The sequence below is a fragment of the Mustela putorius genome, unplaced genomic scaffold (genome assembly GCF_011764305.1).
Source record: "Mustela putorius furo isolate JIRA1106 unplaced genomic scaffold, ASM1176430v1.1 tig00003836_pilon_pilon_pilon, whole genome shotgun sequence".
Classification (NCBI taxonomy): domain Eukaryota; kingdom Metazoa; phylum Chordata; class Mammalia; order Carnivora; family Mustelidae; genus Mustela; species Mustela putorius.
The window spans coordinates 17,444,037-17,502,117 of NW_025421989.1; the positions used below are offsets into that span (position 1 = coordinate 17,444,037).

At 46.0% G+C, this 58,081-nt stretch overlaps 1 protein-coding gene and 1 non-coding gene across 2 annotated transcripts; one reads left to right on the plus strand and one right to left on the minus strand.

Moving 5' to 3' along the window:
• The first annotated feature begins 226 nt into the window (after positions 1-226).
• Positions 227-48,822, plus strand: SMS (spermine synthase). The gene is made up of 11 exons (XM_045089405.1): positions 227-623; positions 20,409-20,529; positions 24,327-24,417; positions 24,953-25,017; positions 29,790-29,965; positions 31,202-31,356; positions 32,026-32,115; positions 40,413-40,527; positions 41,314-41,393; positions 46,567-46,682; positions 48,323-48,822. The coding sequence occupies exons 1-11, from the start codon at positions 242-244 to the stop codon at positions 48,360-48,362; spliced, it is 1,431 nt and encodes a 476-aa protein (XP_044945340.1). The 5' UTR covers positions 227-241; the 3' UTR covers positions 48,363-48,822.
• On the minus strand, positions 39,851-39,958 carry LOC123394778. The gene has a single exon (XR_006609529.1). It is a non-coding gene; the product is annotated as a U6 spliceosomal RNA (small nuclear RNA).
• Positions 48,823-58,081: the final 9,259 nt, after the last annotated feature.

Consider the following 58,081-nt stretch of genomic DNA (forward strand, 5'->3'; position numbering starts at 1 on the left):
TACAAGCCGACCCTTGCTAATAATAATGGAAATAATTCTAATGGGTTTAACTGTAGCATTTCAAGAGTTAAGGAAAAGGCGGCAGTACTTTTAGCCTACGGGGTGGATCCTAGCATTTGATTTTCTTGACTTAGCCAGGAAATAAGAGGGGCCCCGGCTTGGGGGATGGTCTGGGGATGTGTAAGGGGTGGGCCCCCCCGGAAGTCGTGCTGCACTGTTCAAACCTAAGGTGACCTAACGGATGGCGGGAGCGCCCGCCCGATCATCGGCGCGGGAGCAGCCATTGGTGACGCACGCCGGGGAGCACGGCGCCCACGTTTCCACCATTGCATTAGCGAGGCCCCACACCCTGCGCTCTAAGTTCGGGGCTGCGGGCTTCCTCGCTTCCTCCCTCCCGGAGGCGGGCCCGACCCCGCCCCCGCGCCCCGGATCGCTCCCGGCGGTCCCTCCCACCTCCTACCCTCGGCCTCCCCGGCGCGGCTCACTCCCCGCCGGCCGCAGCCCGACACGCCGTGCGGCCCCCCAGTCTCCCGCGGCCGCCTCCCCCAGGCATGGCACAGGGCCTCGCCTCACTATGGCAGCAGCACGGCACAGCACGCTCGACTTCAAGCTCGGCGCCAAAGGTGAGGGCGCGCGGCGGCCACCTGCCCGGTCGCCGGCGCCGCCCGCCGGGCTGGGGCCAGCGGGGACCGGGCGGGGCGCGCGCCGCGGGCCGAACAATGCGGACGGCCCGCGCGGCCCCGGAGGCTCTCCGGCTGCGGCGCCGAGCGCGCTGCGGGGCCGCGTGCACCGGCGGCCGGGGCGGGGGCCGCGCTCCAGCTCCCGCCGAGGTCGGTCCCCAGGGCAGCGCGGGGCCTGGAGGGCCCGCTTCCCCCCACAGCCGTGCTCCCGCGGCGCCGCCCTGCGAGGCCCGGGTCGCCCACCCGCGCGTCCCGTGCGGGCGTGGCCGCCCCTGCAAGGGTCCCCTTGGCGCCGCGCGGCCCGGGAGGAACACCCCCGCGTCTGCGGGCCCCCACTTAGGGCGGAGGTGCAGGGGCGGGGGGCGTGCGCCGCGCGGGGCCGCCCGCGTGACCTTTTCCTGTACTCGGAGGCGGGTAAATTCCCTCCACCCTGGGGCGGGGGCTCCCCTCGTGGGAGCCAGGGCTCGGGCAGGACCGCGCCGCGCTCGCAGAATTCTTAGCCGACTGCGTAGGAGACGGGTCCCGCGGAAAGGGACGGGGGACGGGAAAGGAAACGAAGATTATGGAAGGGGGGGTGAGGTCTGGGCGCGGGAACTATAAGTCTCGGAGTCTTGGAGGCTCCGAACACAGCCGGTCAGAACAGAGGGCTGGAAAGTGGGAACTGTGTGCAGCAATTACGAAGGGGAAGGGTATTTTTGCATGCTTTTCTCTAGGTTTTAACGTGGCGGGGGGAGGGGTAGGACTGCCAGCTTTTTTTTCCCGCTGGCTTTTAAACCTGTAAGGACTGCAGACTTGAATCGGCGCTTCCCGTGCATCCCATGAAGCATCTCATCCGTATCTGGCCTTTTCACCGTTTTCCTCGAATTGGATGGAGCAACCTTTACTGTTCCCACCTAAAACCGTGGCTTTTTCACTTTCTCTCTTTCTCTTCTCCTTTCTTGAAGTTCTGAAAACTCATTTTGCATTTTCTCCCCCAAGCTTAAAGGCTCTCCGAAGGCAGATTTAATTTAAGCAAACAAACAAAAAAGTTGGGGGATTTGAAGCAAGACCGAGGTTTGCATCTTGTCTTTCTTGATGGGCTCTACATGGGACTTTGGCCTTACCTCTCAAGCTTTCAGAGTACTATCCTCCCCATGGTTAAAAAAAAAAAAAAAAAAAAAAAGGACAGTGCACACTTCATAGGGCTTGATTTTTAAGGGAGTTGCCCTAAAATACGACAAGGTTCTTAAGTAATGGCAGTGTATTAGGTGGTTGGGAAGTGACTTTGAGAAAACAAAGCATTTTTTAGTTCCCACAATTCCTAGTTGAGGATGGAGAGTATTGGGAGATGGAGTATTTGGTGATGGTAGAGTCAAGAGATAAAATGGTGATTGGAGTGAGCAGCTAGTGTTGGGTGTGAGATGGCTCAGGTTTTGTTGAGTAATGAACCCTGCCAACTTTAGGGATTAGTGGTTAGTGAAGGTTCTTGCATACTGAACTTAAAGGTGAGGAGGATGAGGCTTGAAGTGGTTCTGGGTCGCCCAGCAGCGTTTAGGAAGTGTCCTTGGTGGAAGCATGTGTGAACATTGACCTGTCCTTATTGAACATGGGTTTTCTAGGCTCTGAGGAGGGTAATCTCAGGATGAGGCTGGAAGCTTCTGGCACTTCTTTCAGTCTGTGCTGGTGCCTGAAGCCTTAACCAGCTTTCTGCTTAATTCAAGTGTGGTATGTTGAAATGACGACTCACAATGGGCTTCTGTGTTCCATTGTAAAAGTGTGGGGGAATCTTTACTTTATGAAGAAAAAGTGAGAGAACTTTATTTTTTTTAATTTTTAAAGAAAGATTTGTTTATTTGAGAAAGCGCGCACAAGCGCCCAGGGAGAGCAGAAGCGGGATTCCCGCTGAGCAAGGAGCCCAGCGCTGGGCTCTATGTCCCAGGACCTCAGGATCATGATCTGAGCTGAAGGCAGACACTTAACAGACTGAGCCACCCAGGTGCCCCTAATTTTCTTAATTAAATAATCTCTGCTCAGCGCAGGGCTTGAACTCACGATGTGCAGATCAAGGGTCACATGGCTCCCCAGACTGAGCCTGCCAGGTGCCCCAAGCAAGAGAACTTGGAGCTAACAGTGGCTAGAGAGGGAGAGGACATAAATGCACAGTTTAGAGGGGAGCAGGAGAAACTGGCAGGTTCTAAGCTGGCAAGGTGTAGACATCTAAATAATTTAATTGGGCAAGGAGAAAATAAAACATTTCCAGCCAATTATCCTTAATTTTCAGCCTGTTAATTTTTTAAAAACATTTTTAATTATTTTATTTATTTATTTGAGAGAGTGAGCAAGAGATCGCGAGCAGAGGGGAGGGGGTAGAGGGAGAAGCAGACTCCTCGCTGAGCAGGGGCAGGGGGCTCACTGTTCATCTGGATCCCAGAACACCCCTCCCCCGACCTCATCATGACCTAAGCTCCAGGTAGACACTTAACTGACCGAGCTACCCAGGTGCTCCTTTCAGCCTGTTCATCTTAAAGATGAAAAAATTTTGACGGCCGAGCTGAAGAACATTCTAAGAAGAAACAGTACCCAGGAGGGGGATGAGTGGGATGTGTGTATACATTCATCTTTGTTCTTGAGTCCCTACGAAAGTGTTTTGGGAGTAAGAGAACTCTGATTCTTTTTATGTATAATTTTTTAAAAGATTATTTATTTATTTATTTATTTATTTCACAGACAGAGATCACAAGTAGGCAGAGGGGCAGGCAGAGAGAGAGAGAGAGAGAGAGAGAGTGGGAAGCAGGCTCCCGGCTGAGCAGAGAGCCCGATGCGGGGGCTCTATCCCAGGACCCTGGGATCATGACTTGAGTCGAAAGCAGAGGCTTTAACCCACTGAGCCACCCAGGCGCCCTTACGTATAATTTTTTTAAAAAAGAATTTATTTATTAGCGAGAGAGCATGAGCAGGGCAGGAGTAGAAGCAGAGGGAGAGAGAGAAGCAAGCTGCCCGCTGAGCAGGGAGCCCAAGGTGTGGGACTCCATCCCAGGACCCTGAGATCACGACCTGAGCTGAAGGTAGATGCTTAACCATTGATTCACTCAGGTACCCTGAGAACTCTGATTCAGTGTTTCCCCACAACTTTGTTTGGGGGAGACATATCATCCTTGCTGTTGATAGCTGTCTACACTTGGAAAATAAGGGAATCTGGCTAGACTGGGATCTTGTAAGTTCTAATTTACAGTTAGGGGCACTTGGTGAGAAATCTACCTACCACCTGTGTGTGAGGTCTCCAAAAACATTTATTTTAATTGATAATAATGAGTCAAAAGGCATTAGTGTTGGCATGTTAAGTACTGGATGTGACTCAAGGGTGAGTCAAATGCCTGTGGAGCCTGGATTCATGTTCTTTTTCCCATTTGTCAGTAATCCTTCCTAATGCTCCTTTTCCATGATGTGATTTTAATGGAATTAAACTCGAACCACTTAGTTACGTTATTATGTTGCGATTCCATATAACTTAGTTACCAGTGCAAGCCCGCTAGTACTCAGCCTCCACTGGGCATGGGTTGATTCTGGTGGTGCCTGTTTGGTGTTGGGGCTGATGACCTAATTCAGGAAATTTTAATTTTTGCTAAAAAACAAAACCTCATCCTTGGTCATCTTGTAAGTCAAGAATTGGATTCTGAGGACTCTTGAACCCAGAAAACAGTTTGTGATTTCTCAGCCGAGGCTAACAAGAACACACATGTTCCATGTTTGGATGGTTTGAGTTTCTCTGGGTTGGTGCAGGACACATAACTTGTTCCCGGTCATATAAGCTGGGCAGCAAGTGGGCTAGGTTGTCCAGTGGGGAGTGTGGACTCTCGCTCTGCTGGCCCTGTTAGAGCAAACAGTCTCTGGCCAGTCAGTCCTCAAAAGGTCTAGCAGTCCTCCTCTCCTTGTCTTACTTCTAAGAACCCTGGGCTGGGAGTATCTTCGAAGGCCGACCTCCAGTGTCTGCATCCTGGACACAGTTCTGGTCCATCATAGATACTTCCTAAGTGCTGGTTAAAATGGACCCGATATTATGGTCAAGATGGAAAGTGAGTTCCAGTCCCCTAGGGGAAAACAGGGCACACACATTTACTGGTCTTGAATGAGGAAACCTGCCTGATCCTGTTACTTTCAGGTTGTAGACCGCCGATCTATAGTGGATGTAGGGAAACAGTGACTTGTGTTACTCCAATTCAGAAAGTAGTTTTATAACAAAGATCTTGTTCAATAAATTAACAGAAGGCTGCTTGGGAATTGGACTTAACCAGAAAGATTTAGGATAGGGGTTTTACTTTGTGCTTCTGACCCTTATCAAGGAAGACTGTGGAGCCTCAGAGTAAGAATTTTGCTTTTTTTTGGAGTGGAGTTGGGAGAGAAGAGCGAGAGAGAATTTTAAGCAGGCTCCATGCCCCACGCATGAGTGGGAAGGGGGGCTCCATCTCACAACTCCTAGAACATGAGGAGCCCAAATCACGTTGATGCTTAACAGACTGAGTCACCCAGGTGCCCGTCAGAGTAAGAATTTTAAATGCATAAAGTAACGCAGTTACTTTAAAATACAATTTGCAAGATAAAAGAAAATCCCAAATATGTAACAAGGTAACACGTGCTTCTTCAGTAGCACATGAAATAACATGATCTAGCATCAGGCCTAATAACTTCCATAGCTTTGAAGTAGAACTGAGAAAATCATATTTCAGCAATCGTGTAAGAAAAAGCTGTGATTTTATTGGTGACGATAGCCATCATAGTCTACGTGTGCTTTTACAAGCATAACTGAAGAAAATGTTAAGTTTCAGTTCGTGAAGATAAGTATGTGTATTTTTTTTCCCATCTGAGTTCACAGCCCCCCCCCATTGTATCCGCTGGCCCCTGGGGAATCCATGGACCCCTGGTTCAGACCCCCTACTTGGAGAGGAAAGGGAGAGCGGATTCTGTGTATTGTTTCTTTCAGGCAGGGTAGGTTTCCACTCTAGGCCAGAGCTGTAAGCTAATGTCCCTGGTTCCTCTTCAAGACAGACATCTCTTTGAAAACATAAAAGCCGGTATTTATTAGTTGCCTCCTGGGCTAGGCATTGCCCTAAGCGCATTACACGTTATTTTACGTAATCCTCACAACAACCCTGTGGTAGGTCCTGTTATCCCCATTTTAAAGATGAATAAATAGGCCCATTGAAGCTTTTCACCTTATAAATGGGGTAGCTGGGATTCAAAGCTTTGTCTGTTTGATTCCAAGGCCTTTGTTAATTCCACGACTGCCGAAGCCTCTTAGTTTAAGGCCCACATTCTCAACCACCCTGTCTCCCTCCCTCTTCCTGGGGACATTTGGCAGTATCTGGTGACATTTTTGGTTATCATAAGTGGGGAGATGCTACTAGCATTTTGTAGGTCAGGGGTGCTTGCTCAGCCCCTCCATTGCTTAGGACAGGCCCCCCCCCCCCACAGTGCTGACAGTCGAAGATGTCGGTAGTGCTGATGCAGAGAACCCCCGGTGTAAGTTCTAGCAAAGCCGATGCTGCCATGCAGATGACAGATCATCAGAATTTCCCTGGTTCTTTTTGGAAGTCTCCGTTACGCGTAAATCAGGAGTCCTATTACAGGGACGGTGGGTCTTACCTTCCTCCTAGGTTTGCCCTGGGCTCGGCTAGGAGTAGAGGGCTTGGCCAGCACGCACTTCTGCACTGCTGAGCCTGTGGCCTCTGGCAACCCTCCCTCCCCGATTTCCTGAGCCTTCCCCGCATCCTCAGAGCTCCCAGTCTTTCTGTGTTGTTCGTTGAGCTGCTTTCTGGTAGAAGCATATAGTCTTTGTGTGATTCCTAGCTATAAGCACAAAACCTGAAAAATCCAGTTTTGATTGCATCGTGTGTTTGGTTTAAGAGGAGAGAAAGCTTTCCCCTTTGTCTCGGCATTATCCTCCCTGGTCCCAACTCTTCATCTACCGTTGGGATAACAACACCCCGCCCCCACATACCCGCTTTAACAATGTAGCCTTAAGGGGGGGCAGATGCTTGGGAAGGGGGAAATGCTTGCTTGGGTCCTTTTCTGGATTGACTGACTCCCGATCTGGGCTGGGGGAGTTTCTGGAATTTGCATTTTTAACCAGCTTCCTCCCAGTGATTCTGATGCTAATTAAGTATGAGAATCAGTATAATAGGATCCTCATTAAAAACCCAAAACCCTCGTTTCTTGTGAACACGGGACATCCTTCTACCTCCAGCCCCAGGCAGCCAGTCCTTTAGGCCTGCAAGACTGCATCTGCTATGCTCTCACATTCCGTGTTCACCTTTTTTCCTGGCTCCGCTTCTTGGCCACAGCCTCCCAGTGTGTCTCCATTTTGGGGAAGGGCCTGATCACCACAAACTCAACAGATTCCTGTCCCTTTTCCCATGGAAAAGCCTCTCCTGTGTGTTCTCATCACCACGTGGCTAAAGTCGAAACTCATTGTCAGCCCTTCCTGGGGTCCTTTCTGCCCCGCAGTCCCCCCCCCCCCCCCCGCGCAGGTTGGAGGCTCACACTCCCTGTGCTTGCTTCCAAGGAGCTGGGAGGCACCCAGACTCAGAATTTAACAGCTCCGGGGCAGGCATTTTTCGTCCTTTAGGTATTCTCTCGAACTTGAATGCTATTGGCAAATGTTTGTTTTATGGACTGTTTGGGGTTGGGGTGGAATTTTGTGGTGGTTTCTAACGCTCTTGGCCCCCAACTCTGCAAACGATTCTTAATTGCACTAATCAAGCTGTATTTGACTCCAGACTGAGTAATTGCACATTTCTGGGAATTAGTTTTGTGAGCTTGCCATTAAAAAATTGTAGAAACCATAATGAATCTTTCTGGAGTGTAGTTCCAAAGTTACACCCATTTCTTTAAACGTGTGGAGGTGGCGTATGGTAAAGTGAGTTTGTGCTTGATCTCTCAAGAAGCCTCATCTAGTTATTTGGTCGTTCTGACGGTATTTTAAGTGCCGTGGAAGGGATAACAGCTGTTTAAGAAATTGACTCCATCATCTAGGCATTAGGAACGATCTCTACCCCAGCTAATGAGAGAAGTGCATTTTCAAGTAACCCGAAGCCCCGCATGTGACATTTTTTCAGGATTGCATTTTCCAACTGCCTAACCAGCTAGTAGACACTTTGCTGAGTGTGTGTTGGGGTGGGGTGGCGGGGGGAGGTGCTTTTAAGTTGGTGAAGATTAAAAAGACAAGCTAGAAAATGCATGTATCGTGTGCGGCAACAGTTCAGTATTTGGAACAGACAGCAAACCCCGTCGTCGTAGGGATAGAAACCCTGGTACACCCTTTAAAAACAAAATCTTATGATTAGGTAACCTAGGAAAGAAAAACATACAAGTGGCAACAGAGGTAGACATAAAGGTGTCCAACCTAACAAGGAGAGAAGCAAAATAAAAATAGAATAGTCTTAACTTCCCGGATTGGAAACTGAAAAAAATACTAGAAGTGGACACATAATGGAAGGTTTTGCAGTGGAGAGTTACCAGTTTCGAAATCTTGTTTGCATCTTAATTGTGTCACCAATCGGGCTGCATCTGAATGGCCGCAGGGGCCTTTGTTACCCTGTTGGGAGAGACAACTGAGGTAAGGTTCCCGGGGGGCCTCCTTGGGGCTCCCAGCCTGGGAAAGTTAGAGCTCTTGGTTTCAGGCTTGGTATCCGGCTAGGATTTGGAATGCGGGGCTTTGTAATTTGAAGTACTAATCCCTGGCAGGTGAGGATCGTTAGAAAGTTCCCGGGCTGTGTGGTTGGGCATCTGTTGAAAAGCGTGTTCAGGAAAGCTGTTCGTGAGTTGGGTTTCTGGAGCGCCGCACGGGGCAGGCGCTTTCCCCAGTGCCTGAAATCAGGCCTGCTGCCGGGTGCTGCCGCGCTGGCCACCATCTCCTGGGCGTTCACTTCCAGGCCCAGTTCTGCTGAGGAGTCGGGAGACCTCCTCGGTTGCATCTTTAAAGCAAATGTGTAAACCACTGCACGGTTGCTCTTTGAAACCCTTACAGCTGGGCACTTATCCAGACCCCAGGAAAAGCAACTCTGGGGCCCTAAGTTGTGGTGGGCCTGGATTTCATTAAATGGCTACTGTCATCTGTGTCCTGGAAGGAGCCACTGAGCTAGTGGCTGTACTTGGGGTCCGATGGGTTTATGTGCTAAGCAGCAAACCTGGAAGGAGCTGCTGAGAACTGGTAGCATCTTCTAGATGACCCTCTGGGTAGTTTCACATGTGCCTTAATTTCTCCCTCTGCGTGAAGGCTCTAATGATACGAAATCCCACACACTGTGTTGCTGGGTGGGATGTCCAATAAATGTTTGGAAGAGTGTCAAATGATACATAAAACACTGAACACTAATTGCGAGACTTAGGGCTAAGTACTTTGAGATTGTGCCAGTGGATAAAGATGCTCGGTTATAAAGAGGGGGGAATTTAACTTCCTGAAAGATGAGGAAAGTTCTGCTGGCAGAAGAGGTGGAAAATAAAGCATTGGCAGGCAGTTTGAAGGTTGGTCTTACTTTATTTAAAGGCGCTTTTTAAGTCGAAGAATTTTTTTTAAAAGATTTTATTTATTTATTCGGCAGAGAGAGAGTGCACAGGTAGGCAGAGGGGGAGGGAGAAGCAGGCTCTCCACTGAGCAGGGCCCCAGGTGGGGATTGATCCCAGGACCCTGGGATCTCGACCTGAGTCAAGGCAGCTTAATGAACTGAGCCACCCGGGCGCCCTGTTGCTGAAATCTTATTTGTTAAGGATTGCAAAAGGAGTTTTCTGTGTATATATTCAAGAGGGATACTGGTCTGTAGGTTTCTCTTTGAGGACTCTTGTTTTTTTCTGGTTTTGGTATTAGGACTATGGTTTCATAAAATGAATATAGCATTCCTTTTCTGTTTTCTGCAAGAGATTTTGTATAGTATTGGTATTATTTTTCTTTAAATATTTGGTAGAACTCCCCAGTGAAACCCTTCTTGTGCGCAAGGTTTCTATTTTGGGAGTTTTAAAATTATAGATTAAATTTCTATGATAGTTACAGGGCTATTTAGATTACTTCATATTGGTGAGTTGTGATAGTTTGTGTTTTTTGAGGAATTGGCCCATTTCTTTTTAAGTTGCTAAATTTATGTGTACAGTTGTTTGTAAGATTTGTTTATTATCCTTTTTCTATCTACAGCGGGTCCTGGTTATATAGGTTATTAGCTATGATTCCCTCCAACCGCCCCCTCCCCGCATTTAATAAATTGCTAACTTGAATGGAGAAAGTATTCCTCAGATTATTCTAGTCCCAAACGCTAAGACTGTCACTTCTGGAAATTCAGGTTGTAGAATTACAGCATAGTGTCCCTATACCTGTTGGTTAGGAATTTAGAGGTCAGCAAACTTGGGCACCTGGGGCACATCGAATTCTTCTGGCTCTGCCAGAGCCCTGATTAGGCCTGCCAAATCCTACAATCTTTACCGTGTGGCCCTTTAAGGAACGCGTTTGTCCACCCATGCCTTCAGACCATCTAAGTGCAGTGGCTTACTTTAAAGCCATCTGGAAAAATACTCAAGTACAGATTCCCAGGCCCCCACATGGCCTTTTTCTCATCTGGAATCCATCATAGCATACGCTCCTTCCTCTGTATGGGGAGTTTTGACTGGTGTCCTTTGACTTTGATCTCTGTGGCACTTAACTTCTCCAGTACTTCCCGGGCGCGGAGTCATCTCCTTGGAGAGGTGCATTCTGAAGGGCGCAGTCCTGAATGTTGACCTCAGGGAGTCTGCCTTGGCCAAAGCCCGGAGAAGCGAAGGTGCCGGGGCTCACCTCAGGGATGGCTCTGACAAAAATGTGCTTTTTGATGCCACAAAGTCCAAAACTGCTCTATCTCTGGAAATACTATTTCATGGTTGATTCGCAACCTGGCATGTTTGCAGAAACACAAATGGTTAATAGATCTGACCCCGTGAGGCGTTCTGCCCACCTCAGGTCAGTGGGAAGAGAGCAGGGTGTTGATGGTCCTGGTTAAGGGCTCCTGCACAATCAAGGTGGTGATCCCACAGTTTCTACTTTGGGTCTTTTTTTCTGGGTTTTCTTCTGCATGGAGCTGAAGGAAACCATTGCTGCCTGACCTTGGGCCGGCCGGTGACCTGTTCTCATCCGGCTGTTTTGTGGGATGAAGGGGAGGTGGCCGTTGGCAGCTGGGATGCTTTTCACTCCTCACAGCGGACTGGGCATGGCCGTGGTGAACTAAAGCTGTACGCGCTGGCTATTTTTCCTGGTCCGGGCGCCTCCGGTCATCTTCTCCTGTCCTCTGACCTCAGACCCTACCAGTCCCCTCTGACCACCTTGCTCATCCCTTTTTTGCTGCCGCGGGGTCTGATTTCACCTCATTTCTTGGGCTTCCTCCCACTGGATTGAGTTCAGCACCCAGAGAGGGCTTTTGGTGGTGCTGGCCTCTTCAGTGCCCTCTGCCTTGGTGGTTTTCTGCTCTCGTCCACAGCTCCAGACCGAGTTTACTACTTCCTCTTCTGGAACCACGGATCTTGAACCCGTAGAGTCCAGGCACACCTTATGTTGCTCAGATGACGCCTTCTGGGAGAGCTCAGGTGGCCAGATGTCCTGCATCTCATGGCTGCGATTCGCTTTGCTCCCCAGGTGAAAGCCAGGCTTTTTGCATTATCTCCCTTTTCTGTGCCTTTCTTTATAACTCTTGGTTGGCCTCCCCCGAGGACTGGGTCGCCATGCGAGGACTGGATGGTTCGAGCTACGTGAGCACTTCATGGACGTGCCTCGCTCCCGGTGCTGACTGAGGCTTGGGGGTTGTGGCTGCTTGGAAGACTCCTGGTCTTGGAGGGCGGTGGGTTTACCGGGAACAAGAGGGTACAGTACTGCATTACTCTTTGGGTTCCAGACTGAAGAGGGGTTAGGATTGTGTCTCATAAATTTTATTCTTATGAGCCCTTGTTTAATGTCATAAGGAGATTGGCTCTAGGAGAGACTGAGGTGGTTATATCAGAGTGAGGCTCTTGGCCCTTTCCAGCAGGTGTTGGGGTAACGGGAAATGGCTTTCTAACTGTTCTCTTGCAGTGGGAAAGGGAAGGCAGGGCCGTGAAATAATTAGCCGCCCATTTACAGTATGCCTAGGGTACTCTAATGTGAGTTTTAAGAAGGAGTGCCATGTGGTTTTCTTTAATGCACACTTGCATGTATTTTGTGTTGTGTTGCATGGCTGTCAATCCAATGTCAGTAGGTCTTTTTCTTTCTTTCCGTCTCTAATTTTTCCTGGTTTGGTTGCTTTCTATGAACACCAGCAACTGCCCTGGGGATGCCCACGTGCCTCAGTTGGTTAAGCGTCCGACTCTTGATTTCAGCTTGGGTCAGATTTCTCAGGGTTGTGAGATCGAGCCCTGTATCTGGCTCCGCACTCAGCTGGAGTCTGCTTGGAATTCTGGCTGCCTCTGTCTCTGCCGTCTCCTCGCTGTCACGCTCGCTCGCTCTCTTCTCTCAAAAGAAAAAAAGAGAAACTGCTCTGAAAACAAGCCCTCCAAATTGTCTTTTGTCCCTTTCTATGCTTTGGGGCCCCACCTCACTGCTTTGATTTTTAAATTTAGAAGAATATTTTGGTGAACTGTGTAAGGGACATAAAGCATTCGATTTAGGCCTACAACATAATGATTGGATATTTGTACGTCTTGTGAAATGATCACCACGAGAAGTCTAGTTCACATCCATCACCACACACAGTTAAATAATTTTTTTCCTTGTGATGAGAACTTTTAAGATCCACTCTCAGGGCAACTTTCACATACACGCTACACAGTTATAAACGGTAGTGGCCACACTGTGCATTGCCACTGTGATCACAGTGAGGCGCTGGGACTGGCTGCAGGTGTGCGTTCGTGGCGTGGAAGCCACGGCCAGTGCCTGGGACAGCGCCTGCACCCAGCAGCTGCTCAGACACTTGTTACTCCGTGGCAGGTGTATGGGGGGGAACAGAGGAAACCTCCCCTCCCAGCCCCTTTAATCTGGTGCCTAGGGCATGGCATATGGTTGGTTGAATTGGAACAACCTAGTTCTGGAACTTTCCATCGCCTTGATTCCCTCACAGTAACTGAGAATCTAAAAGTGCTGCCTTTATGTTTAGATATTTGAGGACAGATTTCTTGAGAGGACTCCAATGACACATCGTTCCTCCAGTTTAAAGTATACAGCTAAATAATTTTCAGTATGTTCAAAGTTGGGCTACCATCACCACGATTTAATTAATTTATTTACTTATTTATTTTTAAAGATTTTATTTATTTGACAGAAATCACAAGTAGACGGAGAGGCAGGCAGAGAGAGAGAGAGGGAAGCAGGCTCCCTGCTGAGCAGAGAGCCCAATGCGGGACTTGATCCCGGGACCCTGAGATCATGACCTGAGCCGAAGGCAGAGGCTTTAACCCACTGAGACCCCCAGGCGCCCCTCATCACCATGATTTTAGAACATTTTCATCACCCCGGCAAGAAACGTATACCCTTTAGCCACCAGCCCCATTCCTCCTAGCTTCCTGTTCCTCCCAGTTCCTGGCATACACTAATTTGCTTTCTACGTCTAAGGGTTTGCCTTTTCTGCTTGTGTCCTATACATGGAATGCTACGATGCGTGACCCGTTGTGACTGGTTTCTTTCACTCAGCGTCTTGCCCTGCGTGTCGTAGCACATAGCAGTTCCGCGTTCCTTCTCTGGCTGAGTAAGTCGTCCACGGTGTGGCTAGACCGTAGTTTGTTTACCCGTTTACAGCTTCATGGACAATTCGGATTTCTCCCTTTTGATTTCTGTGAAACCTGCTGCTCTGAACATCGTCTTGGGTGTTGTTTGATGAGATTAATCGTCTTGCAGCTGTTGTGAAAGGAACTGGACGTGGGAATTGAAGCCGAAGCTTTGGAAGTCAGAGAGCGCAAGAAGCCATCTGCTTGACCTTCACTTTAATTTCTGGGAATTTATTGAGCTTCTGAATGTCTTGAGATGTCTCCCGAAACACAGACCCTCTGTTAAAATTAAAAAAAAAAAACAGATTTCTTTAAACATAATTTTAAGTGTTAAGCTCTTTTTAATTGTGAAATCGGAAGGCTTTCTCTGGGTATCAGTCGATTTCGGTAATCTGGACTCGCTGCCTGTCAGCACTGACGTTTCTGATCACACCTAGCGTATCCCAGGTGAGTTCAGAAGATGTTCTCACACCGGTAGGCGCTTGTGAGCCCCCACGTGGGTGAGAGGGAGTGCACGAGGGGTGCTGTGCTGTTTTGTTTTTCTGCCAGTGGTGCTGATAACTCTGGAATAGATTTTTTTTTTTAAACTTGATATGCTTTACATTGAGGAAATTTTGTGTACAGGCCTGAGTTTCGACCCATGCATACAGTCATGTCAGCAACACGACTGTCAAGATTAGCACATCTGAGTGGATGCTTACAGCAGATACGTGAATGGCTTCCAGCTGCTTTGGAGTCCAGTTGCCCTTTCTTCCTCTTTAGCTTTCGGAGCCTCTCAAGGGTACCCTGAAAGCTGGTTTATGTGTGAGGGGAAACCGTGCAACCCCAAACCTGGCTCCTCTTCTCCAACACCAGTTCCTCCGGTGACGCTTCCCCTCGCTGTGAGCTGCTGGTGGGGAGTCCAGCTCTCAGAAAGGAGGAGGGGGCGTGGGCGTGGCCTCTGACCCGGAAGGGAGAGGGATGGGAGAGGGGGATGGGGGAGGGATGGGGGAGAGACCCAGACGTCTGGCTCAGAGCATGGAGGAGAGAGAGTTAAGGGCACCAGGCTTCGGAGGTACCAGGGTCGGTGGAGAGGGGCCGAGCAAGAAGGAGGCGGGGCATTGGGCTCCACCACTTGGGCACAGGCGATGATGGGACTCATCAACCCCTTGGGGATGGACTAGCTTCAGCCATCGCGGGGGAGAACTAGGAAGCATAGTAACAGGGGGCAGGGCATTGATGGGCAGGAGTCCTGGTAATTCCAGATAAGCTTGACAAGGATGGAAATTGGTCTCCTCATTTCACGAACCAGATGCTGCCAGAATGTGAGCGGCTCCGGGGTTCCAGCCCTCTGACTTTGCAGAGGAGGCCAGGGCGCTCCGGCCAGGCTGATGGTCCTGCACGCGGGCGGCTGCCACACATTGGGTCCCGAGTTCTTTGCTCAAGTGTTCCAGGTTGAAAAGGACTTCATGATGCAAGGTGCAGTTCGAAGGTTTTTTCCCCAGATGTAGGGGAATTGCTTATTCCCTCAGGGCAGCCGCAGCTGGAATTCACCTTGTTCAGGAGGTCACAGGATCTTAGCCATTACTTGAAACGGAAGAAAGAAGTGAGAATGGGTCTAACTGAAGTCTGTTTCCCCCCCCTCTTTGCCAGGGTGCTGGGTGTCTTAGGTATTTATTCAGCACAAATTCCTCAGCTTCCTGGGCTGGTCAGCCTTGGTGAGTGCAGCTGCTCTACTGAACTTGCACTTGAGGCTGCCCGCCTACGGAGCACCGGTTACGTGGCAGCGGCACCAGACCACAAGGGATGGAGGGAAGGAACACTGGTGCCGGGTTCCCTACAGGAACCCTGCAAAGTGGTGACCCCATCTTGAGGGTTGAGGAAGTGTGATGCGCGTGGTGGCGGTGGGGGGCTGGCTGGGTGCCTGGCCAATGCGTTTGGAGGGACAGGGAGGCTGTGGTGGGGGATTTGTACGAGAACCTTCAAGGGGAGCATCGTGGGGGATTTTAGGTGACAAGGGTATTCGTTAACACCTAGGGGAGGGATAGAGAAGTCCGAGCTCCATTTCAGACTTGACTGGGTGGGACAGTGTGCTGAGCAGAGAGGCAGGAGGCCGGGGCGGGGGGGGGGGGGGTTGTTCAGCCATCTAGATGGAGCTCACGGTCCGAGCCCGAGCTCTCCAAGAGTGGCCTACAAATGGATCTCTGGGAGAAAATGAGGCAGTGAGATGAAACGTGGGCCTTCATTCCCTACCTCTCCCCCCGACCAATCCACTTTTCATCCTCTCTTCCTTTCTTTTGGTAGTGGTGTATTTAATTTGGACTAGACCTCCAAGTTGGTTCTTTTTAAGTTCTTGTTGAATAAACACAGTGGGTGGTGGTCTAGAAACGGGGACATTGAGTTGTCTAGTGGACAAAGGACACATTTTGCCCTGGGATGGGTCACCGTGTTGCTGAGCACTTCGGAAGGCTGAATTGTGTAAGAGCTGCACATCATTCTTGCCTGGCCAGAGTTCTCTAAGAACTTCTGCCCAGCGTTTTGTTAGCCTCGTTTAGATTACCATGGGTACTTGAAAGCCCTGTGATGATCTCTCTTTAGCATTTGAATTTACTCTCAGATTTTCTGGTTTGTAGTCGCTTCTGACATTGCAGTCTGGTGTTCCCACATTTGGGCATGCTCTGACCCCAGGCTTATTTTCACTCCTGTGGAGCATCTGGTAGTTTTCAAGGGATTTTCCCACCACGCATCTGCCCAACCCCCACCCTCCGGGCAGTGGGGGTGTGGGGTCTTTTCTTTCTCTCTTTAAACAGAGTGGGCATACTACCCACATGTAGTGTGTATGACTGGGATTGCCAAAGGCACATGAGGGACAAGACAGTCCTTCACACCACGTGTCGTCAACCCCAGTTGAGGAACCCCGATACAGTGAAGTACATTGTGTTTGGTCATATTACATGTTTCTTACTAGACAGACATGAAGGTTGAAATTGGATAACTGCAAAGCATTTTCTGGGGCATGTCCTAGGCTACTGGCTAATAAGAGGCTACCTGTTAGTAAGGAGTTCAGGCTTTTTTCAGACCCTTTTCAACATTTTTTATAACCTTTTGGTGACTCTACTAATGAGTTTGGAAATAGTGGGGATTTCTTGTTCTTTTTTGTATCTGGTGGTTTTGCTCAGTGGTTCTCAACCATGGCTGTACATTGGAATTTCCCAGGGAGCTCTGAAAAATACTGATGCCTGGTTCTCACCCACAGCTTTTTATTTAATTGGTCTGGGATGTGACATACCACTTTTAAAAAACTCCCCAGGTAATTATAATGCATTGTTAGGATTGAAAACCACAGGTTTAGACATTCTAGAAACTCTACAAAGATACAGCAATATGGTTGATTAATTTAGCCAACTAAAATAAATTTTCATTTACCACAAAACATTTATTGAGCCCCTGAGATCAAGATGACCAAGCAAAGGGCGCCTGGGTGGCTCAGTGGGTTAAAGCCTCTGGCTTCGGCTCAGGTCATGATCCCAGGGTCCTGGAATTGAGCCCCGCATCGGGTTCTCTGCTCAGTAGGGAAGCCTGCTTCCCCCTCTCTATATCTGCCTGCCAGTATGCCTACTTGTGATCTCTCTCTGTCAAATAAATAAATAAAATCTTAAAAAAAATGACCAAGCAGGCCTCATTGTTGAACCTAGTGGAGCTCACGTCCTTGGCTTTGTTTTCATTTTCAAACCTTAGTTCTGGAAAAGAGTTGCTGGATAGTTTCTGCTCTGGAGCCCCTTTCTGGAATCTTCTCCAAGGGCTGGGAACAGTGAGTGCAGAAAGGCACATCAGTGTATCCCCCGCAGGACCAGCACATTGAGTGCCCACAAGGGACCAGGCAGAGGTGACAGCCGGAAATAACATTCAGACCTGGCAGATTTCTTTGGACTGAGGGGCAAGCCCATAGTATAGAAATACATAACACTCTCCAGTGGGTTTCTGTCATAATATGTTTTTCTTCAGTTTGAAACCTGGTTGGAGGGCCTCCACTGGCCCCCTCAGTGCCTTTCCACTAATTGTGCCTGCTAGAAAAAGGGGGCGGCTCTCTATCAAGGCTTTTCGGTGTATTAGACAAAGACACCCCTTTTCCTGGCCCAAGGAAGAGTTTTCTCCAGCTCAGCCCTGGGACCGAGGTCCGCCTTCCCTGCGTGGGGTGGCCCTGTCTGAAGGGTCCCCCTCACCAGCATAGGGGATTCGTGTTCTGTAATGTGCCAACAGAACCCAGTCTTGCGGCCATTTACCAGGAGTGATGACTTGTTTTATACACTTTCAAAACAGAAAACGTGTGTTCTAGCCAAGGAGGGGTTGAATAATGACATAGTGGCTTTCTTGTTCAGGGCAAGTAGCGCTGGGCTCAGTGGGACTCGGCCATGCCGGGCACATTGTCTTTACCGCCCTGCGGCTCAGTCACTTCCTCGTAGCTTGTCCCCAGCAGGCTTCAGTGGCAGACAGACTGAACAAGGTTCTTTTTTTTTTTTTTTTAAAGACTTGATTTATTTATTTGACAGACAGAGATCACAAGTAGGCAGAGAGGCAGGCAGAGAGAGAAGAGGAAGCAGGCTCCCGCTGACCAGAGAGCACGATGCGGGGCTCGATCCCAGGACCCTGGGATCATGACCTGAGCCAAAGGTGGAGGCTTTAACCTACTGAGCCACCCAGGCGCCCCACAAGGTCTCTTCTTTTTATGAAGTTTGAAGTCGGAAATTTTTAGGGGGTGGATTTTGGTCTTAAAACTGTGTATCATTCAGAGGATAGAATTCAAGCTTCCCCCTTTTAATTTCCTGAAACCACTTTCAGAATCATGAAGCCAGCTCTTTTCTCAGTGAGTTTCCCAAAGACACAGTTTTGCCGGAACTGAGCGACACTAATGAGGTGTGAGGTCAGTGCTTGTGTTGCGATGAGGGCGTGGTGTGCGCGGGCCCCAGGAGCCTTTCCCTGATGGGGGGCCTTTTCCCGGGTGCAGCCGCAGCTCAGCTGGCAGAGGGCTTGGCCACCCTGACATTCTCTGGCTCTACTCCGGTCCCCTGCTCTCTCTTACTGTGGCCTCCTGGGTGCTGCCTTCTCAGAGGAGGAGATGCCTTCCTGGTGGGTGAACCCCAGCTGATACTGCCATGCGAAGTTTGAAGTCTTCATCTCACGCAGTGGCTGGTACCATACAGGCCCCCATTGTGACCCACTTGTGTGTCCCTGCTGCTGTGTGGGGGCTTGGAGCCGCACACTGAACTAGTTGTGTTTTAAATGTCATCCATGAGTTTTGGTTGTGCTGTCCTAATAGCTCTGTGTTCGGTTTGACTCAAAGGATTAGCAAGTGATGCCTTCACTGCCGTTTTTGCTACGCTGTTTGCCATCATTTGTTAAGTGAAATTGAAAGTACCGATTTTGGTGGGTGTATCTGTCTGCCGGAGCTCTGGCACAAGTGCTGTGATCACGTGGCTTACAGGAACAGACATATTTTCTCCCTGTTCTGGAGGCCAGAAGTTCAAAATCATTATTGGCAGGGCTGTGGTCCTCCTAAAGGCTCCAGGGGAGAGAGTCCTTCCTTGGATCTTCTGGCTGCAGGGGCTCCTGGTGTTCTGGCACCTGCAGCTCTTTATCCCTGTGTCTCATCTTCTGTCAGGAGGGCACTTGTCCTTGGATTTAGGTCCCACCTGCCTAATCTGGGATGATCTCACCTCTGGATCTATAATTACGTCTGCAAAACCCTTTTTCCAAATCAGGTCACACTTCCAGGTTCTGGGGGTCAGGATGTGGACATACCTTTTGGGGGCCACCATTCCACCCATTATGGTGGGGGTAGGTGGAATTTTTTTTTAAAGATTTTATTTATTTGAGAGAGAGAGAACAACAGCAGGGAGAGGAACAGAGGGAAAGGGAGAAGCCAACGCTCTGCTGAGCCGGGACCCTGCTGCAGGGCTGGATTGGATCTTGGGACCCTGTGATCATGACCTGAGCCAAAGGCAGAAGCTTAACCAACTGAGCCACTCAGGTGCCCTGAAGTCTGGTTTTTAAGTGGCAGCTAACTTCGGAGTTTTTTGAAAAGTCTGTGCTCGCTAGACTAAGACACATTTCCTGTCTAATTTGGCCTCTGAACGCAGTTTGTGGTCTTCATTCTTACTGTGCTCTGGAAGGTCTTGGGAGCATCGTTCCAGACATCGCTGGAGATAGATTCTAAGTAGGGTGGAAAAATTCCTTAACGTCTAGTCCAAGCACTGGCACTTCTTAGTTTATGGAAGGAATTCTAGTGTGAGTTTTCTGGTGAAACCACACTGCGGTCAGCTGTGAATCTTTTTGTTTTTTTCTTTTGCCTTGGTTCGGGTCGCAGATACACTCTTTGTACATACTGTCCATTTTGACGCTTTGCAGCCTACACTGTTTTTTTTCTGTCATGTGGAAAAAGCACCAGCCCGCGGAGGGCTCGTGGGACAGTACAGAGTAATCCATTCGGTCTCCTCTCTGTTTTTTACCTTACTCTTCTCAGACAGTGAGTGCTTAGCAGATCGAACTAGAGGAGAACAAATTGCATCTTGCCTTTCCTCGTGGGCGTCATAATTTTAGATGTCCTTGAAGATTCAGGCATCATGTGAACCTGCAGAGATTAATGCAATTTCTATAACCTTGACCGAAGTCCTACCCGGGGATACCGAGCTTCCCTTGGGCAAGAAGGGCCACTGGCCACGGATGGGGTCACAGTGCAGGTCACAGTGCATAACTAAACATTGTGTTGTGTCCTCTCCAGTTGGCCGAAAACCTGTCTGCATCCTTGGCACAATAACTTTGTGCTTGGTGTTTCTGTGTCTGTCTTGTGTAACCTGGTAATCCGTGTGGGGTTGAGAACCTCCATGGCTCATGACAACGGGCCCAAGTGACTTCCGGCAACTCTGTGTTCAGGTTTTCTTACCAAGTTCGGTCACCAAACCGCACCTCACTGGCTTTCCTTTGGGATGTGTTTTATCCTGACCACCTTGCCTTCTCTCCCTCTTTCTCCAGCTGATGGCGAGACCATTCTGAAAGGCCTCCAGTCCATTTTCCAGGAGCAAGGGATGACGGAGTCCGTGCACAACTGGCAAGACCATGGTTATCTAGCGACCTATATCAACAAAAACGGCAGGTGAGGGGCCTTCGTATCTGAGCACTTCAGCTGGTGGGGCGTGGGGGCGGGGCCGGGCAGACGGACTGCCAGACTGACAACAAAGGGGGAGGGGTCGTGTCCAGGGATCTGTTTCATGCTAGGGGTCTAGAATTCAGTGCTTCATAGCCCTCGCTGCACAGTAGAATCCCCCGGGAGTGCTTTCGCAAGACATTACCCCAGTCACTCTCCCAGACATTGAGGTCACTGGGCATTAGGATTTTTCCACAGCCCCCACCCCCAACCAGGTGATTCTGTGTGGCCAGGACCCAGAACCCCTGGGCAGCAGAAGCAGTGTGAACTGCAGGCCACGATTCAGAGGTGGTTAAACCCGATTCCCGGGCCCCAATCCAAGAGTTTTTTGATGGAGCCGCTCTGGGGCAGCACTGGAAGTCGCATTTTCAGCAAGCTGATGCTGCTGGTCTGTGGTCGGCTGACCACGCCGTGAATAGCCCTGGTAGAAGTTGTTAGTGATTAATGCAGACCATTATCAAATGCGGAATGGGAGGGGGACAGGAAGCTGAGGGGATCCAAGATTTCAGGCTGTTTTTTTTCTTTTCCTTAAGACTCTTATAGACTATCCAGACTTGACCTAATCAATATGTACATGAGAGCCAGTATTTTGTGGGAATAGGAAAGGAAACCTAAATTAAGAACTGACCGATAACAGAAGACCCCAGAGTGTTAAGCTCTTTGTGCTATCCTAAGTCTAGGTTTGTATTCTATCTAGACTGGTTTAGTATGCAGAACTAGTAAGATTCTTTGTAATTTGAACTATTAATTTTAAAATGTGAACTCCTGGGTATTTTCAATGGCTTTAATTCTATTTCCCCCAGTGGGTACAAAGTACTAGAATTCCATACGGTTTCATTAATGTCCCGCATTCTCTCCCTTGTTACTCTCTTAAAAGGAAAAATAACCACTCCCACAACCTCAGAGGCCCAAAAGGCAATGCTGGAGATGAGGGAAACTTGAACTTCTGAGTGTCCCCTTTTGTTATTCTCTTTCTAAATCAACATGCTCCACCCCACGGGGATAATTGGTCTTCCCTCTCTTGATGCCTCTCAAAGACTTCCCCAGCTCCTCTCTCGCCAGGCCCAGATTTGTATTTGTGACTATGTAGTGAATGTCCACGCATGTGTTTAACAGATACCTCACACGTATCTAGAATAATTTTTCTCAAGGGTGATCCCAAAGCAACACCACCACCAAAAGGGTGATCCCAAAGCAACACCACCGGCAAGCTTCCCTGCCCTCCCTCCTCGGCGTCCTGGCCCAGTTAATAACACGTTTCCTTCCAGCTCCTGCAGGCTTCCATTCAGCCCCTCTCCATCCTGGCCTCTTTCCTCCACCTTCTCCGCCAAGGTCTCTTGCTGTCCTGGATGTGGTCCATCCTTTGGGGACCGTAGCAAATCGAACCATGTCACATTGCCACCCCGCCACCCCCGTTGGCCCTTTGAAGCCTGATTCTCTTAGAATCTCCTGCCTTTGCAGCCAGGCCCTGCTGACTTCTCTGCCTCACTTCTTAAATCTTCTACCATGGACACCATTTCCAGTTGTCTGGGGGACCTGGAATTCTTCCTGGAAGGGAATTTTGAATGACAAGAGCTGTTTAGAAATTGCTTCTGAAAGCAGAAAAAATGAAAATTAACATGCTTCGTTTAAAAACGTATTTTCAACATTGGTCTCCCTCTTCTCTCACTTGCTCCCCTGGGCCCCATCCCCGTGGTGCCTGTCCTGAAACTTCACTGCTCCCACCCCTGCCTGGGCGACCAGGCACCAGCTCAGAAGGACCATACTCAGCTTCTGGCCTGACTTTTGATTAACAGCCCCTTTTTGATGGTGTGGTCCTGGTCCACAGGCTGGTTTTAATTCCTTGAGCTTTTGTACTTTGCTTTTTTTTTTTTAAGATTTTATTATTATTTTTTTATTTGACAGACAGAGATCACAAGTAAGCAGAGAGGCAGGCAGGGGTGGGGGAAGCAGGCTCCCCGCTGAGCAGAGAGCCCGATGTGGGGCTCAATCCCAGGACCCTGGGATCATGACCTGAGCTGAATGAAGGCAGAGGCTTTAACCCACTGAGCCACCCAGGCGCCCCTGTACTTGCTCTTAACTTCAGCATTGTCTGTGCTCCTGGGTTCTGTCGCTCCATGGGCAGAGGACTGCACTAGAAGCCCCCGGTGGTTAAGGGTGATGTTTCTCCACGCTTAACTCCTCTCCAGCTCCTCTCCTTTGTGCTGTGGTGGTGGTGGTGGTGGTGGGGAGGAATGATAGGCTCAGTCAGATGTAAATTATTTGTGGTTTCCTGGACCTGAACTTGATTTGGGGGCCCTTTAAAGGCTGAAGGTGAAATTAACTAGTAGTGTTGAGTTTTTAATCCAGGCACGCTGCCTATAGAGTTCTTCTAATTTAGTACTTTTCAAATGTCTCTTTAACCACAACTTAAACTAAGAAGTAATTTTATTTTATTCCTTTTTATTTTTTAAGATTTTATTTGACAGAGAGAAAGCAGAAGTAGGGGAAGGAGCAGCGACAGAGGCTGAGGGAGAAGCAGATTCCTTGTTGAGCAGGGAGCCTGATGTGGGGCTTGGTCTCAGTACCCTGAGATCAGTGACCTGAGCTGAAGGCAGACCCGTAACTGATTGAGCCACCCAGGCACCCCAAGAAGTATTTTTATATCATAACCCTGTACACAGTCATCTGTGTCTGTACAGTAGAGGTACATGTATGATTGAAGCAGAAGTTTCTCTACATAATAGACTTTTATTGCATGTGATTCACTCTGATTTTTTTTAAAGATTTTATTTATTTTTTGGACAGAGAGAAAGATCACAAAGAGGCAGAGAAGCAGGCAAAGAGAGAGGAAGAAGCAGGCTCCCTGCTGAGCAGAGAGCCCGATGTGGGGCTCGATCCCAGCACCCTGGGATCATGACCTGAGCTGAAGGCAGAGGCTTAACCCACTGAGCCACCCAGGCACCCCCCACTCTGATATTTTAAGAAAAATGTAAAGATCCCCCAAATTAGGGGTCAGAAAGCTTGTTTCGTAGGGAGCCACTTAAGAGTCTCTGTCATATTCTCTCTCTCTTTGTTAAACAACTCCTTAAAAATGTGAAAACCATTCTTAGTCTGCAGGCTTTACAAAAACAAGTCTTGGAGGCTGGATCTGGTTTGCAGTCTGTAGGGCTAGAGTGTGCCAACCCTGATCTCAGTCAGTTTAACCACCACTTGCTTGCAGTCAGAAAACCATGGCTCCATTGTGAACTTGCTGAAGGTTAATTGGGAAGGCCTGAAGATGAAGGGCCATGGTTACTAAACTTGGCCAAATTATGTACCAGGAACCTTCTGAAAAATCAGGTTCACTCAATAAGGTAAAAAGATTAAAAAAAAAATCAGGTTCACCAGGGCACTTGGCTGGCTCAATCAGTAGAGTATGTGATTTTTGATTTTGGGGTCATGAGTTGGGGTGGAATTTACTTTAGTTTTTTTTTTAATTAAAAAAAAATCTGGTTCACAGAACTTGCTAGTGAATCACTTTTGGGGCCCAAGAACCTGTTATGTGAAAACATTAGCATCTGCTGACTGTCTAAATCTTCCCTAAATGATTGGTGGCTCCCCACCTCCAAGAAGACGTTCTTGTAAGAAAGCAAAGGCTTAACCATGTAATGTAGGGGGAAAAAGAGCAGCAGTCTTTCCTTTTAGTTAGGTGGGTTGGTGTCTTTTTTCTTCTTTTGAATGCCATGATACAATTCCTAACCTTCAAATTATGCTTTCTTTTGTAGCTTTGCCAGTTTGAGAATTTACCCGCATGGATTGGTGTTGTTGGATCTTCAGAGTTATGATGGTGATTTGCAAGGCCAAGAAGTGGACAGTGTTGGTTTTTCACTTTTATTTACTTTTATTTAACTTATTTTTTTTACCGATTTTTAATTACAGGTATTTGAGGGTTATCAAATCTCATATTTTTTAATGATAAGATGATTTTATGCAAGTGCTGATCTCCCAGTTAAGTTTAAATTCCAGCTAAGTGATTTTAGAAGAAAAATAGTGGTTCCTCAATTGTTAGGGACCTGGCTTGTCCTTGTTCCTTTCTTTGGCTGCTTGAAAACGGAGTAATTTTCCTTTCCATTGGACGAAATGTAAACACTTGAGCAGTATGTTATATCTGCATTATCCTTGTGCTCTCCCCTTTCCTGTTATCTTGCTGGTGACTTGAACTGAGCTTAGCACCAGGAGGCTGGGTTGGCGTGGGTGTGTGGAACTGGGCCAGGCCTGGAGGCCGCTGCAGGGATGGGGGAGGTCCGGAATATCGCCCAGCTCTGTCACCATGGCCTCAGCCTCCTGGAGCCTTAGCTGTTCTACTCAGCTTCTTCTGTAAGCCCAATGACTTCTTTTCTTTGAATTGTAGCTTTTGAACAAAGTAGAAGAACGAATGAAAGAATTGAGTCAGGACAGTACTGTGCGGGTGAAGCGGTAAGTCCACTCCTGAATGTCCTTTTATATTTGTTTAACTGGTAAAATTAGAATGGCGGTGTTGTCCCCGAGTAGTGTCCGCTTCTGGCCAACATGGTAGACTGAGCTACTGGATGCCTCACACCCAAACAAGACAAAATAGACGAACACACACATATGCACACGCACACACACGTGTGCACGCATGCGCTGTGTAAAATGAAACACAGGTAGTGAGGAGATAGTGAGTGAATCAGGATCTGGAAGCGTATAAGGCAGAGGAGCTGGGGGAGGCTTCTGCCTCAGTCGTAGGGGAGTGAGAGAACTCCCCACCCTGGTCCAGGAAAGTGAAAAGGTTGCTGTCTCTGCTCAGCTCTGGGGCTCCGGAGTGGAATTCAGTTCTGATTTATGACAAGACGGGGTGATAGAAAATTTGCCTCAAAGCTTTTGAGTAAGGTAACTTGGCAAGATACTAAGAATCCGAGAGGCCACCCACCCTGAGCTGTTAAGCCCCCGAGTCCCGATCCTGACTGTGGCTATTTAAATTTCAGTTAATAAAAAAGTTCCATTCCTCAGTCTCACTGGCCCCTGTCAGGAGCTAAGGGCTAGTGCACAGCGCAGATATGGAACATTTCTTTTGAACACTGCAATGGTATTTGTGCATGGCAACAGATTTTAAAAGAGCTTTGATAGAAGTCACAGCTTTGACATTTGTTGGAATGGACAGAGTCTTGTGAGAGGCCTGGGAATTAAGAATAGGAGTTAATCATGGATGCCCCACAAGTAATTCTCACCAGTTTGCTCTGGTCTCTGGGTGGCTCCTTATCAGGCCCTGAATAGTGGGAGATCTGTCTCTTACTCACAACAGCAAACACAGAGAAACCTAGAGGGACTTTATCAAGGTCATGTCATCACTGATGGAAGCAACCAGAATACAGATTTCTCTAGTTGACAGGACTTTCCAGAAGCAGGCATTCATTTTGGCAAGACCTAGGATGTGTGTGGAGGACTTATTAGCTCAGCATGCTAAGTTTTTTCAGACCACAGGAAAGCTCCAGGGCTGATGTAAGGCAACTAGAATGTTGGTTAATCTCCTGATAGGGTAGAAAGCAGGAAACTGCCAGTAAATGAACACAATAGTGTACAACTTGCCCACTGTGGAAGTCGGTCAGAGCACCAAGATTTGTTTACCCCACCTAAGTTCAGTATACAGCTCCTCAGCCATATTTCCCTCTTCCCTGTCCTTAAAAACATGTCCACACCCATCCACTTTTCTGGGCTTTCCACCTTTTCCTGCTTGCAGAAGTTTTTAGCATTTCTTCGACTGGTGCACACGTATGTGTGCACCAACCTGAATTCAGAGGGTTCCCACTGTGTTCTGAAATGTGTTAACTCTGTGATGTGTTAACTCTGTGATGATGAATTGGCCAACATCAAAATGCCTCTGATTTTTATTGGTCTTGCTTTTATTGGGGTTACTTCTAGGAGTAAGTAAGTAGATGGAATACATTTATGGGTTTTGGCACCCACGAGAAGTCTTTGTTTCGGGTAGAGCAGTTCTCCAAGCGAGAGTGGAGTTCAGCTTCATATTTTCAGTTCAAAATACAGACCTTGCTTTTGCTTGTCATCGCTCCTTACAGCTTTTCGTAAAATCACGGTAGAGGGGTCCAGAAGTTACTGGGAGTACTTGGTGGCAGGCTTTTTGTAATTGGCCTCAAAAGGACAACAGTGATGCCATTTTTTCTGTCTGGGGAATGATATGGTTAGAAATTTAGTCATCAAGTAACTCGTAACATTATCTGAAATCATTATTCCCCTGTGGGCCATGGGATGGGGGCACTTGGGTGGCTCAGTCGTTGAGTGTCTGCCTGCAGCTCTAGTCATGATCTCAGGGTCCTGGGATCGAGCCCCACATCAGGCTCCCTGCTTGGCGGGGAGCCTGCTTCTCCCTCTCCCACCCCATCCCCCACTTGTGTTCCCTCTCCTGCTGTGTCTCTTTCTGTCAAATGAATAAATAAAATCTTAAAAAAAAAGCTATGAGGTGCATTAGATAAGTTATTTTTATATTCTCTTTTTCCAAAGAAAAGGAACAGGAAAACAAGCTTATGTCCACTAAGTTTTGTCAGGGTCGGCGTCGGGGGTGAGGGAGAATGCAGTAGGCACAGTGTACCTGAGACCCAGGACTTGCTCTGTCTGACTTGCTCTCTACAATCCTCTTCAATTTTCAGCAGTGAAGGTTGAAAGAGGGGTTGTGCTGGGCTCCAGAACATCTCCGGTAGCCCATTACAAGGAGATGCCCTTCATGCTAGGATGAGTACTTCATCAAGATAAATGGCTTCCTCATCCTGTTAGAGATCCTTGTTGTTTCTTTGCCAGACTAAAAACCATTGTGTTGCCGGGCACCGAGCTGCGTCAGTCGGTCAGGCGTGCCACTCTTGATCTCGGGGTTATGAGTCGGAGCCCATCTTGGGTGTAGAGATTACTTAAGGATGAAATCTTAAGAAAATTTAATAAAATTAAAACAAATGAAAACCGTTGTGTTGCCATGAGTTCCTTACTTCCGCCAAGGCACTTAGTGACACAGTTGAGAATGGACATTTTGTTTCATCAGGTTTTTGCATAGTTTAGTAATTTCTTATAGCTTGCTTGCCTGTCAACCAGGGGGTGGGTTTCCTCCCCTGAAAGCCCATGACTTGGCATTTTTCACCTTCATCTAAGGTCACTGGTAGTTTGACGCTCCTGCTTCTGTGTAGCCACCAACCATTAGCCAGGGCTCGAAGAGGCTTCCCCCAAGTCCTGTTTGCATGCTCTGGGCCAGGGAGGAGAATGTATTGTCCTGTTTGGGTCTCCACATGTTACAAGACAGGCCTGGTCTACGAACATTCTAGCAGCTGCCTTTGTTCACTTAAGCAGTGCAGGGAGGGGTTAAATCAAGAGTTGCTAGGATTAAATGAGAATTAATGGGAATCTGCTTTGTAAATCTGAATGTTGTTGTCTATATGTATACACACACACACACACACACACACACACAGTGCACATGCAAGCAGGGGGAGGGGCAGAAGCAGAAGGACAGAGAATCTCCAGCATACCGCATACCCAGCGCACAGCCCGATGTGGGGCTCTATCCCATGACCCTGAGATCATGTCCTGAGCTGAAATCTAGTCGGACACTGAACCAACTGAGCCAACCCGGTGCCCCAGTCTTAATGTTCTTCATGGTTGTCAGTGTTTGCTCAGAGGAAGCTTCATTAAAACAGGTTCAGACTGTATTCCTGGAAACAGGTGAGTGGGAGGGCAGAGACTCACCAGAGGAAGTCAGAGGTAGCAGATCTCAGCATACAGCTGTTTGTTGCTGGAGAACACATGACTTGCACACAGGTAGGTAGGGAGCTAGTTCTCATTTTGTGTTTCTTTTCGATTTGCCAGTCCCTGGTTCAGGCTGTGGTTTTCATTGTCATTTAGTGTCCTCTGCTGGTAGTTCCTAGTACATTCACATTGTCTGAAATACTGAGCGTTTGCAAAAGAATGGGATGGGAAATTCTCAGTTTGCAATCCTTCTAGTAGTAATAATATATTCAGGCAAGAATCTTCTAGATGCCAAAGCTACTACTGGAGATTTGTGGAGAGATCAGGGCTTTTGCGCAGTTTTGAGAGGGCTACCCCACAGGCTGCTTACTGATGTCCAAGGGAAAAAAGGTACCTTTGCAATTGGAGGGATCTAGTGCCATCCGCTTGAACCAACTGGTCACACTTAGCATCTCTAATGATAAGACAAGCACAAAGCTTCTGCCCCTGATGTGCTCCTTGTGGAAATATCTGCTCCCCTGACTTAATGAAGAAAGAGGTGTTCACGCAAACCCACCTTAGGCATTTTCTGCAGAGCACCTGATCTGCACTTCCCTGAGATGTTAGGAAACACACCAGGTGGAAAAACTATACTAGATAAAATGAGGGTAAAAAAGGAAAACAAAATAGAGCTATGATCCTTCATCCAATAGCGGAACAGCTGTAAGTGACATGGTTGGGACAGTTGTGGGGGCATTGGAATGTGGATTGTGTACCAGATGATGGTATTAGACCCCCGTACACTTGTGTGAACATGGTAGTGGCAGCGTGGTGTGGGGTGACCCGTCCTCAGAGATTCCTGCTGAGGTATTTGGACTGAAGTGTGATGTCTGAGGTGGCCATTATGTCCAGCCTTTTTTTTTTTAAGGGAAAATTGAAGGCATGCCAAAAAGGTTCATTAAAAAGGTAATCTCTTAATGTATGACAGGGGCAGAGATTTGCTAGTTTTGTATATAGCTGAAAACCCAGGCTTTACATTTATATACTATTCTGGAACTGGTCAGAGGGCACATGGCTGGCTTTTTTTTTTTTTTAAAGATTTTATTTATTTGACAGAGAGAAATCACAAGTAGACGGAGAGGCAGGCAGAGAGAGAGGGAAGCCGGCTTCCCGCTGAGCAGAGAGCCCGATGCGGGACTCGATCCCAGGACCCTGAGATCATGACCCAAGCCGAAGGCAGTGGCTTAACCCACTGAGCAACCCAGGCGCCCCACATGGCTTGCTTTTATACACTCCTGCTTCCGGGTTCGCTTTTCCCCCCAAACTTTTTTTTTTTTTTAAGTAATCACTACACCGAACGTGGGGCTTGAACTCATAACCCCAAGGTCAACAATGGCATCGTCTGCTGACTAAGCCACTCTGGTGCCCCTCCAGGTTCGCTTTTAAGATAGCGGCCCCATAAGCGGTGTTCTATAAATGCTCATTCTTGTTTTCCCTTTTTTCAGATTACCACCCATAGTTCGAGGAGGAGCTATCGACAGATACTGGCCCACCGCTGATGGTCGCCTGGTTGAGTATGACATAGATGAAGTGGTGTATGATGAAGATTCACCTTATCAGAACATTAAAATTCTACACTCGAAGCAATTTGGGAATATTCTCATCCTTAGCGGGGATGTTAGTAAGTATTCCATCCCTACCCTAGTTAGGTAGCTACCTAGTTAGCTAACTAGCTACCCTAGTTAGGTATCCTAGTCACTTAGCATAGCAAAGTGAACTGTTTTAGGTTATGGTGCTTTCATGACAAAGAGCACCATTGTGGATGTGTCCTAGTTTGTCCTTGGCAGTGCTGTTTTTTTGAAAGGAACATTTATGTCATAATAACCCATGGATTGTCTGGGCTTTCATGTTTTATTTTTATTTTTTATTTGAAAGATTTTATCTTTTTTTTAATCTTAGAATGTGTGAATGGGGGTGAGGAGGGGCAGCGGGAGAGGGGAAGCGGACACCACTCAGAGGGCAGAGTCCGACCAGGCCCCCCGGAGCCCCAACCTGTGGCCCTGAGATCGCGATCTGAACCTAAACCAAGAGTCAGACGCTTAACCATCCGAGCCACCCAGGTGCCCCTAGGCTTTCACGTTTTATGGCAGAGCCATGAAAACTTGGTCTTGATGTTCCTTTTTCTTAGTATACTTAGTGTTGAGTATTGGCACGATACTCATATAAAGAAAAGATGATTGTTTATTTTTTTAAAGATTATATTTATTTGTCTGACAGATCACAAGTAGGCAGAGTGGCAGGCAGAGAGAGAGAGGGGGAAGCAGGCTCCCTGGCGAGCAGAGATCCCAATGTGGGGCTCGATCCCATGACCCCGGGATCATGACCTGAGCTGAAGGCAGAGGCTTTAACCCACTGAGCCACCCAGGTGCCCCTGCCTATTTTTTAAGAAATATTTTTGTTATGGAAAATTACAAACCTGAGTAGACAAAATGAACCTGCGTATACTCACCACTGAGTGCTAACAATTTAGCAGTTCTGGGCCATTCTTGTTTCCTCTAAACCCTAGTTTGCTTTTTTTCTCTCTCCTATTACTTGGAGCAACTCTCAGGCTGTTTCATGTAATAAAAGATGTGATTGCTTTTAATCAGCATATCAGAACATTCTTAAGACTGAATTCTTTTTCCTGCTGACCAATTATGTGTATGGGATATATTAGGTGTCAGGTGAGTAGGGTTGATGAAAAGTCCACAATGCAAAAAAAAAAGGACCTCTGTACATTGTTGACAGTTTTTAAAGATCAAAAATGAAAAACAGTGCGAATTTTAGACTAGATTCCAGCACTTTCTAGGATGGCAAGTCAGGTCGCAGTATGGGTTTCGGTAGACTTACATTTTGTACCTGTGTTTTTCCTCCCTAGATCTGGCAGAGAGTGATTTGGCGTATACCCAGGCCATCATGGGCAGTGGAAAAGAAGACTACAGTGGCAAAGATGTGCTGATTCTTGGGGGTGGAGATGGGGGCATATTATGTGAAATAGTCAAACTGAAACCAAAGATGGTCACTATGGTAGAGATATCCTTTGTTTGGAGGTCAAGTTCAGTTGGCTTCTCTTTCCTTCCTCTTTTTGTCTTAAGACTCCAGTTAATGTTACGAGGCAAATGCCTTATAAATACTGCCTTGAACAAACATTCCATTTAGTACCAGTAGCCTTTTTATATGGCTACAGACAAAACAGCAGAGATCCCCTAGTGGAGAAAGCGAGAAAGCACCCTTGGTAGCGTGTCTACTGCTTATCACTTTGGAAGGGCTTCTTCATGAGAAGAGAAAATTCCATTCTTTTTGAGTGACCTTGGTACAAAAATGAAATCATTGTGGGCTTTTTTTTTTTTTTTTTTTTTTTTGGTAAATCTGATACCCAAGTTAGTGTTATAAAATTTATGTTTGTTTTACCTTTATAAAGATTTTACTTTCCTTTATTCAGATTTTTATCTATTTATTTGAGAAAGAGAGTATAGTGAGGGGCAGACAGAGAGGAAGAGAATTTCAGGCAGACTCCATGCTGAGCCGGATGCTGGGCCCGATCTCACAACCCTGAGATAGTGACCTGAACTGAGATCAAGAGTCGGATGCTTAACCGACTGAGCCATGCAGGTGCCCCTGCCTTTTCGTTAGAGTATTACTATTTCAGAATTCTTTGATAGATCCAAATTCAGGATTAATTTCTCCTTGACCTGTTGGAACATTGACCAAATGGTGATTGATGGATGTAAGAAATACATGCGAAAAACATGTGGGGACGTCTTAGACAATCTTAAAGGAGACTGCTATCAGGTAATTATGTTTTCTAGATAACATTTTGCAGTCCGCTAATAATATGTTATTGACTTGAATTGTACCTTCCTAAAACAACTTTAAGGGAAATTGGTTAAGAAGATACATAGATCATCTTGGAGGGAAGGAAAACGTTGCCCTCTACTGTTAGAAGGTGGGGGAGGGACAGTAGATTAACCCCCCAAACTGATTAGGCACTTGGTGACCGGAAAACAAAGGAGACCACACCGTAGAGTTTACACCGAGTTTTACTCCGGGACGCTTAACTGAGTGGCTGGATCGGGCAGAGGATGGTCGCAGCAGCTGCATAGTTACTCTCTGCAAGGTCCAGACTGTGGTCCACGGATGTTATAGAGGAAGAGGACATGTAGGAAGGGCACTGGAGTCTGAGCGTACTGTTCCCATGACCTTCACTGGGTATGTGTGCACCTAACTGACCTAACTGGCCTTTAATCAAGCTTTCATTAGATTTTACGGCACCACCTGTGTTTGAGGAAGGGGAAAGACTGTTATCTCTAACAGATTCACAGGAAGCCAAAACACATCCCAGCCTTCCTGGGCAGGCATTTCTGACGTACATCTATTAATCTCTAAGGTTCCAGAACATGTAGTCCCAAGAGGTCATTGAGCAAACATGAACAAGATCAGAGGGCCAGAGACGGACTCAGGATTATCAGCACCCTTGCCCTCTGCCCTTCTGGATCTTGACTAAGACTCCTATATAATAGAAGACAGATTAACAAGAGAAAAACAGCAGTTGAGTAATGTTTCTCTTATGTGCTTGGAGAGACCCAGAGATAAGTGAGTAACTCGGAGGTCGCTTTAGAATTTAGGCTTAAATATCATCTTAGTAGGATTAGGGGGTCATAGGTGTCTTGGGCAAAGTGAGTGATTTTTAGGAACGATAATGGGCCCTTGGAAGAGTAGACGCAGGAGGTATATGATATTTGTGACTAAGTGTGTCTGGATGTGGTATCCGTCTCTTGTCCTATGATAGAGGTCACCCTTTCCTGGTTGAACCCACCAGGGAGAGGCTCTCTGACAGTGGAGTTTCTTTCGGAGGATTTGTCTTCAGGCAGATTGAAGGGGAGTTCACAGAAAGTTGTTTTCTCCATTTGCTGTTTTTCACGTGCCTACAGCTCAATGTAGTAGACCAAAGTGGCGTACTTTGAGGTGGTGTGTTCTGCTACCCTTCAGACTCTTTGTGTGAATTGTGTACATCTCAGCAGTTGCTTCTTGCTAAGCAAATTAGTTTCTGTCCTAAATTGTACTGTGCTTGCAAGTTGACCAATCATTACAGCTTGTTGGATATGTTTTGTATTGTATTTTGAGCATGCACGTGTTCAGTGCTTATATCTACAGTACTTGTTAGAACAAGATAACCAAGCAAATACATTTTATTTGAATAGGATCTTAAATGTGTGTCTTTAAAAAAAAAAGGAAATAAAAGTATGTCTCCAGTTTTTTTTTAAAGATTTTTTTTTATTTGGCAGAAAGACACAGCGAGAGAGTGAACATAAGCAGAGGGAGAGGGAGAGGGAGAAGCAGGCTCCCCACTGAGCAGAGATCCCGATGTGGGGCTTGATCCCAGGACCCTGAGATCATGACCTGAGCCGAAGGCTGAGGCTTAACAACTGAGCCACCCAGGCACTGCCTGTCTCCAGATTTGGAAACAATTCAGACGACTGCTTTAATTTGTTGATCTGTAAATTGTTTACCCCTACTGCATCTTCCCTAATATGTTGGCATCCAAATTTGATTTCATGGTTCATGCATGTTAATTTTTTAAGCTGGAAGAGAGATCTGTCTCTGTTGAAATGTAGGTGTGATTGTTTTGTGGGCAAAAGGGAAAAGAAGGATATATATTTCACATGTGCTGTTTGAGAGTTTTAAGAAGGGGCGGGGTGGGGTCAGTTTCATCAGAGCATGGCAGATTTGTTGCACTCACACGGAGCTTAAACGTTACCATTGTTGTCAAATAATGTTTGCATTGTTAGCTAGACTCTCTGCCTAAGGTGTTTTAACCTGTAATTCTCAACCCTGCACCAAGTGGCTGTGCTCCTCTTTTGTAGCTGAGGAAGATTCAGCTTAGTTCAAAGGACATTTATTCAAGATTATAGGGTAAGTTTAGAAGAGTGATTCACTCTGATACCGGGCTCCCTGGCTCCTGAAACTTCCTTATATGGATTGAGAACAATGTAAGCATATGCAGAACCACCAACCCAGACATGTGGGACGGTGGAGTTGTAGAGTGTTGTAATTAGCAGCTGGCTGTATGGAGGGACCATTACTAATGGCTTTGAAAAACAACTCTTGACTTGCACATCTGTCTGAAAGCAAAGCAGAGCACCAAAGGCAGGTGGTGACATTGACATTGACATTTGACATTGACATTCTAGGGAATGGAAAAGTATTTTATTTGAAATGGTTCTGCTTTTGAGGAAGTTAGATGTCGGAAGACACCCGCCCACCCCTTCCGTCTTCTTGCTGGATTAGAACAACCATTAGGAGGAGCCTGGAAAATTCTTCTGAGGTTGAGGGTTTTCTGAGTGCTCTCAAGGGATGGGTTGGGGATTTCCTCATCTGGGGGTACCACAGGCAAGCCCCTTATCCATTAAAATACTATCATTACTAAAAAGCACCAGGTCTTTGCAAATGTTTATTTCAAAAACACATAATTACCCTGCTTAACCAGTTTTAGAAAATAGAACATGTTCCAAAGTTCTCCCCATTCCTTTTATGATAGATTAACCTTAATACTAAAATCCTTAAGGTAGTACAAAAAGAAAACTAAAGATTGATTTTGATGAATATACAAGATTCTCAAGGAAAAATAGTAAAACAAAATCCAGCAGTTTATTTAAAGAACTCTTTAGGCCCAAAGAAGATTTAGCTCAGAAACATAAAGATGGGAATCTTAAGAAATCTGTCAACATGATTGATTGTATGCATTATTTAAAAGAGAAGATAGTATATTAACAGATGACAAAGCGCTTGGGATATTTAGCATTCTTAATAAAAAGTCTTTTAAGTAAGATAAAATTTCAATAGAAATTGAATAACTTATCAGAAACTTAGTGTCACACAAAATGGCAAAATACATATGGCGTTTCCAGTAAAACTAGAAATAAGGTGAAGATGCTTATTGTTATCCTTATTCAACATTGTTTTTGAGGCATTAGCTAAGGCAGTAAGTTAGGAAAATGAAGAGTAAAAATATAGAAAGAATGATTATTTGCAGATGATGTTAAATTGTTAAATGCTTAGACAGTCTAGGATACTCACCTCAAAAATGAGTTGAGTTCATGAGAATTTGGTGAAGTGATTGGATGGAGACAGTCCAAAAAAAATTTTTTTAAGCTATGTTAAATCCAGAACAGTTTGAATGGAAATTGGAGGTAGAGAGTGGCCTGGAGATCCTATCAGAATAATGACAAAGAATAATGACCAATTTTTTTCAAGTTATTAATTTTAATTCTAGTGTAGTTAACAAGAGTATTATTATTAGTTTCACATATACAGTACAGTGATTCAGCAATTCTGCATTACTCCCTGCTCATCATGCTAAGTGCACTCTTAATCCCTATCACCTGTTCACCCATCCCCCTGCCCACCTCCCCTCTTGTAACCATCTGATTGTTCAGTATAGTTAACTGTTTTTTGGTTTGTTTCTATTTTTGGTTGTTCATTTTTTTTTCCTTAAATTCCCTGTATGAGTGAAATCATACAGCATTTGTCTTTCTCTCACTGACATATTTCACTTAGCATAATACACTGTAGCTCAACCGTCATTACAAATGGCAAGGTGTCATTCTTTTGATGGCTGAGTAATATTCCAGTGTGTGTGTGTGTGCGTGCATGCTTTATTCATTCATCAGTTGATAGACACTTGGGCTGCTTCCGTATCTTGGCTATTGTAAATACCGCTACCATAAACATTGGGATACAAGTATCCCTTTGGATTAGCAAATGTTCTTGTATTCTTTGGGTAAATACCTGGTAGCGCAGTTGCCGGGTCAGAGGGTGCGCTCTGTTTTTAACTTTTTGAGGAACGTCCATATTGTTTTCCATAATGGCTTCTGCCATGTGCATTTCCACCAGTAGTGCAAGCGGGTTCCCCTTTCTCCTCATCCTTGCCAACACCTTTTGTTTCTTGTGTTGACAGGTGATATCTCATTGTAGCCTTGAATTGCATTTCCCTGGTGATGAGTGATACTGAGCATCTTTTCATGTGTCTGTTGCCCATCTCTGTTGGCCGTCTGGAGGTTGTCTTTGGAAAAATGTCTGTTCGTGTCTTCTGCCCGTTTTTAAGTTGTGTTATTTGTACTTTGGGTGTTGTGTAAGTCGTTTATATATTTTGGATACTAACCCTTTATCAGATAATGTCATTTGCAGATATATCTTCTCTCATTCTGTAGGTCGTCTTTTAGTTTTGTTGATTGTTTCCTTTGCTGTGCAGAAGCTTTTTATTTTGATGTAGTCCTAGTAGTTTATTTTTGCTTTTTTTCCCCTTAACTCAGGAAACAGATCCAGAAAAATGTTGCTGTGACTGATGTCAGAGAGGTTCCTGCCTGTGTTCTCTTCTAGGATTTTTGTACTTTGAGGTTTCACATTTAGGAATAATGACCAATTGTTAAATAGTTAGGAGTATATTTAATTAAGAATGGTATTGTGGGACTGATAAGAATTATGTCAAGATCTTATTAAACTACCACAACTGTAGTTGGACTATATGGAGGGGCTCCTGGGTGGCTGGGTCATTAAGTGTCTGCCTTCAGCTCAGGTCATGATCCTAGCATCCTGGGATCGAGCCCCACATTGGGCTCCCTGCTGGGCAGGAAGCCTGCTTTCCCTCCGCCAGTCCCTCTGCTTGCGTTCCCTTTCTCACTGTGTCTCTCTCTGTCAAATTAATAAATAAAATCTTTAAAAAAAAGAATTGGCATATATTGGGAGGCATATTATATTTTTAGGATGAGAATACCAGAACAATGTCTTTAACTTCCTAATTATAAGTAAGTCCAATCAGAATCTCAAGGAAGTTTTTAGAATTAAGTCAGATGATTTTTAATTTCATTTGTAACAATAAATACCTAAGAATAGCCAAGAATAAATTTTTTAAATATTTTTTTTATTGAGACACCTGGGTAGTTCAGTTGGTTAAATGCCTGCCTTCGGCTGTGGTCATGATCCCAGGGTCCTGGTATGGAGCCCCCGCATCTCAGGATCTCTGCTCAGCGGGGAGCCTCCTCCTCCCTCTGCCTGCCGCTCCCCCTGCTTGTGTGTGCTCACTCTCTAATATATAAAATCCCTTTTTTAAAAAAGATTTTTTAAAAAGATTTTATTTATTTGTCAGAGAGCGAGTGAGCACAGGCAGGCCGAGTGGCAGGCAGAGAGAAGCAGGCTCCCCGCTGAGCAAGGAGCCCAATGTGGGACTCCATCCCAGGACTCTGGGATCATGACCTGAGCCGAAGGCAGCAGCTTAATTGGCTGTGCCACCCAGGTGTTCCAATAAATAAAATCTTACTTATTTATTTGACAGACAGAGATCACAAGTAGGCAGAGAGGCAGGCAGAGAGAGAAAGGGAAAAAGGCTCCCCACTGAGCAGAGAGCCGGATGTGGGGCTTGATCCCAGGACCCTGAGATCATGACCTGGGCCAAAGGCAGACGCTTAATCAACTGAGCCACCCAGGTGCCCTGCCAAGAAAAATTTTTTTTAAAAATCATAGTGCAGGGAAATTTGCCTTGTTGTTTAGTAATTTACCGTTAAAGCATAGTAATGAAGTAGGGAGTGTGATGTTGACACAGGAATGCACATAAAGAGGAATGGCAAGGAGACTTTGAACATGTCTGCGTGTGTATTCATGCAAGTAAAGATGACCTAGGATGTATTTCAGTTTGCTTGGGAAAAGGAGATTGAGTTGATGTCATAGGTGATGCTAACACAATGAGCATCAGAACAAAGTTAATGTGACCCTAGAAACCATAGAAAAATTAATCTCCGACAGCTAAAGCTCTGGATGCAAAAACATATTCAGCATATTTAACCTTAGAGCTGGAAAACCTTTTCAAGAAAGACAAGAAACCCGGAAACTACAACCACCACCTGATTGCATAAATGAAGCTGAAAAACTGGTAGCAAACACGACAGGGATTTAATCCTTTCAAGAATGCAGAGAGCCGCTACAATTTAAGATTTTAAAAAATAAGATAACTAAAGAGAAAAACAGCAAAGGATGTGAACTAGTATTTCCCAGAAGACAAAAATCGTACATATGTCCTATAAACTTACAGCAGGATGCTCACCTTTGTTAAGGGCCTAGCAAGTTCATGTGAAAACAGTAGCAAGGAACCGGACAGAATAGAAAGAGGGACAGATAAAAAAAGGGGGACACAACAGAATGAGGTGCTTGCGTGCACTGCTAGTTGGAGTGTGATTGTCATCGAAACTATAAAAACTAAAGTGGACATGCCTTTGGTCTCAGCAACCCAGTGTTCGCATGTGTGGCCTGCAGACCGGCATCTATCTATACGTTTTTCATGGAATGATACAATTTTAAGAAATATCACTACCCCTCCCCCAGAAAAAAAAAAACTATCTTTACCAGGAATGGTGTTAGATGAACATTTTTGAGTTCAGAAGGTGTGTGATCCTAGTTCTAAGAAAAACCGCGTGTGCGTCTGTGTGAGAATGTGTGTTGGTAGGAGTGTATGCGAGCATAGGAGAGCACTGCGCATGTCCCACGGGATTGAGTAGTGTCTTGATCTCTGTGTGGTTGCACTTAGATGGCGCATTAAGTGAAGCAAGTTATAAAACAATAGGGCTGTGAGATCAGGTTCTTCAAATTGTGACTGAGGATCTGTGTAAGGACGTTCTGAGGAAAAATTCTGGAATAGGTTATTTTAGGGAATTCTGGCAAACTTGACTTCTGACTTCCATGAACTTGGTTTTCATGAGTCAGTGTGTTGTAACTAGAGAAATGAAGGCAGGCCCCAAACCGAGTTCCTGTACTATTCACCCATGAGGGTTAGGGGTCCTGCTCCCCACCCACGCACAGTCAAATATCTACAACATAACTTGACTCCTCCAAAACTTAACTAGTAACATAGTGTTGACTGGATGTGTTACCAAGAACATAGTCAGTGGACCCATTTTGTATGTTATATGTATTATGTATTGTATTCATACAATAATCCAGAGAAAAGTAAATGTGATCGAGAAAATACTTCTACAGTGTTGTATTAGAAAAAAAAAATACTGTGAATACCTATTTGCTGTATTAGGAGGAAAAACAACTGTGAATAATAAGCGAATAACAGTTCAAACCCATGTTGTTCAAGGATAATTGTGTTTATTGCACAGGATCTGTTCGAGAATTCCAGCTCTTAACTACTGTACTTGTTAATAATTGTGATTGTGCGAGTTGGTATTTCTTACACGGTTGTCTTACCAACAGTATTCTAAGTGGTTAAAAAAAAAAAAAAAGGAAGAACGGTAGGTTAAAAGTTTGAGGTGAGATGCAAAAAATCAATAGACAGTGAAGTCATTCAGTGTTTAGCATAGAAAAAAAAGTCAAAGTAGAAGAAGATAGAGACAGTAGTAGGAGAGACCGTAGACTAGAGTTCAAGTATGAACTTGGCTTTCATACAGATCTCGGTGTACTTCTTGACTTCGTTTCTTACCGGGTACCTTTGGGCAAGCTTCCCCCCCCTTTTCCCTCCCTCCCTCTGTCTCTCAAGAGTATGGAACCCTTCAGGAATTTGTGTTTCGTCCTTGTGCAGAGGCCATGCTCCTCTTCCGCTGTATCATTCCAATTGTAGTGTGTGTGCAGCTGAAGCAAACACTATATATTCTCTCTAGTTTGATTTAGAGAGGAAGGGGTGGAGGGCCAGAGGGAAGAGAGAGAACCTTAAGCAGGCTCTCCATGCCTCTCCCAGCGCGGAGCCCAATGTGGGGCTCGATCTCACAGCCCTGAGCTCATGACCTGAGTCGGAAGCTTAACTGACTGAGCCACCCAGGTGCCCCTGCGTAACCTCTCTTAACTTTGGTTTTCCATTGGTACAGTGTGGCTAATAATAGTACCTGTAGATATGTTGCTTGGATGAAGTGAGGAGGCAGACAAAGCCTCTAGCAGGCACGGAATTGTAGCCGTAGGGCACGGCTGGAAGTCACTTTTGCTCAAAGGCAGGCCATGTGCCGCCAACAGCAGTTTCATTTCCCGCCCCCCTCCCCAAGGGTTTTAGCGCTTCCACCCACATGAGTCAGCTCACGTGTGTCTGTTCCTCTTCTCTTTGGAAGGTTCTAATAGAAGACTGTATCCCAGTACTGAAGAGGTACGCCAAAGAAGGGAGAGAGTTTGATTATGTGATTAATGATTTGACAGCTGTTCCGATCTCCACATCTCCAGAAGAAGGTAGATCCTGTTTTTTTCTGTTATAACCGAGATAATGTTCATGAAAATGTTTTCCTTGGCACTCTGTGAGAATGGAAGGTTCTTAGAGATGGTCTCCTTCGTTGGTTCCTTCAGTTTTTCAAGGTAGTTCAGCTGAGGCCCACGGTGGAAAGATGGTTGGATTTCAGACACTAAATGGACACATTTACTCAGTCGTTGGAGAGAGACACTAAATGCAATGGCTCCTAATCACATCATTGACAAATTAGCTTGTTTGGGGATTTATTTCTGTTACGTGATTTTTAACCTGTACTGGGACAAACTGGTGAGCTTTCTGAGCAACACCAGAGACAGTTCCCCATTCTCAGACCACCTACTCCACATCGCTGCTGGTTTGGTGTGTCAGAGTTAGTGTTTTCCCCATAATCTTGCCTTCCTGCTGAGCTTGCGGACCAGGTCCCCATGTGACGACCCTTGCTGTTTCTCTCTTGGGATGTCCTGCTTCCCTCTTAAGCTGTTGTCTTTGAGATTTCAACCACTGCATTTTTGTTCAAATCTTTATTGGTATCGTTAAAGCAGTGCTAAGCACATGAATACTTTTGACCTTGCTTGAGTATGTGCACGTGTGTACAGGACTCCCCCGAAATGACAGTAAATGCTCTTGAATATTAGGTCTTAAGCTCTTGGCTATTTCTTTGTTTTTGGGAGGTATTGTTGAATATTAATGTGGATAATTGACTTTTTAGATGTTTCTGATGCATGCAAGCCCATATTTATGTAACGTAAAAATTTTGTTTTAACATCCAGATTCCACATGGGAGTTTCTCAGACTGATTCTTGACCTCTCGATGAAAGTACTGAAACAGGATGGGAAATATTTTACACAGGTAGATTACTTAACTGGTTTTTTTCCCCAAAAGTCTCAATAAGAATTTTATATTTTGAAATTTGCATGTATTTTATTGAAATTTATATTTGTTAAGGATAGAACGTTGTAATTGAATTATGTTCTTTCAAACAGTAGTTTATAAATAGCTGACCTGTCCTGCCTTGGGAATTCATTCTGTCCTCAGGACCTGCTGTCCTGATTGCCCAGCCCTGGGCTGTGGCTGTAGTGTGTTGTCTCTGCCAGCAGATGGAGACACAGATTGTGATTTGGGTTGGTTTTTTTTTTTTTTTTTTTTGGACTTTTTCCTCTAGGAGATTGTTCATTGGAAAGCCAGTTTATCCACAGAAGTTTCATAAACTGCTTTGCCTGTAGTATGTGCTCCTACCACCAGATGGAAGCAAATTTTTTTTCTCATTTTCTATGGGCTTCTTAAATTTAAAGTTTGTATCTTTTGTTATGTAAAACATACATATACATAAAATCTACCAAAGCCCTGAAGAATATTCTGAAAATGATCACGAAAGGAGCTAAATGATGATCTGCGTCTCTTTACTTGGTACAACAATCCCTTGACCTATAAGCAGAAGATAAGCACTTTGGTGGTATTGCACTGTGGTTCCTATAATTCTTACGGGCTTTTGGGAGACCTCCCGCACCCCTTTAAAAAGCATTAGTATGTTTAAATGTGAAGGACTAGTAGAGAGGTCTTAACTTTATTCTCCCAAGGAGGCATTTTAATGCAGGTACAGGGCGGTTGATGGGGTCTGAGATTAATAATGCTGAAAACAACTTGGCAACTCTAAGAGACACTTTGGTCTTCAGCTGATCCTGTTTTCCTTCTCTTCCTGCACGAAGATCCACCCCATGGTGATTAATCCTAGATCTTGTACTTGGTGAAAATATTGGGAAGCTTCTTGGGAAACCGACAGCTGCTCATGAATGGGTTTTTTGGGCTTGATGTTTAGAAACGATTTTTTTTTTTTTAACACATTCTAGACTTGACTCCAAAGCAGGGGTCTGCAAACTATGGGCAAAATCTCCTCTCCTGCTTGTTTTGATAAGATTTTCTTGGTAGACGGCCACACGCTTTCGTGACAATTTACCTTTGGCTGCCCTCATGCTGTAGGGGCAGCATTGAGTAGTTGTGATGGGGGACCATTGGATCTGCAGAGCCTCAACTATTTTCAGTCTGGTCCTTTACAGAAGAAATTTGCAGACCCATGCTTTATAGGAAGTCTACAATGAAACCTGGGGAGGGCTGCGAAGAGCCACAGGGGTGGGAATTGCGCTGCCTCAGGGCGGGGAGGCAGGTAGTTTGAACGGGGGAAGATAAGCTTTCGTGAGACTAGACGAGACAGGTCCTCGGACTTGATCTGCCTCCCTTCTCTTCTCCGCTTCACATTAGGAAAAGCTGTAGAGTTTCTTTGATACAAAATAATGTATATGGCATTTGTATAAATTAGGCAAAATACGACCCCCCCCTTGATAAGTGGACATTACTAGTACCCTCGCTTGACACATCTACATTCCTCCCTAATCCATGTCTACCTCAGAAGGCAACCCATTTTTTTAAATTCCCATATTTTTCCTTCCTTCCTTCCTTCCCTGTGCCCAGTGTGGGGCTCAAACTCGTGACTACAAGATCAAGAGTCACACAATCTCCCTAGTGAGCCAGCCAGGCACCCCCTCGTACTTTCTTTATAGATGTTTCACATGCGTGAAATTTCCTAAATCCTTATATTGTTTACCTTGCTTTTGAACTTGCTAAGAACAGTGGTGTTAAGAATGTATTTTTCTGGGGCGCCTGGGTGGCTCAGTGGGTTAAGCCTCTGCTTTCGGCTCAGGTCATGGTCCCAGGGTCCTGGGATCAAGCCCCGCATCGGGCTCTCTGCTCAGCAGGGAGCCTGCTTCCTCATCTCTCTCTCTGCCTGCCTCTCTGCCTACTTGTAATCTCTGTCAAATAAAATAAATAAAATCTTTAAAAAAAATGTATTCTTCTGGACCTGCTATTTTTTTTGACATTACAGAAATCATAACCTCTTTTTTTTAAAAAAAGATTTTATTTATTTACTTGCCAGACAGATCACAAGTAGGCAGAGAGGCAGGCAGAGAGAGAGGGAAGCAGACTCCCTGCTGAGCAGAGAGCCCGATGCGGGGATTGATCCCAGGACCCTGGGATCATAACCTGAGCCGAAGGCAGACGCTTAAAAACTGAGCCACCTAGGCACCCCGAAATCATAACCTGTTAACTGTTAAATTTAAAAGATAAAAATAGGTGCCTGGGTGGCTCAGTCGGTTAACTATCTGACTTTTTTTTTTTTAAGATTTATTTCATTTGAGAGAGCGAGCACAAGCACGAGTAGGAGGCGCAGAGAGACAGGGGGAGAATCTCAAGCAGACTCCCCCATGAGCGCAGAGTCCAGTGCAAGCCTCATTCTCACAACTTCCGAGCCATCTGCCCCTGTGCTCTAAAAAAAAAAAATAATAATAATAATAATAAAAGGTATAAACAGTACAGAAATCTGTAAAGTAAAAAAGCAAGTGTCACCTACCCACACCTAACATGGGCCGAGGAAGACTTTCTAGAACCAAACTAATGAACTGGGATACATTCACCTCTTAGAATGCCCCCCCCCCACACCATTATTCCCTTCTCTTCCTCCAATTTAATATTAGTTTTTACACTTCACATCCTTAAAAGGTGTTTAATTCTCTGTTATTGGGTTTTTGTTCTGCATCTCCAATGTCTTTTTTAATCCATTGAGAGGTTTTATTTGCTTGTGTTACATCCCAAGAAAAAGAATCCCAGGATTTTCTCTCCTGTGTATTTTCACCTTGCTTCTTCTCATGGTCCATGATGCCAGCCAAGGTTGTCAGAAAGAGTGAAACCAAACTGGTGGGATACGAGCAGATTATTCTGCCATTTTTCGTGATCAGATCTAGGATCACGCCACAGTTGTCTGACCTGCCTGTGAGGTTCCCGGCAGTGTTCCCAGCTCTGTGATCATCAGTGATCACAGATTTGCCGCTACAACATCACGGGGAGAAACTGGACGTGGAATTCGGAGCCTGGCTTAGTACGTGCCTGGCTTTGCCTCTCTTCTCGGCTCCGTTAATGCTCTTGAGAGCGTCGGCCGGGATGTTCGTGCGCACCATTATGGCAGCGGAGAAAGACCTGATACGTTTTTCTTAAGAAAAGAAAGAAAGGCATTTCCATTTAAAAACAGAGGAAACATTACTTTTTTGGGGTAGGTCTCCATTTGTGGTGAGGTTTTTTCCCTTTCCTTTTTAAGACTGCTTTGTGACAATGTTGGGGAAGAACAAATTAAAACTTTCCTATTTCCTTACCACATTCTCAGCAAGGACATCCTCCCATAAGCCCTCAGTGGAGAGAGAGTGGTGTCAATTTTAAGATGGCAAGAAAAACCATTGAAATGTGCACCGAGGTGGCATTTCCATTCTATAGCTTCCCCAGGGGTGATGTGTTCTAAAAACATCCAGGCAGTGTTTTCTATTTGTGAATCGTAAATTACACGTGTGGTGTTTATATACTCTCACAGTGAACTTGATGTTGAAACCAAATTATATCCTGGTGAAGGGCTCTTTGGCCAAATCCCACTGCGGGACCCTAGATGATGGGTTACTAAACGGGCTGGCACTGGAGGACGACGTCATGCTGAGCGAATGTGCTAAGTTAAAACCACCAAGGGCGGCTCTCAGAATAGTTCTTTTTGCCTACTTGCCTGTGGCTGGTTGGTTGGTTGGTTGGTTTTGAAATGCCCTTTGTGGGGATGCTTACATCACAGGACGCTTCATTTGTAAATGGTTTTCATTTTACATTGTACTTGGCTGTTCTGAGGCACATTGGAAGTGAAGCTGTTAACAAGAACTAGAATCGGCACGCACATTCAGTAGTCTTCAGAATGTTAGGAACTTCAGAGGTTAAAAGGTAGTAGGTGGTATTAAGAACCCATTAGGAGCAGCCCTTGGGGGAAATGGTGCTAGAATTATAAGCCCTACCCCAGACCTACTGAGTGAAAATCACTTGTGACTCCTATGCGCATTACAGAGGAAGAAGCTCTCCTTTACGGATGGCTGGCAGCCTCAGTCAGTGGAACATGGGACTCTTGATCTTGGGATGTGAGTTCGAGCCCCACGTTGGGTGTGGAGATAACTTTAAAAAAAAAAAATAAGAAAGCAGTGGTAGTCCTGCTCTAGAACTATGCAGATCCTGTGTTCCTCGCTCTGCTCTGGTCTTGGCCTGCATCTCATTCATCCTTTCTTCCTTTGTGGTCACAGAGTGGCTGCTGCGGGTTCTGATGTCACCTCTAGGTACTAGGTAGGAGAGAAGTTGAAGAGGCGGGTCACTCTGTTTATCCTTGGTTGTCCGGAAGCTGAAACTTTTTCCCAGATGCCCCCAGCAGGCTTCCCTCTATCTCCCTGACCATTGGCTGCTGTGGGGGTGCTGGGGGCGGGTTGAAAAGGTGGTGGCAAGAAAGGGAGAAATATTAAAACAGCAAAGTCAAGAGATGTTTGATAAGGAGTGGAATTGTGGGATATCCTTTATTTATTTATTTGACAGACAGAGATCACAAGTAGGCAGGGGGGCAGGCAGAGAGAGAGAGAGGAGGAAGCAGGCTCCCTGCTGAGCAGAGAGCCTGATGCGGGGCTCGATCCTGGGACCCTTGGATCATGACCTGAGCCGAAGGCAGAGGTTTTAACCCACTGAGCCACCCAGGCACCCCCAGGGTTGTAGTCTTAAGCCATTCTGGAAATCGAGAACATTATCATTCTGATGCTTCATTCTCAACACCGTGGTGATGACGGCGCAAACATCTTGAACGGCGGTGTGTATGCATCTTTGCTCATTGAGTGCTGTTAATACAATGACTGTGTTCCTGATGAGAAAGTGGTCTCTCTACTTTCTGTTGCTTCATACGCCGAATCATTTGAAATGGCTTGATAAACGAGGTAGAAGAATAATGAGCTAATCGATCTGTAAGTAGAACTGAAAACAATTTGTCAAAGTACAGAAGCCTTATCTCATTTTCAAAGATGAACTTTAATCTAAAGCCAGAATTGTTTTCATTGTTTAGAGGTCTTCAAATGAGCTGGGGGGGACCCTCAGTGAGACTCAACAATCCCATTGTTTGCTTTTCTCTTTGATTTAGGGTAACTGTGTCAATCTGACGGAAGCCTTGTCGCTCTACGAAGAACAGCTTGGGCGCCTGTATTGTCCTGTGGAATTCTCAAAGGAGATCGTCTGTGTTCCTTCATACTTGGAATTGTATCCTTAGACCATACCACTGTGCTGCCAGATCACAACACCAATTAAATCCCATGCCACTTCAACATTTCCGTCCAATCACAGATGAAATTAGCTCTGTACTATAGACGGCCATGGTATTCAGATGTGGCTGCCATTTCCTGAAACTTGAAAACAATGCTGATTCCTGGGCCACACCCTCAGCTTCTGGGGTGTGGCCTTGCCATAGCTCCCTACCACAGCTCCCCAGGTCGTTTTACTGATTACGCCGGGCTCCTTCTCAAGCCCCACCTAGCAGAGGCTGGAGCTTTAAGGCCTGGTGAGCCATCTTTTTTTCGTTTTTTGGGTTTTGTTTGTTTGTTTGTTTTTTAAAGATTTTATTTACTCCTATGACAGCGAGCGCACGAGCAAGCTCAGGCAGGAGAGGCTCATAGCTGAGCAGGGAGCCTTATGCCGGGCTCTGGGATCGGACCTGAGCTGAGGCAGACGCTGAGCCAGCCAGGCGGCCTGGGCCGCTGAGCCATCTTAACTAGCCTGCCTGGAGACCGTTGTGCATCTAAAGCTGCAGAAGCTCTACTCAAAAGCTCCCCCTGAGCTGGAGCAGGCAGAAGGAATGAATATGCTCATTCGACTTTTATATTAAAATTAATCCCACCTTAATATTAGTTTCTACACTTCACTTGATCCCGATTTGCACTAGAAACCAAGAGCTAAAAATAATGCGGGGGATTACAGAGCTAATATTGGTGTTGTTCATTAGCTCCCGTTAGTAAAGTTAGTCCGGAGAAAAACCAGATTCGAAATTTAAAATGCCTCTCTTTCTCCTAAAGCAGACTCTGGTCTCCAGATAAAAACTTCCTCATCTGAGGCGCTGGAGTCCAGTTTCCTGTCACAGCAGTCTTCGTTGCTATCTAGGGTCCCGTGACTACGAGGATCCTGTGACTACTGCTGGCCCTCAGGGAAGTCCTTGCCTGCGAGCCCCGGCAGCCTCTGACAGAGACACAGGCCCTAGGAAACTCCCTAGGTCCCCCTGGGAGAGGGGAGAGCAGTCTGTCTGTGGGGCGGCCATTTTCTTCCATGACCTCTGGAGATCCCTGACCTCTCTCCCCGCTCCAAACCGTCCACCTTCATCACGGTTTCCTTTTGGAACATTCTTGTAGTGAATGTAGTGAAACTACATTCTTGTAGTCAGATCTGTTTATATATTGAGACACTGTAGCAGTCAGTTGATAACATTTGGAGAAAAGGCTTCTGACCTCTGAGTCCCCTCCATGCTTCCATCTTTGTCTCCTCCTCTTTCTCTCTCATACTTTCTCCCTCACCCGCCCTCCCCATCTCTCACTTCCCTTCAAGCCTTCCTTGTCATACTCATTCCCTAAAACATTTTAAGACCTAGGAAGCGGTATCGTCTTCCGAGGGAGTGTTCGTATGCCTTTAGCCTTTTCTCCACTCGGCTCCCTTCACGCCACCGGCGTCCCGGTCACAGGTGGGAGGTGTCCAGGCCAAAACGTGGCCTCCCTTAAGAGGACTTAATTCCCATCACCGCAGTGCTTTCAGCCATGAAACTCACCGTCTTCCAGTTTGTAGGCCAGCAAACAAATTCTCAGTGCTGTCTGTCCTCCTTTGAATTACCTGCTCTTGTTCCTTGACTCCCTATCCAGGTGGGTATTTTACACTGTTTGGAAGAAAGCTAAACCTTGAAGACCAATCTCTCCCAATCATGTGTGCTGGACATGACATCGAAATGAGTCAGGCAATTGATTGTGATTTCCTTCAAGTTTTCTTTTTTTAATTATTATTTTTAATTTAAACAAAGCAAATGGAAAATGTATATTTTGATGTGCTAGGGTGTTAATTTTTTTTGAAAGTCAGCTGAAGGATGATTAGACAGCACAGCGAAGGCTGCTAAATGCACTGAACCCCTAGAATGTGATTTTTGTTACATTTTGTGTGTGTGTGTGTGGGCTTTTTCTTTTTGTTTCGGTAGACTTCGAATTTGGTTATTTGGAGGAATGAACATCATTGTTTTGTTCTGGAGGAAAGTTCTTTGATGGTGTTTCTTTCCCAAAAAATTGACTTAGCTATTAAAATTTGGTGCTTATAAGGAAGAGTTAAGAAAAAAATGAATAGTAATGCTTCGATTAAAATTATAAATGAGAAATTTCATGTGTTTGTTGTTTTATTTCAGCCAGGTCCCCACTTTCTCACTGCTGATCTCACAGAACAAAGGTGTCCGCTGGTCTTTTTTTTTAGTTCTCCTCTGTCACTCAGTGCCATTTATCTCTTTATAACGGGATGGCCGTAGGGCCTTTCTTGAACAGTAGTAATGACTTCATTTACCACCGTGGTAAATGATACACAACCCATTACATTCACCAGTTCTTCTTTATAAAATTGACCCGAGGATAGGAAAAGATTTGGCCTTACTGTAAAGTTGAAAGTCAGAAGCTTATTTCTATTCCCACTCTTACTAGTGTATTAGATGTGGAAATACAGAGCATTTTGGATTGCTGCAGTGAAACTTTTTAAGAAGATCTTTAGATGCACAGAGATAGGATGGTAGTTTGTGGAGAGACCACAACAAGAGAGGGTAAACTCCCCTGAGGACATGCAGGCAAGTAAAGGCTTGGTATCGTGTTTGTGGATAACAAGCTACATCGGGGCGGCGGTCTACTGACTCAGGTTATTAGACATCAGTGGCTATATTGTTTTCATAAAAGGTTTATGCCATATCAAGGGATTGAGTTCACGTATGGCGAATTTGCAGTAAGCAAAGCATTAAAAATGGAAATACTCAGTGTGTGTTTTGACAGAGAATTAGTGTCAACCCAGAACATCCTTCCTATCAAGATAGGTTTGTCTAACAGATTTTTTTTTTAATCATTTGTTTTCTTTTTTTTTTAGATTTTATTTTTAAGTAATCTCTACCAATGGGGTCTTGAACTCAAGACCCAAAGATAAAGACTCGCACCCATGCTCTACTGTCTGAGGCAGCCAGCGCCCTCTCACAGATACTCTTTAAAAAATGAGTGCATGCCGACTTGTCTTTTTTTTTACGGGATTGGCGTGGGAGAAGAAACAATAACAATAAAGGGAGAGTTAGTCAGGTTGAAACTAGATCGGCTCTCAGTAAATATTTTTCTTGTGCACAGAGCTTAAAAACATCATCGGTAGACATGAAGAACCCTACCTCGCCCCTGAACAACTTCTAGAATGCTTTGCAAAGGCTTTGTATTTGCCTACCGTGTGAGATTTAAAATGGTGGTATTGGGACACCTGGGTGGCTCAGTGGGTTAAGCCGCTGCCTTCGGCTCAGGTCATGATCCCAGGGTCCTGGGATCGAGTCCCACATCGGGCTCCGTGCTCTGCAGGGAGCCTGCTTCTCTCACTTCTGCCTGCCTCTGCCTGCTTGTGTGTACTTGCTCTCTCTCTCTCTCTGGCAAATAAATAAAATCTTAAAAAAAATGGTGGTATTATAACCATTAGAACACCATTTTAGCTTAATGGTTTGGATTTTTTTTTCCATATTAGGAAAGAAACCAAGTCTGTCTGCTGTCTGGATATGGTGGTACGAGTATGTGGGGCATAGCTCGGTGCCCAGGCTGAGTCTGGTGACACACTCGTGCCGCCAGAGCCAAGAGTCAGAGCTGAGAGGGAGGGGCTGTGCCAGACCACAAAGGTGTATTTGGGAGAGAGTAAGGGGTGCGCTGTGGGAGCGAGAGGGAAACGAGAGACTTGCTGCGGGTGATGTGGTAGATTCCGACCCTGCGCATTCCATTGTCTTGGAGAAAGGATGATGCCTTACTGTTTTTGAACATTTTCATAACTGTTGAGGCAAACTGAACCATGAGAGCTAAAAACAACCTCTACTTTTGCTGCATTTTAAGGAAATGTAATAAGATCTAAACTATTAGATCTAAAATATTATTTCACTTTAATGGGTGTTTTGCTTTATATGATCTATAGGTAATCGAAAATAATATAACATCCTATCATACAGCCATTTTTTAATTAAGGACAAATACTGGCTGTAATAGAAATTCCATTCAACACATGAGCAGAAACCAAGAATTGGTTTATTTTTTAAAATGCTGCTTTCTCCTTCAAATGCTATTGAATATTTTATGCAATATTTTTTAAGTTGAGAGCAGAGAGAATCAACAAGCAGATTCGCTGCTGAGTGCAGAGCCCAGCGTGGGGCTCAGTCCCATGACCGACCCCGAGATCACGACCTGAGCCCAAATCAAAAGTCAGATGCTCAACCGACTGAGCCACCCAGGTGCCCCCCCCCTTTTAATGAATTTTTTAAAATTATTATTTGAGAGAGGGCAAGCTTGGGGACGGACCGAGGGAGAGGGTGATTGAATATCTTAAAAGCTTGATTAACGGTGGGCTGGAGGAAGGCTGGCTTAACTCTTCACTGGGCACAAGCAGTGCTGATGTCAGAATAAAAAGGTTGAATACCCGTGCCCTTGCTCACGTTAACTGTTACTGATAGGAATTTGCATCTGCCTCAGATTGTTGCATTTTGTTCCATTCCTGTGACCCCTGGGATTGGGTGAAGAAGTGTGTGTGTGAGGTCCCATGTCACTGGCCTGTATTTGAGCCTGGAGAGCGGCACAACTCAGAGTGTGGTCCTTTGGCCAGTTCTTGGTTTTCTAAGTGCTTTGGTTTACTTCAGCTGAACTTGATGAAGGAAGCGGCCTGCGGATTCCCACTGTGGCGGTGCTCCTTACTCAGTCTGGAATCACACTTGGCGTGGCACTCACTGTTCCAGAGGCGAGTCGGGCCTCATCATTTGATAGGAGCCGCTATGTGGCCACGAAGAAACCACCTCTTTCCATCACTGTGTTGCTGAGTGTCTTTGTGCTAAATAATCTTTTAGATCGCTGTGCTTTGGGCTAATAAACCCCTTTTATTTACATTATCTTGCTCAGTTTTAAAATAACTTGGTGAATTCACTGTTCCTCTCACCGAGTAGGCTGCTAGTCAGAATGTGAAAAGTACCCCAGGGGTCCCACAGCTAGTCACGATTTGAATCTAGCCTACCACAGGGCTTCTTAAACTTTTTTTTTGAGTACCTTGGACACCTTTGGCTGTTTGAAACCTGTTTTTTAATATATCAAGTAGATATGATTGATTATAAGGAAATGGGTTATATATTTTTTTAAATTAATGACTTAATATTTGTGCTGTAATAACTTCTTACATTGCTAGATCTTGTGGTGGATCAGATACCATAATTTCTGGAGTAGTAACGAACATAAACATTTATAAGACCTGCAGCAAATGAATGCAGTTAAGAATGCATCTGATTTCTCTTGTTGACAAAGTCCCAGGTAGCGCCAGCACTAATACAGTTTGTTACCTAGGTTCATGCTTAAAGGAAGTTAGTACATTTCAGCTAGAGGTCAGTGCAAGTAAAGACAGAAATATTTACCCATTCAAGTTTAGGGACACAGTTCTGTCCATTGGTCTCAGTTTAAGATCCTCTGGCCTACGGTGTTTGCTTCTATTGTTTGATTGTATTTAGGTAATGGGGAGGGGTAGCTGGGTCCCTTCATCCTGCTGTCAGAACCTCAAATCGATGCTGGCAGGTCAGTTCTTCTCGGCCAGAACCATTTAAAATCTCAATTACCTGTGCCGTCATCCCACTGATTTCTGCTTTATTCATTATTTCAAAAAATGAGAACTAGAACATGGGCAAGAAGTAGCCCAGTGCTTTTGGAAGGCTATTTGAATACTCTTGGATGTGATTTCCCTGGGAAGCCAGATGATAAATGTGACTGGACAGGTACGCTTATCACCTGTATCTGGGGGGCTCGGAGACCCGCGGGGCAGCTCATTAATGCAGATGCCGTCCCTGGGCAGCAGCCAGCGATGTGGCCATTGCAGTGAGCTGTGGCTTTATGATGAAGTATTAGGGAACAGGCCCCTCTCTTGCCACTTTGCTCAGGAATGTGGCAGAGGAAATTGGGGGCTCACCCTGGAGAAGCAAGCTAAATAAGCCAGGTCTGTTTTGGCAGCAGCCCCCCACTACCCAAAGAGGGACGACTGGAGGGTTTTCCCACCCCATGGACTACAGTTGAAAAGCTAGGGTTACAAATGCAGGCCACGGGCAGGTCTCTGTAGACGAGGGCTTTGATGTGGTGTTAACTTAGGGGAGATTGTTACTGATAGGTTGATGATTATGTTAGTAATTTAGGTTCTCACTAAGTGATTCGGACAGCTCTGAGTTCATTGCAGAGGGAAAGAAATGCTCCTTGGGCTACGTTTCCGGTCTTCCACTTTCTAGACAACTCTTCCTTTGCCTGGGTTCGGTTGTGTGAGTTCAGTTTGATACCGCGAAATGCCCCGTCCTGTCTCCCAGCGCTGAGGGGGCTTCGGCCGACACACCTGGCACAGTCATCGCGTGGGCCCTTCATGCTCAGCGTTTGTTTTCTTCCTCAAGGCATAGTAAATATTCTTCATTACGTATCGTCCACATATGTTTAAATGTTTAACGTCTGGAGAGACGGTGTGCCTTTGTTCTCAGGTGAGAAAGAATACACCTCGGTATGGGTTTTGACGGATGTGTAAGAGCTGGAGGTTTTTAACTGAAGTCTGGGGGCCCAGGAGGCAAGTTCTTCAGGCCAAGTCTGGTTGACAGCTGGCTAGAATGTAAGCTCGAACGGTCACGATCCGTCCCTCTTGGTCACGTTGGTGTAACGCTTTGTACGTGTAGTATGTACTTAGGAGGTTAAAGCGCACAATAAAAGGGGGTTCTTGGGATTGCTTTTTCCAAATGGGACATGGAGGAATCAGGCAGGTGTGAAGATGTTACACAGGGTTGGTATGCTCAAGGAGAAAAACAGACAGAGGGAGAAGTCCTCGCATCTTCACTCACAGAAGGAGCCAGAATGTCTCCCCTACCCGAGTGAGGGCACTGGCCCAGTATGGGTGAAAGTGCTCTGTTGGTGAAAGGGGCCTTTCACTCGGGCTTGTGTCTTTTGGGTTCCTTCTTGGTACCCTAAAGGGCCGAAGAAGCTCAAACTCAGGAAGATGTACAGCATTCAGAGTGTAAAACTGGAATGACCTGAGGATCTGTGGCCATTTTGGTGTCAGCCATTTCTGTGAGTGAGTTTTCTCTCTCTCTCTCTCTCTTTATTGTTTGTGGTCACTTGTCAACTTACCCTCTCTTTTAAAGATTTTTTAAAAGATTTTATTTAGGGGCACCTGGGTGGCTCAGTGGGTTAAGCCACTGCCTTCGGCTCAGGTCATGATCTCAGGGTCTTGGGATCGAGTCCCGCATCGGGCTCTCTGCTCAGCAGGGGCCTGCTTCCCTTCCTCTCTCTGCCTGCCTCTCTGCATACTTGTGATCTCTCTCTGTCAAATAAATAAATAAAATTCTTAAAAAAAAAAGATTTTATTTATTTATTTGACAGACAGAGATCACAAGCAGGCAGAGAGGCAGGCAGAGAGAGAGGACAAGCAGGCTCCCCGCTGAGCAGAGAGCCCGATGTGGGGCTGGATCCCAGGACCCTGGGATCATGACCCGAGCTGAAGGCAGAGGCTTTAACCCACTGAGCCACCCAGGCGTCCCGTCAACTTACCCTCTTGAATGTCTCTGTCCTTGGTGTGTCGCAGGGCTGGTTGCTTCTGGAAAGTCAAGGGGAGAAACCATTTTCCTGCCTTTTCTAGCTTCCAGAGGCTGTCTGCATGCCTTGGTTTCTGGTGCCTTCCTCCAGCTGCAGAGCCAGCTCCATTGTCTCTTCTTGCAGCCTCTCTGCTACTGTCTTCACATTGTCTTCTGCTTCTGACTCGTCAGCGTCCCTGTGGTAAGGCCCCTTTGGGATTACAGAATAATCCCCAAGAATCCACCATCTCCCCAATTCAAGATCCCTTCCACAGCTGCAAAGTTCCTTTTGTGATGTAAGGTAACATTCACAGAAAGCAACAGAGAAGGTTCGGGAATTAGGATGTGGACATCCAGAGGGGGGCCCTTCAGCCTCCCACACACTGTTAGTGAAAGCAACTTGATAATGGAAACATTGAACAACTCCTTGCCCAGGTGATCAAAATCACCAACAATGGGCAGTTGGACATACGAGCGTCCAGTGCTCTGAGAAGGGCCCATCACCACCTGTGCAGTCCTGTGACCACAGGGAAGCATTAGGCCCACAAGGAGAACACTGTTTTAAAAAGGCCTATATTCTTTAAAAGCATTAATGTCAAAAGACACAAAAAGCTGTGAAAAAGATTTCCAGATGAAAGGAAGCTAAAGAGATGTGGCAACAAAACGGGACATCGGGCCCTGCCCTGGGCCACATATCGGAGGAGAGATGCTTAAAGGGGATTATTGTATCAGTTGACAAGTTGGAATAGGAATGGTAGTTTCCATACAAGTATTGTATTGGTATTATATTTACTCCAGTCCTTATTGCAACCTTTCTCTAAGTTTGAAATTCTTCCCAAGTGAAACATTAAACATTAAGAGAAAAAACAGAGGCGCCTGGTTGGCTCAGTTGGTGGGCTGTGCAACTCTAGATCTCGGGGTTGTAGATCGAAGCCCCATGTTGGGTGTAGAGATTGCTTAAAGTAAAATAATTTTTTTAAAGTAGGCTCCACACTCAGTGTGAGCCCAACATGGGGCTTGAGCTCACGACCCTGAGATCAAGACGTGAGCTGAGATCAAGAGTTGGATGCTTAACCGACCGAACCACCAAGGTGGCCCAGGGGTGCTCCTGGCATAGTTGGTCTCCCATCTGCCTGACGGACATGATAGCAGGATTTTTGGACACGGAACCAAAACCTAAGAGAAATAAGGCGCAGGAGCTCCAAGTAAGTATGTGCTACTTCTTTCTTTAATTTTAATTTTTAAAGATTTTGTTTATTTATTTGACAGAGATCACAGGTAGGCAGAGAGGCAGGCAGAGAGAGAAGGGGAAGCAGACTCCCCGCTGAGCAGAGAGCCTGATGTGGGGCTGGATCCCAGGACCCTGGGATCATGACTTGAGCGGAAGGCAGAGGCTTTAACCCGCTGAGCCACCCAGGCGCCCCCAGTATGTGCTACTTTTAAGATCTAGTACAGGATGCAGTGATCGTGAGGCAGAAGTTCCCAGGGCAGGAGTGGTTTCAGGGCCTTCTGACTGTCCCTTCTTAGTACCTGCAGGGGCCCTACTGGAGACCATGAAGGCTGTGGCAGAAACGCATGCCAGCAAGATCAGGATCCCGTGGCAGTTGGCTCTCCGTCCACTTGTGGATTCTTGTGGGTCCCGCTGGCTTAGAGGCAAAAGCCCTCAGGCAAAGATCTTTCAAAGACCCCACTGTTTCTTTGCTGTGAGATGTTCTTTCTGCTAAGACGCCACAGGGCGTGAAGAGGTTGACTGTTTTCTTTCCCCTTGCATGTGGCAGAAGAGACGAATGGGGAGCAGCCCAAAGCCGCCTCTTTACTGAAGGCAAAGAGCCCCATACTTTTGTAGATTGACAAATAGGATCACTATCAAAAGCTATTTAATTAGTATTACAGGGAAGCTGGCCGAGGACTTTAAAAGGTTCAGCTGGAACAGTAGTTGTCCTGCTAGTCAGAAACAGGAATAGAAAAACGAGGGCAGTGCTTCTCGAACTTGCGCAGAAGGAGTACCTGATTTTATTTTCTTAAAAAACAGTCTGTTCAGTAGGTCTGGGGCCAGGCCTGGGAGTCTGCACGTCTCACGGTCCAGTTGGCCAACGTCAGTGCTGCCTGGCTGTGGACCGCGCTCAGAGGAGTTCTGAGCAAGAGTGTTGTAGGTGGAAGATGGGTGGCCCTGTAGGCCATGGCACACATGGCTGAATCCAAATGTTTTGGTTATGGACTTACTGTTACAGGTAGCCTCAGAAGGAGTAGCTGTGGCCGTCGTAACTGCCCAAGTGAGTTTCTGTTTGATTTCCGCAGGTTATAAATGTCCTTGTGGACCTTGTTAAAACAGCAATTAGATAAACCATTAATTTGGGGCTTGATTTTAAGCTCCCAGTACTCCCCAAACCAAAAGACATTTACACCCCCAGCATTTGAAAGATTGGCAGCAGATGGAGGCCAGTTAGTGGAGACCTTGAGGCAAGGAACGGTGTTGAAGTTTTCAAGTTGTCCTCACAATTCTGAAAGGATATGGACAACATATCGGGGTGCAGACATTGCCCTGACAGCTAGAAGGTTCTCAACACAAGGGTAAGGTATTATACTTCTTATTCAGCTAAACATGCAACTTAACTGAAGCCTGGATTGTGCTTTGATTTCATGGGTTTAGGTGAAGTTTGTTTATTTCTGTGGAGAGCAAAACCGGAACAAATTCCATTTGGAGGTTGGGTCTTCTGCAGGTTTATTCAAAATGCAAAGAATAACAAGGGGAAGGATTAGAGGTTACTTGATTCTGTTCTGACACATTGAGAGCTTTCAGTAGCACTGGACGCTCTGGCCACAGCAGCCTCTGTGGGGGGGGGGTCCTGGAAGACGTTTGAGGGCTATTCAGGGCACCGTGTAGAGGAAGAAAACCTGTGGGCAGCCTCTTAAGGAGCAAAGAACGGTAAGCATAAAACACCAGCTTACAGCAACAGGGCTCACTATGAGGGCTGCAGGAAACGGAAGCGCGCAGGAAGGAGTAGGAGACTTCATAGGGTGACGGCTATAAAGAGAACACTGGTTTTCGATAGGGGATGGGTAGGGAAGGAGGTGATTTACACCAGTGGTTTTAAAAACACTGAATGTTTAGAAGAAGACAGCAAAACCCAATATTTATCCCAGCTACAACGCTACAAAAAGGTGAAGAACTCTTGGGTCCCTGGGTGAACCTTTTAAAAAAGCGTCTGACTCTCCATTTTGGCTCAGGTCATGATCTCAGGGTCGTGAGATCGAGCCCCCCACCCCTTGCTGAGCTCTGTGCTCAACACGGCCCGCTCGAGATTCTTTCAGATAGATAGATAGATAGATAGATATCTCTTTAAAAAGAATTAACTCTTAGATTCGCTTTAACCAAAGGCCATTAGGCCCTACCAGTCTTATTTCTCCCCCACCAGAAGGACATCTGGGGTAGTGCTGTGGTTGAATTGTGTCCTCTGCAAAAGCTGTTGAAGTCCCAACCACCAGTACCTGGGAACGTGATCTTGTCTGGAGATCGGGTCCTTGCAGGTGGTCAGGTTAGGATGAGGTCAGTAGGGCGGGCCTCATGTGAGATAACTGGTATCCTTATAAAGGGAAATTTGGACCCAGAAACATGTAAATTGTGGGGACGGGAGAACATTATTCTACAGGCCAAGGAATGCCTCAGGAGAAAGGCGTGAGACATTCCTTCTTGCAGCCCTCAGAAGGAACCAACCGTTCCGACACCTTGATTTCAGCATTCTAGCCTCCAGAACTGTGAGACAATAAATGTGTTTAAGCACGCCAGCTTGTGGTACTTTGTTAC

What these genes read in the sequence shown, in the direction of transcription:
- SMS (XM_045089405.1), top strand. Translation starts at nt 242, where the DNA reads ATGGCGGGAGCGCCCGCCCGATCATCGGCGCGGGAGCAGCCATTGGTG. An exon ending in AGATGGTCACTATGGTAGAG is followed by an intron (nt 31,357 to 32,025) that starts ATATCCTTTGTT and finishes ACCTGTTGGAAC; the next exon opens with ATTGACCAAATGGTGATTGA. An exon ending in TTAAAGGAGACTGCTATCAG is followed by an intron (nt 32,116 to 40,412) that starts GTAATTATGTTT and finishes TCTCTTTGGAAG; the next exon opens with GTTCTAATAGAAGACTGTAT.